Raw genomic sequence first — 72,089 nt, 5'->3', positions numbered from 1 at the left:
GAAAACAAACAAAACCAAAAAACCAGCCTTGTCTTCCCTGAAGACACACTGTTAATATCATTTGAAGTGGTTTTAACTTTTCTCTTTGTGCCACACTAGAGTAAATCTAGTTAGACTCCAGGAGTAGCAGTGGCCAAATGGACAGCCTCACATCACTGAAGGCAAGGTGAGCAGCTACTAGAATGCAAAGTTCACGTGACAAACTTGTTTGACTGGTGTAGAACTTTGGCACTGGCTAACGAACATGGCGTTATAATGTCCTCCGTCCTCGAGTATGTGCCTATGGCCTCATGGAGTGTACCTTATGATGGGTTGACTAAGAAAAGATCAAAGCCTGGCAGGAGGGGTGGCTTCAAAGGCTAAAAGTATTTGCTGCTCTTGCAGAGGACCTGGATTTAGTTCCCAGTACCTCATAACCACGCTGGAGTCCAGTTCTGACATCAAGGGGTACCAGCCATGCACATGGTCTATGTACTTACACACATGCAAGCATTTACATATACACATAAAATAAAGATAAATAAAAACAATTAAGAAAAAGTGCTCCTGTATTATCATGCAGGTACTTCCCAAAAATGGACAACCACCATGCCAGCCCTTTTTGTAACAGCCCTAGACACTGAAGAAAGGGATCTTCACAATGGGTGGAACTCCATTTAGTACATGAATTAGTCAGGGATCCCTAGAGTCCCAGAAGGGTATATGTCTCTATATAGTAAGGGAGTTTTTTATGATGACTTACAGTCTTGTAGTCCAATGTCCCAACAATGGTCAGCTGTGAATGGAAATCCAAGGATCTAGTTGTTCAGTCCCACAAGGCAAGCAGGTGAAAAAGAGTGAATCGTCCTTCTTCCATTGTCCTTATATAGCTCTCCAGCAGAAGGTGTGGCCAAATTAAAGGTGTGTTCCACCAAGCCTAGATCAAGAACTTGCTTTGTTCCAGATGACTTTGACTGAATTCAGAGACACATCTATCTGTACTGTGAGGCAGTCTCATAATATGGGACACACACCCAAACGCAGAACAGATTTTATGCCCTCGAAAAACACATATAGGGTTTGTTTGGTTTTGTTTGGTTTTCTTTCGGGGTGTTGTTGTTTGCTGTTTTCTAGTATAGGGATTGTATTAGTTAAGGTTTCTGTTGCTGCAAACAGACACCAGAACCACAGCAAGTTTTTAAAGATTTATTTAATGTATGTGAAAGAATATTACCACTGTCCTCAGTTTCACCACATCAGATCTCATTATAGATGGCTGTGAGCCACCATGTGGTTGCTGGGGATTGAACTCAGGACCTCCAGAAGAGCAGTCAGTGCTCTAACCACTGAGCCATCTCTCCAGCCCCTACTTTTATAAAGGAAAAGCTATAATTGGGGCTGACTTACAGTTTCAAGAGGTTTAGGCCTGGCTGCTGCTAGCAGCACAAAGAAAAAGAAAAAGTTGCGGAAGGCACAGGAGGATTAGAATGGACCTGCTTGGTGGGAGGGGCATACTTTATGGTGGCAGTTCCTCCTGCCCATAATAAACCAATAAAAACGCAAAACCAGAAAAAAAAAAAAAAAAAAAGAGGTTTAGGCCCTATGGCAGGAAGCAGGATGGCATTCTGGCAGACACGGCGCTGGAGAAGGAGCTGAGGGGAGAGTTCTACATCCAGGTCAAAGTTTGAGCAGTTGAAACTTCAAAGCCTGCCCATAGGGCATCATTCCCACCAATGATGCCACACTTACGTTGCAGGATAGTTTTGGGCACTGTGTATTCAAATGCTGATTGCTGAGTTCAGAGGTCAGGCTGCAGGCTGCAGGGCTTAGCATTGTCGAGATATTTGGAGCATCTCTCCTGTCTCAGTGATGTGTAAAGATTCTTTTCCACCACCTCTGAATGATTAATAAAGCTTAATTCAGCTGACAGCTGGGCAGAAGAGAACAGGGCAGGGCAGCGCATCCCAGCCTGGGGGTTCCAAGCAAAAGAGAGCAGCAGGAAGGGGAATGAGAGAGGAAGAAGAGGAAGAGGGACCAGGAGGATTTACCTTGAGGTGCAATGAGAAAGCAGCCATGAGGATACACAGGGTTGCTGGGAATTGAAACAAGCTGGGGGGAAAGATTCAGATGCAGGTACAGGGCTATGTGGTTGGGAAATTGGCAGCCTCAGAAGTTAGCCCAGTGGGTTGGAAAATATGGCTCAGGGGTTAAAAAGCACTGATTATTCTTCCAGAGGTCCTGAGTTCAAATCTCAGCAACCACATGGTGGCTCACAACCATCTGTAATGGGATCTGATGCCCTCTTCTGGTGTGTCTGAAGACAGTGACAGTGTACTCACATACATAAAAATAAATATATCTTTTTTTTTTTTTTTTTTTTTTTTGAGCTGGGGACCCAACCCAGGGTTTTTGCGCTTACAGGCAAGTGCTCTACCACTGAGCTAAATCCCCAACCCCAAATATATCATTTTTAAAAAGAGTATCTGCCCAGCAGAGTGACTGCAGCTTATTAATAAGTTTTATTAGGGGGTTGGGGATTTAGCTCTTGGTAGAGCACTTGCCTAGCAAGCACAAGGCCCTGGGTTCGGTCCCCAGCTCCGAAAAAAAAGAAAAAAGAAAAAAAAATAAGTTTTATTAGGTTCCCATGTCATTTATTCAGGAGCTAAAATGGGCTAGAGCAGGTGCACAAACACCCCATCATTACTTTGGAACAAAAGTGGGGACGAAAAGCCTCCATAATGACTACATTTACACATCTCCCCCCCAATAAGGCCATACCTCTTAGTAGTGCCACTCCCTATGAGTCTATGGGGGCTATTTTATTCAAATTACCACAAAGAAGAACCCCACAGCCTAGATTCCATATCCCCCCCCCAAAATTTAACAAACCTCAAGTAGTATGATATACCCCATTGCCAGGAAACAAAACCCCACAACATATTACACCCAGAATAGTAAAGCCACTTAAAATCGTGGGATATATACCCATAAGGAGCTAAGAGTCCCCAAATCCTAGGATATCATCTTAGTTAGGGTTACTATTAACTTTCACAAAACACCATGATCAAAAGCAGCTTTGGGAGGAAAGGGTTTGAGTTAAATTTCCACATCACTGTTCATCATTGAAGGAAGTCAGGACAGGAACTCAAACAGGGCAAGAGCTGAGGTAGAAGCCATGGAGGTTGCTTACTGGCTTGCTCCCCAGTAAGCTCCTTGCTGCTATTCCTCACTCAGAATGCTTTCTTATAGAACCCAGGACCACCAGCCCCACCCACAGCGAGCTGGGCCCTCCCCACATCAGTCATTAATTAAGAAAGTGCCCTATCGATTTACTTCCACTCTGGTCTTCTGCAGGCTTTTTCTCAAATGTGTAACTTTAACTTTTTCAACCCTTATTTTTAATGATGGTTCTTAGACCCTATAACCTTCCTTGTAGCCCACCACCTCCCAGAGGTAGTGGAAAAGAAAGGATATGGGGGATAGATAGGTTCTTTGGAGTGACTCCCATCTGTGTCATCTGGAAATCAGCAGCTCAGTTCACAGGTCAGCAGCAGCAGCTCCATCCACTCAAGACCACTCACAGATACACCAGCAGGCCAGTTAGGTAGAGTCAGGACAGCAAACAGGAATCAGCAGCTATGACACTACCGAGCACAGCCAGGCCTCAGCACACGTCAGCAAGAGGAACCTGGAGGAACACAGAAGAAGTTCTGAGCTCTACCTGTCTCAGAGAAGCGAAGAGCAGCAGAGAGAAAACAAGTATTGCACAGCTCGCTCTATAAGCAAGCCTGGTTCAGCCTCTGTCACAGTCTTTGGAGTCCTTTTTAGCCTTCCTCCAAACATCACGTGTCCTCCACAGGGCCTGCCTCAGCACGAGTCCGAGTCTGTCTCAGCTGACGTCACTCTGCCAATCAGCCGAGGAAACACAACCTTAAATTCCTATCACTATACAATGAACAAAAAGAAAATCCCTAAATATGTATCAATATATAATAATTCAAACAAAACAACTTTAAATTTCCATTAATATATAATAATTAAACAAAACTTAAATTTATAGATTAAACAAAAACCTTAAATATCAATATAGAATAATGTAAAAAAGAAATATAAATTATTTTTGTATATGAGCACACTGTAGCGGTCTTCAGATGCACCAGAAGAGGGCATCAGATCCCATTACAGATGGTTGTGAGCCACCATGTGGTTGCTGGGATTTGAACTCAGGACCTCTAGAAGAGCAGTCAGTGCTCCTAACCACTGAGCCATCTCTCCAGCCCTATATTTCTATCAATATAGAATATAGTTAAACAAAAACCTTAAATTTATATTAATATACAATAATTTTAAAACTTAAATTTTTAACCAATATACAGTAATTGAAGCAAAACAACTTCAAACCCATAACATATCATGCACCTGAAAGCACCCACTCCAACAGAAGGGATCGGGATATATATTCGTTTCCTGATGAATTGGGGCAAAGAATTCCTGTTTGGGGGCCCCAAAGAAAAAAATGGTTAGTCCGCAAAAACCCTAACTGTAGCATTTATTGACCAGTCTCTGTATTTAGCCGGTCTCCACACTGTCTCTCTTTGTGATGGATCACTTGGGCTAGCCCTTTCTTGAAGTTGATTTGCATGTGCTTTTTGGAGAAATCAGTGACTGAGACAGTCCGTGAATCATTTAGGCTATTTGCTTTGTGAAGACATCCATGTCTCAGGTAGTAAGAGGTTTTCCTTGGTCAGATCTGATTTTTTTAAATTAATTAGTTAACTAATTTTATTTATTTATTTTTACACTGCAGATTTTATTCCCCTCTCAGTCCACCGTCTGACTGTTCCACATCTAATACCTCCCCCCACCTCTGTCTCCACAAGGATGTTCCCACCCCAGCCAACCCCCACCGGACCTCTAAACTTACCGAGGCCTCCTAGTCTCTTGAGGGTTATGTGCATCTTCTCTGACTGAACCCAGACCTGGGAGTCCTCTGCTGTATATGTGTCGGGGCCTCATCTCAGCTGGTGAATGCTGCCTGGTTGGAAGTCTAGGTTAATTGAGACCGCTGGTCCTCCTATTCTCCTACTGGGTTGCCCTCCTCCTCAGCTTCCTCCAGTTTTTCCCTAATTCAACCAGAGGGGTCAGCAGCTGCTGTCCATTGGCTGATGCACATATCTGCATCTGACTCTTTCAGCTGCTTGTTGGGTCTTTTGGAGGGCAGTCATGATAGGGTCCTTTCTGTGAGTGCCCCATAGCCTCAGTAATGGTTTCAGGTCTTGGGGCCTCCCCTTGAGCTGGATCCCACTTTGGACCTGTCGCTGGACCTTCTTTTCCTCAGGCTCTTCTCCAATTCCATCCCTGCAGTTCTTCCGGACAGGAACAATTATGGGTCAGAGTTTTGACTATGGGATGGCAACCCCACCCCTCACTTGATGCCCTGTCTTCCTGCTGGAGGTGGGCTCAAAATGTTCCCTCTCCCCACTGTAGGGCATTTCATCTAGGGCCCCCCTTTGAGTCCTGAGGGTCTCTCACTTCCCAGGTCTCTGGTACATTCTGTAGAGTCCTCCCAAGTCCTTCCTCCCAAGGCCGCCTGTTTCCATTCTTTCTGCTGGCCCTTGGGGCTTCATTCCCTTTCCCCACCCAATACCAGATCATGTTCCCCTCTCCTCCCACCCCTACCCCTGTCCCCTTTTCCTCAGATCTAGTCTTTATAAGTTTTGTTGGTAACCATATTTTTTCATTCCCTGTAGATACATAAGCATAACCACTTCTCATCTTAAAACTATTGCTTGTGGGGCTGGGGATTTAGCTCAGTGGTAGAGCACTTACCTAGGAAGCGCAAGGCCCTGGGTTCAGTCCCCAGCTCCGAAAAAAAAAACAAAAACAAAACAAAAAAAAAACTATTGCTTGTTTCCACTCTAATGTCAATACATCTTATAATATATTGGTTAGTCTAGTTCCTCAGTTTACCAAACAAGATCCACCTGTGAGATAGCAATCACTAGCATGAGGGTGGAGCTCCAGGAGTCAAGTTCCTTCTGTAAGGCTTCAGAGCCTAAAGTTTCCATCACTTCATGTGACAAACCACATCCAAACCATAGAAGGAACATCAACGTGTAGGTCAGACTGTAATTTACTGACTCTAACCATTCTCATAAAATCTTAGCAAGTCAGGTGTGGAGAGATAATCTGAAATGTTAGACCCCTCTGCATCCAAGCTTTGAAAAAGGATCTGCCAGGCCCCCAAACTTATGCTGGTAGGAACCACATTATCAATACAAAATCCTGTCCATGGAGATTGTAGCCTGAGTTTTTAAATTTAAAAATATTTAGAAAAATGTTCTCTTGCAAATTTATGGCCTCTGGCTTCTTTTTCTTAAGTTGTTCATACTTTTCTTTTCTTTTTTTTTTAAAGATTTTATTTATTTTATGTATACAAGTACACTGTAGCTGTCTTCAGACCAGAAGAGGGCATCGGATCCCTTTACAGATGGTTGTGAGACACCATGTGGTTGCTGGGAATCGAACTCAGGACCTCTGGAAGAGCAGTCAGTGCTCTTAACCGCTGAGCCATCTCTCCAGCCCCTGTTCCTACTTTTCAAAGGGGGAGGTAGATAATTCTCTTCTTGATTCCCATCTCAATCCTGGTTTCATATCTATTTGTTTGAGGGTATAAATTAGAGAAATTATTACTCTCCTCCAGAATATTACTTTCCAATTAAATAACTACTGTCCACTAAGATATCTGCTAAACTCGTTATTGCAAAGATTCAGAGGGTGACCTATCTGTGGTTTTACATATGATTTGTATTTGTACATGCATGTAAACATACGGATTTTAAACCTATTTTTTAAACCTATTTTTTAAAGATTTATTTATTATATGAGTACACTGTAGCTGTCTTCAGACACACCAGAAGAGGGCATCAGATCCCATTACAGATGGTTGTGAGCCACCATGTGGTTGTTGGGATTTGAACTCAGGACCTGTAGAAGAGCAGTCAGTGTCCTTAACCACTGAGCCATCTCTACAGCCCCTAAAGCTATTGTTTTGTTTTGTTTTACCACTATTGCCCCTTTAAAATGAAAACAAACAAACAAACAAACAGGTTTTTCAGAATCTTTAATTTAATCTATGGTAAGAAACAATTCTAAAAATTTCTTTCTTAAGGTCATCTTTTCTGTTTTTGTTTGTTTTGTTTTCTTTTGTTTTTCAAGAGGAGGGTTCTCTGTGTAGCTCTGACTGTCCTAGAACTCACTGTGTAGACCAAGCTAGCCTCGAACTCACAGAGATCTGCCTTCCTCTGTCACCCAAGTACCAGAGTCAAGGGTATGCTGCCACTGCCCAGCTAAACTTCTGACTTCTAGCAGGTCTGATCTTTGTTTCTCATCAATTATTACCACTTGGTACCCAATAAGACAATCTGGTTAAAAGAAAATTATATTGTTATCTAATGTCTTCCACATTGTATTTTCCACTTACTTTTGCAAGCCAAATCTTATATAATGTCAAAATAATAAAGAGAGCCAACTGATATCCACATATAAAAGCACGGTGACGTGGATACTGAGGACCAACTTTTTCCTAGAATTAGAGGTAGCCAGCCACTCCACTGAGGTTATAGTTAAGGAACCAAGCTGGCCAAAAAAGAAAACTTAAGAAGATGTATTTAAGGGTTGGGATTTAGCTCAGTGGTAGAGCGCTTGCCTAGAAGGCGCAAGGCCCTGGGTTCAGTCCCCAGCTCGAAAAAAAAAAGATCCAAAAAAAAAAAAAGATGTATTTAAGTATTCCAAATATAAGTAAGACAGTTCAGAGAATACAAGTAACTAGAAGATGGGGCAAGCACATAGTCAAAATATATAAAAAAATTTAAATATATATTATATAATTTAAACACACACACACACACACACACACACACACACACACACACACACACACACACACACACATTGCCTTCCAGTCTCTCTAGTGATAGTCCTTGCCACTCATTGGCTCCTAGGACCAGCCCGTCCTTTCGTGGTTAGCTCCATACTGCCTGTAAGCCATGGCCTCCCAGATTGGTCAGACTTATTCCAGGAAAAGTAGAAGCCACTTTGACCCCCTGGTCAACTTGCACCTGTACACCTCCTACACCCACCTCAATCTGGGCTCTGGAGAACACTTCTTCCAGCAATGAACCAAGAAGCATGAGGGTCCTAAGCTACGGAGTGGAGTATTCTTCTAGGACGTGCAGAAGCCATCTCAGGAGGAGTAGGATAAAATTCAGGAACCCATGGAAGTTGCCTTGGTCTTAGAGAAGAACCTAAGTTGGCCCTTCTTGAACATTCATGCTCTGGGTTCTGCCTGCATCGTTTCTCATCTCTATGACTTTCTTTTTTAAAAAAGATTTATTTATTTATTTATTTATTTATTTATTTATTATGTATGAATACACTGTCACTGTCTTCAGACACACCAGAAGAGGGCATCAGATCCCATTATAGATGGTTGTGAGCCACCATGTAGTTGCTGGGATTTGAACTCAGGACCTCTGGAAGAGCAGTCAGTGCTTTAATCACTGAGCCATCTCTCCAGCCCATAGCCTTCTGTTTTGTTGTTTTTGAGATGGAGTCTCTTTATGTAGTTGCGCGAGATGGTCTTAGACTCACAGAGGTCCTTCCTGAGGGCTAGGATTGCATCTCCATACCCAAGTCATGCGTGGATATTTATAAGATTTTCCCCACTCATGTTTCTCTTCATTTTTAGGCTTTTCAAAATGTAAATTTATGTGTATGTGTGTATATGCCACATGTGTGCAGGTGCCCACGGAGACTAGAAGAAGGTGTCAAATCCCCTGGAGCTGGAGGTACAGGCAGTTTTTTAATTTTTTTTTTCCTTTTCCGGAGCTGGGGACCGAACCCAGGGCCTTGCACATGCTAGGCAAGCGCTCTACCACTGAGCTAAATCCCCAACCCCAGGTACAGGCAGTTTTGAGCTGCCTGGCATGAGTGTTAGGATCTGAATTTGCGTCCTCTGAAAGAGCAATAGGCACTTAATCTCCATGCCACCTCTCTTTGCCCTTTACAAGGTTTCTTCATCAGTCCTAGAAGCCCTAGGTCTAATGCTTCATGCACTTATGGTAGTGTTAGGGATAGAGGTAATATTGTTGGATGTATTAATAAGGATATTTCTAAACAGAACCAATAGACGGATTATTTAAAGGTACTGGCTCATTATTATGGAAACTGGGAGTCCCATAAGCCACCTGAAAGCTGGGGACTTGTGAGAGCCAGAAGGACAATGATAGACGTTCAGTTGAGGGTTAAGAGAAAATACCCGGGGTTGGGGATTTAGCTCAGTGGTAGAGCGCTTGCCTAGCAAGCGCAAGGCCCTGGTTCGGTCCCCAGCTCTGAAAAAAAAAAAAAGAAAAGAAAAGAAAAAAAAAAAAAAAAAAAAAAGAGAGAACATACCCCAGCTCTAGCCGTCTGGCAGAAGGAGCAAAACCTGCTCTTCTGCCTTTTGTTCTATTCAGACCCTCAGTGAGTTGGACAAAGCCATTCACAAAGATGGAGGGCCAGTCCAGACCTCAGCATAGACTTCAACACACCCAGAAATGTTTAACTGAGGCATCTTACGTCCCAGCTAAAGGACACAAAAAATCATCCAGCAATTCGCAGCCAACTGTTGAACTGAGAACGGGGTCCTCAATGGAGGAGTTAGGGAAAGGACTGAAGGAGCTGAAGGGGTTTGCAATCCCATAGGAAGAACAACAGTATCAACCAACCAGATACCACCAGAGTTCCCAGGGACTAAACCACCAACCAAAGAGTACACATGGAGGGACCCATGGCTCCAGATGCATATGTAGCAGAGGATGGCCTTGTTGGGCATCAATGGGAGGAGAAGCCCTTGGTCCAGTCAAGGCTGGACCGCCCCCAGTGTAGGGGAATATCTGGGCAGGGAGATGGGAATGGGTGGGTCGGGGTGCACCCTCAAAGAAGCAGGGGGAGATAGCGGGTTCTGGAGGGGAAATCGGGAAAGGGGATAACATTTGAAATGTAAATTTAAAAATATCCAATAAAAAAGAACATTAAAAAAACAGAATTAAACAATATGTTATTCTTTAAAAAAAATTATGCAGCAGAGCTCACCTGTGGTGGTTTGAATAAGGATGACCCTCATAGGCTATTGGAATGCTTAGTCATCAGGGACTGGCACTATTTGAGAAGGATCAGGTGTGGCCTTGTTGGAGAAAAGAGTGGGCTTTGAGGTTTCAAAAGCCCAAGCCAGGACCAGTCCCTATCATTTCTCCTTGCCTGTGGATCCAGGTATAGCTCTTAATTATTTCTCCAGCACCACGTGACCATGCTTGTCCCATGTTCCCCTGTAATGATAATGAACTGAAACTGTAAGCAAGCACAAAAGAAATGTTTTCTCTGATCATAGAAGTTATATTGCTGAGGACATCGTGTCTCTTCCCAGCAATAGAACTGTGACTAAAGATGCACCCTTTGTTAACTTGCCACTCATATGCAGCAAATTAAGCCTTGCTAATCACAAAATGAGGGCAATAAATGGGCAACCATTTGCCGAACCTGGCACAGCTATCCTGCATACAATGAAAGCGTGCCAGGTCTTTGCCCAGAGGAGGTGTCATCCTTGAGCCATACTGACCTTCCCCAACCCCTGATATCCCGTAACTTAGACAATAACAGCATCAATATTTTAATACTGATAGAGGGGCCAGGAGCTCAAGGTCATCTTTGACTGTTTAGTGGTTTTGAGTCAACCTTGGGTTTCATGAGATCCTGTCTCAAAAAATAAAACAAACATAAATAAATAAATACATAATGTACAAAAAACTTTTTGAGACACAATTTCACTATATACTCCTGCTGGCTTTAGAGCTCATTAAATCAGCCAGGTGAGGCTCAAATTCAGAGATTACGTATGTCAACCTCCTGGATGCTGAAACAAACATTTTTAGATATATTTAATAGTGTGTGATACATGTATGTTTGTGTACCACGTGCATGAGGAATCTTTTTTTTTTTTTTTTTTTTTGGTTCACCGAACCCAGGGCCTTGTGCTTCCTAGGCAAGAACTCTACCACTGAGCTAAATCCCCAACCCCTTGAAGAGGAATCTTAACCACTGAGATATCTCTCTACCCCGTGCATGCATGCATGCACACACACAAAAATTCAGAAAAATGTCTACATGTGTTCATTTCTTTTTTATATTTTATTATATATTTTATATGTAGTCATTTTATATAATATAAATATAATATTAAATATAATATATATATATATATCCAGCCCCCTATGGCTTGCTTTTCTATTAGAGAGAAAGTGCTGACCAGCAGGCATGGTGACACACACCTTTAATCCAAGTGCTTGGGAAGCAGAGACAAGCAGATCTCTGAGATCAAGGCTAGCGCAATCTACAGAATGAGTTCTAGGACAGCCAGGGCTACACAGCAAAACTCTGTGTAGACAAACCAAAGAATATTTATTATTATAGTATGTATGGTAAGGGGAGCACACATACCGCAGGGACTGTGTGGAGGTCGGACACAAGTCTTATAGAGCCAATTTTCTTTCTCTACCTTTACGTGGTCCTAGAGGTATGGACTCAGATCATCAGGCTTGTACAGCAAACACTTGGCTGGCTGAGTCATTTTGCCAGCCAGTGTGCTTACCGTTAGTCAGAGCAGGAGACAGGGAGGTCATTGAAGCTGTGTATTGTGCTACAGCCCTGGAATGTCAGTATTTGGTGGAGTATCACTCGTTCAGTTAGGTAGAGATTTTGAGGTAAGCATGGGCTACAAAAGACACCGTTGAGGGATAGAGGAAGAAGGGAGGGGGAAAGAAGAGAAGAGAGACTGAAGGACATTTAAAGCATACATTTTTTGCTACTCAGTTTCCTGTCTTTAAAATGGGTCATCCCAAAGTGCCAGTTAAGAGATTCTGTGAACAGGACCTCCATTGGTGGGGTGTTCTTTCCTATACATGTGACAAAGAGTCATAGTAGGGTGTCCCTCAGGTGAGAAGGGCCTTCATCTTTCTATTGCCAGAACAGTTGGAGTGGACAACTGAAGCTTTGAAAGCTTCGTCCTTTCATCTTGACCATCTTTAAGAATGAACATATGGGTCTGGAGAGCTGGCTCGGCGGTTAAGAGCACTGACTCTTCTTCCAGAGGTCCTGAGTTCAATTCCTAGCATCCACACAGTGGCTCAGGAGCATCTAAAAGAGGGTTTGGTGCCCTCTGCTGGCACGTGAGTGTACATGCAACAGAAAAGAATGACTACCTGAGGCTAGAGAAGATGGCTCAGAGGTTAAAAGCACTAGCTGTTCTCTTTGACTAGGGTTGGATTTCCAGCACCAACATAGTGGCTCACAACACTTTATGATTTCATTCCTAGGAGGGTAAGGGAATCCCTTTTGGACTCCATGGGCACAAACACACATGCAGGCAAAACACTCATACATGTAAAATTCATATTAAGTTTGTTTCTATTTTAAAAGATCTTTAGAAGCTCCTGGGGGGATACACATTCAGAACTCGGGGAGCTGCTCAGTGCTGGGGCACTTGCCTAGCATGCACAAGACCCAGCATTCTATTCTTCCAAACCCCAAGAAAAGATTTTTGTTTTCATAATTGGTACTTTATATAGTCCAAGACAAACTTTACATATTACATCCTGACTGCAGTTTCCCCTCCCTCCCCTCCCCTAACCTCCTCCCTCTGCCCCAACTTCCCCTTCGCTGCTAGATCCACCTCCTCTCAGAAAAGAGCAGGCCTTCCAGGGGCATTGGCCAAATATGGCATAACAAAGTACAGTAAGACCAGGCAGGCGTATATTCTCACGTCAAGGCTGGACTGGGCAACTTAATAGGAGGAAAAGTTCCCACGAGTAGGAAAAAGAGTCAGAGATAGCCTCTGCTCCCACTCTTAGGATTCCCACACGACACCAAGCTACACAACTATAACATATATACACAGGACTTAGGTCAGTCCCCAGAGGCTCCCTGATCTCTGTGAGCTCCCATGAGCCGTGGTCAGTTGATTGTGTGGGCCATGTTCTCCTGGTGTCCTGACCCCTCTAGCTCCTCAGATCCTTCCTTCCCCAGCCATGCAGGACTCCTCAAGCTCCACCTAGTGTTTGGCTGTGGGACTCTGTATCCGCTCACATCAGTTGCTTCATGGAGTCTCTCTGGTCTCTCCAATGATGATTATGCTCAGCTCCATTCCCAAAACACTGTGCAGGCGGGACAAACTATAGGATGAAGGTTTTGTGACTGGGTTGGTGTCCTAACCCCTCCACTCAGACCTCGCATCTTTATATAATAGCAGGAAAAGGAAAGATCTCAGGACAAAGGCTTTCTCCCAACAAGGCCTACAGATTACTCCCTCTATCAGGCTGAGAAAAAGCATATCAAATGTTCCCCTCCAAAGATGAATAGCTAGTCACAGGAAGCAAATTTCTTATGTTTGGTTTAGAATGATCATAATATCTGTGCAGTCATGGTGCACACCTTTTTTAAAAAAATTATTCATTTATTTCATGTATGAGTACACTGTAGCTGTCTTCAGACACACCAGAAGAGGGCATCAGATCTCATTACAGATGGTTGTGAGCCACCATGTGGTTGCTGGGAATTGAACTCATGACCTCTGGAAGAGCAATCAGTGCTCTTAACCACTGAGCCATCTCTCCAGCCTATGGTGCATACCTTTAATCCCAGCACTTGGGAGGCAAAGGCAGGCAGATCTCTGTGAGTTTGAGGCAAGCCTGGTCTACATAGTGAGTTCCAGAACAGCCAGGACTGTTATACAGAGAAACCCTGTCTTAAAACACTCATAGCCAACCAAAGAAAAGAATAATCTACCTCTTTTGGAGAACTGGGTAATGACTTCGGGGGACAATAGTGCAATCTTCCTGGATCCAAGTCATCCTTCTGACTCAGCTTCCCAAACAGCTAGAATTACAAGTGTGCACCACCATGCCTGGCTTCTTCCTGTTTAAACAGTATTTACTGGCGATCTATTGTGTGTGAAGGTTGGTAACAGATGGTTCTGGGAAAACATCAGATAGCTGTTCTCTCACAGTTATGGTTTTAAGGGGGTGGGAAAGGGCAGAAGCAAAATGCCGGGCGAGTGCTGGACTGCAAGGCGAGCCTCATTCTAGCCCAGGGGAACTGTACTGCAGTTGTATGGCTTAGGTTCTATCTTTGCTACCTCCAGGTTGTGTTTCCTTCTTTTGAATTAAAAAGAGTTGACATCAGCAATCTCAAAAGACACAGCATGCCTGTCTGAGGCTGTAGACTGAGGCCAAGGATAGAATTTATGGCAGAGAGGGCCATACAAACGGAAGACCTAGAGGCCTTGTGGCTTCTGCTTCCTCTTACTCATCAAAAGCAAGAAGGGTCAATGAAGGGATCAGGCAGGGTCTTTGCTGGAATTTAGCTCATAAACTGCTGGAACCAAGGGGCTTAAAGGACAGATAAGAAAGAAAAAATTGGTGCTCCTGGGAACTTGCGAGGCCTGGTGTGAGGGCTGAGAGGAGGTGGCAGAGAAAGGAAGCAGAGCCTCCCTTTCCCAGGGAGCAGGGACTGCCTTCCAGGCTGATGCTTTGAGTGCAGCTGCTTAGAAATCCCACCCTGCCTGTCCTGGGGTTCCAGGGGCAAAGGTGCCACCCTGTCTATGCCACCCGCAAGTCAAGTCTTCTCCAGCAAAGTCAATGCACAGAATCACACCCAATGCAAGGGGGCCCAATGCACAGACCCAGTCCGCTGCCCAAGAGCATCTCGGACTCTTCCTGGACCCAAGTCATCCTTCTGACTCATCTTCCCAAGCAGTTAAGATTAGAGTGCGCACCACCATGCCTGGCTTCTTCCTGTTTAAACAGTATTTACTGGCGATCTATTGTATGTGCAGATTGGTGCCAGATGGTTCTGGGAAAACATCGGATAGCTGTTCTCTCACAGTTAGAGGTTTGGAGGCGGGTGGAAGCGGCAGAAGCAAAAAGGCTGGGCGAGATAAGCTTGATGGCCATTCCAGGATTTATAGGAGACTTCATTTCCTGGTTCTTCTTGCTCTGGTGACTACCAGTCTTCCTTAGTGTGTAAATTTGAGTGTTCTGTCTGTATCAGGTGCCATTCTACCTTCCTCTTATAAGAACACTGTAGGGGCCAGGCATTGGTGGCACACACCTTTTTTTAAAAAAAAGATTTATTTATTTTATGTATGTGAGTACACTGTCGCTGTCTTCAGACACACCGGAAGAGGACATCAGATCTCATTACAGATGGTCGTGAGCCACCATGTGGTTGCTGGGATTTGAACTCAGGACCTCAGGAAGAGCAGCCAGTGTTCTTAACCACTGAACCATCTCTCCAGCCCTGGTGGTGCACACCTTTAACCCCAGCACTTGGGAGCAGAAACAAATGAATCTCTGTGAGTTTGAGGCCAGCCTGGTGTACAGAGTTCCGGGACAACTAGGACTACACAGAGAAACTTCCAAAACCAACCAACCAACCAACCAAACAACAACAATAAAACAAACACTGTACTGTAGTGGGGCTGGAGAAAAGGTTCAGTGAATTAATGGTTAAGAGAATTTGCTGTTCTCAAAGAGGATCTAAGTTCCCAATACCCACATGAGTACCCAGAACTGTCTATAACCCAGTTCTAGGGGGTCTAATGCCATTGTTTGACTTCTGTGGGCACTAAGCATGTGGGTAGCATAATACACAGTGCACATACATACATGCAGGCAAACACACATAAAAATAAATTTTAAAAATGAAAAAAGGGGAGGCTGGAAAGATGGCTCACTGGTTAAGAGCACTGACTGCTCTTCCTGAGGTCCTGAGTTCAAATCCCAGCAACCACATGGTGGCTCCCAACCATCTGTAATGGGATCCGATGCCCTCTTCTGGCATGTCTGAAGACAGCGACAGTGTACTCATCTATAATAAATAAATAAATCTTTTAAAAAATGAAAAAAAAGGGGTTGGGGATTTAGCTCAGTGGTAGAGCTCTTGCCTAGGAAGCGCAAGGCCCTGGGTTCGGTCCCCAGCTCCGAAAAAAAAGAACCAAAAAAAAAAAAAAAAGCGAACACTGTAGTGGCTGCTCTAAAGCTTGGTGCTAGAGTACTTGGCTAACATACTCGAGGTCCTGGGTGTCACCTCCAGCATACATACATAGTAAAACCAAAAGAATACTTATGATTGCCTTTAGGATCCATCTAGATGTTATTTCCAGATATGTAACTTTGGGGGAAAAAAGTAAATTTTAATGTGTGAAAGTGCTGTGCCTGCATGTATGTCTGTGCGCTACATGTATGTCTGGTGCCAGTAGAGGCCAGAAAGAGGCTGAGGCAGGAGGCTTGCGAATTTGAGGAGAGCAGATGATATATAGAGTGAATTCTAAATTAGATAGTTTGGGTCAGAGACTCTGTCTTCAAAAGCGAAACAAAATACTTCTGTATGGGATACACTGTGAGCTTTAGCTATGCTATACAGTGATCATGGGGAGGCCAGGGAGCATGCCCTAGAATGTCCTTGTACTGCCAAGAATTCATGTTTTCACTAACATATGGTTTACACATGTTTATTGTGACATTATGAATGTGATATGTGCCATTCAGCTATAAATAGGACTGAAATGAAATACTATTTAGCTATAAAGAGGACTGAAATGGAATACTATTCAGCTATAAAGAGGACTAGAATGGAATACTATTCAGCTATAAAGAGGACTCAAATGGAATACTATTCATCTATAAAGAAGAATGAAATCATGTAATTTGTAGCAAAATGCCTGGAATTGGAGGCTAGTGTGCTGAGTAAAAAGAAGTAAGTACCACATCCCCTTTCCATATGAGAAAGCTAGGCTTAAGGCAGGCTTGTTTTTTTTTGTTGTTGTTGTTTTGTTGAGACAGGGTTTCTTGGTATCACCCTGGCTGTCCTAGAACTAGCTCCCGTGTATCAGAGATCCACCTTCATCTGCCTCTTGGGTACCAGGATTAAAGGCATGTGCTACTACCACCCAGGAAAAATTCTTACTATTATGAAAGTGTGGCTCCGTTCTTTTGGGTAGGGTATTTGTTTGTTGAGGCAGGGTGAGGTCTCGCTATGTAGTCTTGGCTGTCCTGGAACTTACTCTGTAAAGCAGGCTGGCCTCAAACGCATAGACATTGACCTGCCTCTGCCTCCCAGGTGCTGAAGGAATATACCGCCATGTCTGGTCCAAATATGACCCAACTGTTACATGAGAGCTGTTAATACTATCATTCATAACTTTAAATATTATTTATTACTATGGATGTATGCATGATATATGGGTGTAGACACACATGTCATGTCACATTTGTGGCTGTCAGAGGACTATGGCATGGTTTCTCCTCTTCCACCTTTAACTGGGTTTTAGATGTAGAACTCAGGTCAGCACGCTTACACAGCAAGTGTTTTGACCTATGGTGTCGTTTTCTCTGTCTTATCATTCAGAATGTGGAGTCGAGAAAATATTAACCAGGCATACTCAATTAGGTGAGGTCAGGTGGCAAACAGGGCTCTGAGTGCTCAGGTAGTATGAAGTAGCTGGGAGTTTCGGGGGCACCGAAGAGCCATGAGACCATACACAGTACAAAGAACGTGGATGTGATTTCTGAACCTCTGGGCAGAATTACAGAAACATCTGCCACAGTCCTCTCTGGGCCTTCCAGGCATGCAGAGAGATCAGTCCGTAGAAGATAAAGAGAGGCAGAGATACACTCGGGTGGCTGTAGAGCCCTGTGCTCTCACGAACAAGCCCAGCTAGCAGTGGGAGAGCCCAGGACCTATCCAGAGGGGCAGCTATACCAGCTGCAGTGTCCGCCCCTGTCACTGCCTGGGGGCAGCTGTCTTGTAGCAAAGCAGAAGCCATGGACACTCAACAGAGAATTGTTTACTCTCTTTTTCTTATGACACTAGAGCCTGAACCCAGGGCCTCAAGCATGATAGCAAGTTTAAAACTTTTCTACATTTAAAATCGCGTTTTTAAAAATGTGTCTGGATGTTTTACCTGCCTGTATATCTGTGTACTACCTATGTGCTCTTAACTACTTAGCCATCCTCTCTCCAGCCCTTTCTGAGATGATTTTTTTTTTGAGACAAGGTTTCATGTAGCAGAGACTAGCTTTAAACTGCGTCTGTTGGAGAAGACAGTCTTGAATTCTTGGTCCTGCCTCTACTTCTCAAGTTATGGCCATATGCCACCCCACCTGGAGTTGAAGATATGTTTAATGACTGGCCAGTATTAAATATTTTATCTATCTATCTATCTATCTATCTATCTATCTATCTATCTATCTAACTTTGAGATGAACAAATAGGGTCTTGCTACACAGGTCTGGCTAGCCAATTCACTATGTAGACCAGGATGACACATTTCTGTCTTCCAATTGCTGGGATTAAAGGCATGTGCCACTATGCCAGCTATTTTGGTTTTTACATTGGGTCTTTCTGTGTATTCCAGGTTAGACTTGAACTCAAAGTCCTTGTACCTCAGCCTTGTGAGCGCTGGGATTCCAAGCATGTACCGCCGCCTCCTCACCTGGATCTCCTCTGTTTTGTTTTGAGACAGACTTCTCTGCAGCCCGGGTTAGATGCTCCACCATGCTCGATTGTATGAAGTGCTAGGTTTTAAACTCAGGGCTTCCTACACTCTAGGCAAGCATTCTACCAACCGAGCTATAGCCCTAGCCCTTGTTTTAAGGCTGCCCTTGATCTTTCTGCTCTTGCTTCAGCCTCCTGAGTGCCGGGATGATAGATGTGCACCACCATGCCGGGCTTCTAATTAAATGCTTTTGAAAAATCTCTTGCAGCCAGCAGACAGGTGAGCAAATAATTGGAACACGCACATCACAGAAGAGCATATCCAAATGCCCAGTAAACGTGTGAGAGGTCTTCGCCCTCAGTCCTCATTAAGGAAAAGAGAAGTCAAATTACAAAGGAGGAAGTGCAGAGAATACTAGACGGGTGAACAGTTGAAGATGATTATCTTTAAGTGCACACTTCTATCAGTGGTCTCAGGAAGGAGCCTGTTTCAAGGAGGGAATCAGCCTCAAGGTGTTGGGTAGTCTCGAGTCTCCCGGTGAACAAATGTAACGATACATGCCTTGTAACCCGATAGTTAGGAAGCAGGGGAAGGAGGATCAAGATTTGAGGTCAGTCTGGGTCATACAAGGCCCTCTGATAAATAATAATAGCCACCACCAACAACAAGAGGTGTTATCAGGCTGGTGGGACGGCCTGTTGAAGGAAGGGGGGGGGCAAGCGTGAGGACTACATTAAAGTTTGTGTTCGAACCATAAGCAGAATAATTCAGGTACTGCCCAGCCATTTCTAGCTAACATGCACCAGGGAAGTGGGTGTGTGGGTGGGAATGAAGTCTGTCAGCGGCAAGATGGGAACATAATACTGCAGGACACGGATGAGGAAAGTACCATCAGTGCGAGAGGTCACATATTGTGAAAAATGCCAACGTGGTGCTTGGAGCCACTGACATGGAGAAAAGTTGGCATTCCGTGACCCAGGGCTAACCCCACCATCCATCTGTCTGTGGAGTCTCGAACCTAGAAGCCATTGTCACCATGACCTCCTAGATGTTTGCCAGGGACTGCTACTTGGACTTTAACTGGTAGAGTTTGAGCAGAATGGGAAGAAACCCATCTGTGAGTTCTCGTTTGCTATCGTGAGATTGTCTACCCAAAGCTCTTCCCAGGTACCGAGGTTTTTCCTGTACTTTAAACTGCACCAAGACCTTCCAGCTTCCTATAGGCTGCTGGTTCTGCACCTGCGCACTGGCTCTAAGGTTGGCAGTGTTTCCAAGGCAGTACTTTCTCATAGCTATTTGAATCTTGCCTAGCAAGTCCAAGTTGCAGACTTGGTAAAGAAGCTGACGTTACTGACTTGTACTCAAGATTTGGTACACTGTGCATCAGACAACCCTTTTCAGTCTCTCTCTGTACCCTTTCATTTTAAATCATGGGCATTGTATTTCAGACACACCCGTCTCAGCAGTATTAAGAAACTCTTGCAGGGCAGTGGGAGTGCCTGCCTTTAAACCCAGCACTTGGGAGTCAGAGGCAGGTGGATTTCTGTGAGTTCGAGACCAGCTTGGTCTACAGAGTGAATTCCAGGACAGCCAAGGCTACACAGAGAAACCTTGTCTCTAAAACAAAACAAAACAAAACAAAACAAAACAAACAAAAGCAGGCTGAGCAAGCCATGGGGAGGACATATGATGGCTGACATTTTTAGTTCCAATACTTGGGAGGCAGAGGCAGGGGGGTCTCTGAGTTTGAGGCCAGCCTGCTCTCAACCCTGTCTCAGAAACTGTGAGGGGTAGGGAAAGACAATGATTTATACTCTCCTGCTTCCATTACCAAATTCTGGAATTACAGATTTGCTAGTAGACTATGTTTTTTTAAAGATTTATTTCATGTATGTGAGTACACTGTCACTGTCCTCAGACACACCAGAAGAGGGCATCAGATCCCATGACAGATGGTTGTGAGCCACCATGTGATTGCTGGGATTTGAACTCAGGACCTCTGGAAGAGCAGTCGGTGCTCTTAACCACTGAGTCATCTCTCCAGCCCTACTATCTTTTTTAAAAATGTGTGTGTGTGTGTGTGTGTGTGTGTGTGTGCACACGCGCGCGCGCATGTGCACACTTGTGGAGATCAAAGAGCAACTATGGTTGGTTTCTGTCACTGAGAATTCTGGGGATCAGACTGAAGTTATCCAGCTTGCATGACAAGCATCTTTATCTCACTTGTCCAAAATTACACTTTTAAAATTATCTACTTATTTTATGTGTGCTCATAATTTTGACTGAAGCTTGCCTGGTACCCTTGGAAGCCAACAAGAGAGGGCATTGGATCACCTGGGGCTGGAGTTACAAGTGGTTGTGAGCCACCATATGGGTACTAGGAATTGAACCCAGGACCTCTGGAAGAGCAGTCACATCTCTTAACTTCTGAGCCATCTCTCCAGCCCAAGATTGTATTCTGAGTGTAGGATGTTTGGCTAGGAGGAAAGTAGTGGTCAAGTCAACTCATAAGGTTGCACTGTGAGTGTAACCTGGAAAATTGTATTGAGGACGTTGTAAAGGACAGGTTCTACCTCTAGGTGGAGATGAGCCATTGGGTCCTCTCTTAAGGATTAGTTGATCTAGTAGGACAGACAGGTCAGAGGACCTTGGTAAGGTTACCACCCCTAGGGAGGAGGTTCATGTTAGGATTATACTTTTCCTTCCCAGAATTCCACCCTTAATTCAGTCCCAATGATCCACCATGAGGTTCAGATGGATCTGCCTGCCTTTGCCATTATCTATTTCTTTTTCTTTTGGATGTTGGCCGCAACCCAAACTTGTTTTTAAGCTCCCTTCATTTATGCTTTTGGCTTTTGCTCTTCTCCCCTCATCCCTTTAAAAATGTTTTTTTTAAACACAGGGTTTCTCTTTGTAACAGATCCCAGGCTGGGCTCAGACTCACAGAGATCCTCCTGCCTCTACCTCCTGTGTGCTGGGATTACAGGTGTGTGTCACTGCACTTGACCCTTGCTCTTTTTCTAAAGCTCCTTTCCCAGCCAAGTATGTATGTGCGACTGTACCACATGTGTACCTGCTATGCTCAAAGGGGCCAGAAGAAGGTTTCAGATCCTCGAACTGGAGTTACAGATAATTGTTAGCCACCATGTAGGTGTGAGGAATTGAACCTGGGTCCGCTGAAAGAGCAGCTAAATCTTCTAACTGCTGAGCCACCTCTCCAACCCCAAGTCCTTTTAAAATTTTTTTAAAAGATTTATTCATTTATTATATATAAGTACACTATAGCTGTCTTCAGACACACCAGAAGAGAGCATCAGACCTCATTACAGATGGTTGTGAGCCACTATGTGGTTGCTGGGATTTGAACTCAGGACCTCTGGAAGAGCAGTCGGTGCTCTTAACCACTGAGCCATCTCTCCAGCCCCTTAAAATTATTTTATTAATGAAATTGAGAAGTCCACGAGGACCCTGATTTCCCTTGTATTATCTGTTGGCATCCTAAGATGTTCTGCTGGGAGTCTCTAAGATTTCTAGTAATACTTCTTTCCTGTCTTTTAATTCTGTAATTGGCAGAGAAAACAAAGTCTATTCCTGTACACCTATATGGTATTAATGTGAAAAGTCATTTCAGGGTATACATAACGTGGACAGTCTGGGAAATATCTTCAAACTCTATGTCTTCGGAGCCACAGCAATGGCTCTACTTGTTCTTCCAGAGGGCCCAGGTTCAGTTCCCAGCACCCACATGGAGGCTCGCCAACCCTCTATCAGTCCGGCTCCAGGGGATCCAGCACACTCTTCTGGTCTCCATGCATATATGTGATACACGGACATACAAATCACAAGGGTGGGGGTGGATATGGAAGGACTGGGAAGTGTGATTGGGGTACATGATGTGAAATTCCCAAAGAATCAATAAAAAGTATTTTGAGAGTTAAAAAAAGAGATACTCGGGGTTGGGGATTTAGCTCAGTGGTAGAGCGCTTGCCTAGGAAGCGCAAGGCCCTGGGTTCGGTTCTCAGCTCCGGGAAAAAAAAAGAAAAAAGAAAAAAAATGTAAAAAAAAAAAAAAGAGATACTCTTCATGCCCATTGTTAGGAGTCCCGCAAGAACACCAAGCTACACGACTATAACATATATGCAGAGAAGCTAGCTCAGACCCATACAGGCTCCTTGATTGTCTCTGTGAGCCCCTGTGGGCCCTGATTAGCTGATTCTGTGAGCCCCTCTGACTCCTACAATCCTTCCTCCCCCTCTTCTGTGGGATTCCGCTGAGTCTGCCTAGTGTTTGACTGTGGGTCTCTGCATCTATTCCCATCAGTTGCCGGATGGTGCCCCTCTGGTAACAATTGGGTTAGGCACTGAGCTGTGAGTCATTAGGAATCATTTCACCAACTTTTTTTGCCAGTCATGTTTGATTCTACCCTGGGTCTCTGGGCTATCTAGCCTCTACTTCCTGACCATCCAGGCAGTGGCAGGCATTTTCTCCCTCTTATGGTGTGGGCCTTACGTTGGACCAGTCATTGGTTGGCCACACCCACAATTACCCCAGCACATCCTGCACGCAGGACAGATTGTAGGTTGAAAGTTGTATGGCTGGGTTAATATAGCAACCCCACTGCTAGGAGCCTTGCCTGGTTATAGAACATGGCCAGTCTGGCCTCCATATCCCTCCTTAAAGAGACTTCCCCTAGGTTCACTTGCCAATTCAGGGAGGTTGGTTGCATTAACACTAGCTTTCTGCATTCCTCCTCAAATGCCCGCTGACTCCACTTGCCTCTGCCAGCATTTTCTCCCGCCATCTTCCCCGCACCCAGTCCCTCCTGTTCCACCTTCGCCTGTCCCTGGTCCATCTGTGATATCTATTCTGTTTCTTCTTCCCAAGGAGATCCATGCATCCCCCACCTCTTGAGCCCTCCTTGTTATTTAGCCTCTCACAGTCTGTGGATTTTAGTATGATTATCATTTACTTAACAGCTAACGTCCACTAAAAAGTGAATATTACTCAGCCGTTAAAACAAAGACATGAAGTTTGCAGGTAAATGGATGGAACTAGAAAAGATCATCCTGAGTGAGTTAACCCAGACCTAGAAAAGCAAATCCTTGGGGCTGGAGAGATGGCTCAGTGGTTAAGAGCACCCAACTGCTCTTCCAGAGGTCATGAGTTCAATTCCCAGCAACCACATGGTGGCTCACAACCATCTGTAATGGGATCTGATGCCCTCTTCTGGTGTATCTGAAGACAGCTACAGTGTACTTATATATAATTAAATGAATAAATCTTTAAAAAAAATCCTTTAAAAAAAAGAAAAGCAAATCCTTACACTCTTTTTTTTTTTTAAAAGACAGTGTCTCACTGTGTAGTCCTGGAACTCACTGTGTAGAGTAGACTGGCACTAAACTCACAGACATCCACCTGCCTCTGCCTCGTGAGGGCTGGGATTAAATGCATGCACCACCACGCCATATATATCATAGGGTCAGAAGCATCCCACAGAGGTCAGAAGCATCCCTTAGAACTGGAGTGAGTATGGTTGTGGGCTACCATGTGGGTCCTGGGAACTGAATTAACCTGGATCCTTTACAAGAGCAACAAGTGCTCTTAACTCCCGAGCAAACATTCTAGTCTCCCCACATCAGATTTTTTTTTTTCAGAGCTGGGGACCGAACCCAGGGCCTTGCGCTTGCTAGGCAAGCGCTCTACCACTGAGCTAAATCCCCAACCCCCCCACATCAGATTTCTTATCAAGCAACACCAGATTCAGGGAAGATAACAAACAAGGTATTTCCTCCTGAGTGTTGGGATTAAAAGCAAGCATTACCACACCTTGCCTGGAGTTCTGCATTTAATCAAACTTTCAGGAGTGGAGAAGACAGTGTTGAGAGCATTTCTTGCTCTTGTAGAACATGATCAGGGTTCACGTCCCAACACAGTGCTTCACAACTATATGCAACTCCAGTTCCAGGGGAATCTATGCCCTGCTCTTCTGGCCTCTGCAGTCCCCATGCATGCATGTGGTGCACAGACATACATGCAGGCAAAAACACCTATACACATAAATTAAAAAATATTTCAAAAATTAATCCATGCAAAAATGGTTTTATATGTTAGTCACTAGATGTTAGGTTAGGTTAGACACAGAGAGGTGGGCAAGAAGTGGCTATTTAGGGGGCTAAAAAATGACCCAAGATAAGTTGTAATTTAGCTCTGAACTTAGAATATTAGGCCCTTACTACAGTAGTTGAAATTCTAATCAGTTAATCAGCCTTGCAGCAAGGGCATTTGAGGGTGAATTTTGTTTTGTTTTACAAAAGAGGACCAACCTCTTCTCTTTTTCAAGATTTATTTATTTATTATATAAGTACATTGTAGCTGTATTCAGACACACCAGAAGAGGACATCCGATCCCATTACAGATGGTTGTGAGCCACCATGTGGTTGCTGGAAATTAAACTCAGGACCTCTGGAAGAGCAGCCAGTGTTCTTAAGCACTGAGCCATCTCTTTCAGCCCTCTGAATTGTTTAAGTATCTGTGTTTGAAATAGTATCAAGAACACTCCTAATGGAGTGAAGGAGACAAGCATTTTAGACAACTAAAACGTATTCCTTTTTTCCCTTCTTATTTGTCTGAGACAAGAATTCACTGTGTAGTCCTAGCTCACCTGGAACCCACTCTGTCAACCAGACTGGCCAGGAACTCACAGAATCTGCCTGCCTCTGCCTCCCAAGTGCTAGAATTATAGGTGTGGGATAGCATACCTGACCAAAATTTATATACTTTTTTCCTTTCAAAGGGCTTTATTTTTGGTCCAATGCTTTGTATGGGCTTTGAGGTGGCCACAAAGCTGCCTAGTGGCTGGAGAGGCTCATTTCTGAGGCTCTGCACAGCAGAGGCAGGAGCCACCTGGGAAGCTAGAAGACCTTGTAATCTGTCTGAGGGCGAGCAACTTGAGGAGACACCCTGAGATAGCTGGGGTACTCCAATCTGCAGTGGCTGTGGCCCCTCCAGCCTGAGAAAGTTGGTCAGATGGTTGTCCATTTTCTTAATAAGCTTCTGCTCATTCAGGAAGTGACTCTAGAAAGTCATAGAGGGGCTGGAGAGATGGCTCAGTGGTTCAGAGCACTGACTGCTCTTCCAGAGGTCCTGAGTTCAATTCCCAGCAACCACATGGTGGCTCACAACCATCTGTAATGGGATCTGATGCCCTCTTCTGGGGTGTCTGAAGACAGTGACAGTGTATTCATACATAATAAATAAATAAATAAATAAATAAATAAATAAATAAATAAATAAATAAATAAATCTTTTTTAAAAAAAAGAAAGTCATAGAGATGAGAAACGATGCAGGCAGAACCCAGAGCATGAATGTTCAAGAAGGGCCTAGCTTAGGTTCTTCTCTAAGACCAAGGCAACTTCCATGGGTTCCTGAATTTTATCCTACTCCTCCTGAGATGGCTTCTGCACGTCCCTAGAAGAATACTCACTCCGTAGCTTAGGACCCTCATGCTTCTTGGTTCATTGCTGGAAGAAGTGTTCTCAGAGCCCAGATTGAGGTGGGTGTAGGAGGTGTACAGGTGCAAGTTGACCAGGGGTCAAGTGGCTTTACTTTTCCTGGAATAAGTCTGACCAATCTGGGAGGCCATGGCTTACAGGCAGTATGGAGCTAACCACGAAAGGAGGCTGGTCCTAGGAGCCAATGAGTGGCAAGGACTATCACTAGAGAGACTGGAAGGCAATGTGTGTGTGTGTGTGTGTGTGTGTGTGTGTGTGTGTGTGTGTGTGTGTGTGTGTGTGTTTAAATTATATAATATATATTTAAATTTTTTTATATATTTTGACTATGTGCTTGCCCCATCTTCTAGTTACTTGTATTCTCTGAACTGTCTTACTTATATTTGGAATACTTAAATACATCTTTTTTTTTTGGATCTTTTTTTCGGAGCTGGGGACTGAACCCAGGGCCTTGCGCTTCCTAGGCAAGCGCTCTACCACTGAGCTAAATCCCCAACCCCTTAAATACATCTTCTTAAGTTTTTCTTTTGGCCAGCTTGGTTCCTTAACTATAACCTCAGTGGAGTGGCTGGCTACCTCTAATTCTAGGAAAAGTTGGTCCTCAGTATCCACGTCACCGTAGCTTTTATATGTGGATATCAGCTTGGCTCTCTTTTATTATTTTGACATTATATAAGATTTGGCTTGCAAAAGTAAGTGGAAAGCCACAATGTGGAAGACATTAGATAACAATATAATATTTCTTTTAACCAGATTGTCTTATTGGGTACCAAGTGGTAATAATTGATGAGAAACAAAGATCAGACCTGCTAGAAGTCAGAAGTTTAGCTGGGCAGTGGCAGCATACCCTTGACTCTGGTACTTGGGTGACAGAGGAAGGCAGGTCTCTGTGAGTTCAAGGCTAGCTTGGTCTACACAGTGAGTTCTAGGACAGTCAGAGCTACACAGAGAACCCTCCTCTTGAAAAACAAAACAAAGCAAAACAAACAAAAACAGAAAAGATGACCTTAAGAAAGAAATTTTTAGGGGTTGGGGATTTAGCTCAGTGGTAGAGCGCTTGCCTAGCAAGCGCAAGGCCGTGGGTTCGGTCCCCAGCTCCAAAAAAAAGGAAAAAAAAAAGAAAGAAAGAAATTTTTAGAATTGTTTCTTACCATAGATTAAATTAAAGATTCTTAAAAACCTGTTTGTTTGTTTTTTTTAATTTTAAAGGGGCAATAGTGGTAAAACAAAACAAAACAAAACAATAGCTTTAGGGGCTGGAGAGATGGCTCAGTGGTTAAGAGCACTGACTGCTCTTCCAGAGGTCCTGAGTTCAAATCCCAACAACCACATGCTGACTCACAACTGTCTGTAATGAGATCTGATGCCCTCTTCTGGTGTGTCTGAAGACAGCTACAGTGTACTCACATCAATAAATACATTTTTAAAAAAAAAATGGCCATTCATAGCCAATGAGTGTTGCTAAGTGTTATGGATGGTGTTGGGTTCCTATTGGACATTGAGCATCCACTAAGTACAATGCAAAATACATGGGCTCTGTGCATCTACTTGCAGAGTGAGGCGCCCTTTACCAGACAAGCAAAGCAGAGCCAGTTGTGGTAACCCAGAGTGCATGCTCGCACACACTCATGAACCACAGACAAGTATCTAAAATGAAACAGCTTGAATGGACTCCAATGATGGTCATTTTTAAAAAGACTTATTTATTTTATGTATATGTATGCTCCATCTGCATGTACACCTGCAGGCCAGAAGAGGGCATCAGATCTCATTACAGACAGTTGTGAGCCACCATGTGGTTGCTGGGATTTGAACTCAGGACCTCTGGAAGAACAGTCAGTACACTTAACCACTGAGCCATCTCTCCGGCCGCTTAAATGATGGTCATTGGTTATTTTGTACGGCAGGGATGGCCTGTGTAGTCCATATGTGAATACATGGCATTCACCTGCATCTTTTATTTTTCAATGCTGGTGATCAAGCCCAGAGTCTGGCACTGCTAGAGCAGTCTACCCCCGAGTCATTGCGCTATATCCCCAGCCGTCTTTTGGAGATAGGGTTTCGCTATAGATTTTACTCTATAGTATAGTATACTCTATAGTATAGTATAGTAGCCCAGGCTGGTCTGGGATTCACAGACTTCCTCTGCCTTGGCTTCCTGGAGGCTGGGATTACAGATCTGTACCAGCGGCCTGGTTCTACAAACCTCTTTTTTTGTTGTGTTGGCAACTGAACCTGAAGCCAGACCAACATGCTAGCATTTTTTATTTTTAGAGATGATCTTGATGATCTGTCCAGGTTGTCTTAAACAATTTAAAACATTTTATGGGTATGCATGTTTTGCTAGCATGTATGTCTTTGCACCACTTGTGTGCATGGTGTCCCAGGATGCCTGAAGAGAGTGTTAGATCCCTGGGGACTAGAGCCTTAGACAGTTGTGAGTCACCATGTTGGTGCTGAAGATTGAACTGTAGTCCTCTGTAAGAGTAGCCATTCCTCTTAACCACTAAGCCTAAAACTTAACCCTGGCCTAAAACTGCTGGTCCTTTGGCTCCAGCCTTTTTTTTTTTTAAGATTTATTCATTTATAATATATAAGTACACTGTAGCTGTCTTCAGACACACCAGAAGAGGGCATCGGATCTCTTTACAGATGGTTGTGAGCCACCATGGGTTGCTGGGAATTGAACTCAGGACCTCTGGAAGAGCAGTCATTGCTCTTAACTGCTGAGCCATCTCTCCAGCCCCAGCCTTTTTTTTTTTTTTTTTTCGGAGCTGGGGATCGAACCCAGGGCCTTGCGCTTGCTAGACAACAGCCCCAGCCTTTTTAAGTAGGTAGAATTATAAGCCTCTGTGACCAGACCTCTCTGGCAACAATTTTTAAAGGAAAAAAAATATGTTTAACAATACCCAGAGCACACAGTATTTATGTTTGGGGTAACCAGGTTGTGTGCACAGAAGCAAAAAACTCAGACTCAGCTAACCCTGGTCCTGAGGTAACCCACAAGAGAGAAGAGTACTTGTTGAAAGAGAGACAAATAGTGGTGGGGCGGGGAGACCAAGAGTGGTAGGAATTGTGAGGCTCCTAATACAGCGAGACCCTTTCAAAGAAATCCTAGCTCAGGACTAGAGAGGACTAGGTCAGCAGTTGCAAGCATTCGCTGCTCTTCCGGAGAACCTAGAGTCAACTCCCAGTATGCATGTGGTAGATAGCTCGCAACCCTGCGGTCTGTTAACTCCATTCCAGGGCAACCAATGCCATCTTCTGTCCTTTGGGAATGGGAAGCAGGGATGTGGTGTACAGACACGGAAGCAGGCAAAACACCCATATCCATTTAAAACAAACCTTCGCTCAGAAGCAGGCCCATGAGCAATTCTCTAACTCAGACACTAAAGCACTTCACATCCTAGTCACAGACTATGAGGAAGAGCTGAGCTCTCTCACATGGTGATGCTAGTCTCAACACTTGGGATGGGCACTTTTCTGATGTTCTGTATGATTTATGAATGAATGCTTAGCAGGACTTGACACATCTCATGGTTGACAGAGAAGGACCATTAGGGACCAGTGTCAACAACCTATCAAGACCCTCTCCTCAAAAGAAGAAGCCCTCATTGTACTTTTATTTTCAAGGCCATCGGGGTTTGGCTTGGTTTTGCACTGCTAGGGTAGAATCCAAGGTTTCTTGAGCACTGTTCTACTGAGGATCCACACCCCAAGCTTCGGTTAAAGTCTTCCTGCTTTTCACCACCTGCTTCTGTCCCCACCCAGTGTCCTCAGCTGGCCCCTCCCATTCCTGCCCCTTGATCTCCAGGCAGAGAGCCAGCCCCAGCTACCCGCCATGTAGCATTATCTGCCTTCCAGTCTAGTAGTCAGGATGTGGGGTCCAACATCTGAGAGTCCGGTAAGGGGGGCAAGGGAGGGGAGCTGGAGGTTTTGGGACATGGGCGTTGACCAGGGTGGACGCACTCAACCTGGATCTGCTGTCTTGCTTTCCTTCTCAGGGACACCCTTGTGGCTTTAACTTCCCTTAATCCCCTTCCCTGGGCCTTCTCTTAAAGCTAACCAGAGGGCAGCAGAAGTCCTGCTTGGGCTTGTGCAGGGCCCAGGTTTAAGAGTTTGCTGCTCCCTCTGTTTACTGGGGAGTCAGTTAAGCTTCAGACTTGTGGAGAGACCCAAAGGTAGCTCCTGGGGAATGCCCATGAGGCTCTTGTGACAGAGGGGCCCTGAGAAACAATGACCTTGAAGCTTGTCCGAAGAGTCAGAGGCCCTGAGAGCCTGAAGAGAACTTTTAAGAGGACTCTGGAGCAGACCAAAGGAGGAAGACAGGTGTTCAGGGCACTGACTACTGAGAGGAATGGGTGAACTTATTTTCTAGACCCTCAGTATTAGGGGTGCCCTGAAGGTCACATTTCAGGGGTACCATCCAGATAGAAATGCATAGATTGCAATAGCAAAAAACCGGAAAGTCAGTGACTGGAGTTGGGAAGTGGCCAGCTTTTCTTTAACCATTAAAAAAAAAATAGGAGGGAAAAAGATGAGAACAGAAACAAAAATAGAATGCAAACATGCAAAAAGATCGGCTATGTTCAAGGGTGGTTCGTCAACCAATTCAGAAAATACTAGTAATTTCTCTTTACATCATAGACACGAGGAGAAAAACAAATTAGTTATATCAGGAACAAAACATGGTGCTCATACAGATTCAACAAGCATTAAAAGGTTCAACAGGGTATGTTAGTGCAGGTACCTATAGGGGCCAGAAGAGGGCACCAAATCCCGTGGAGTCGGGGGTTCTAAGCCTTTGTAAGCTGCCCAGCATGAGTACTAGGAATCAAATTCTGGTCCTTTAGACGAGCAATAAGCATCGAGCCCCAAATAGGATTGGAAAACTAAAACATTGAAGCTTTCTTTTCCATGAGGCCTGAATGCCAGTGATTTACTTCTATGGTTAGTTGGTTGGTTTCCAGTTTTGAGATAGTTTCTGAATGATTCACATGCTCAGATATTTTTCCTTTAAAAAAATAATTTTAGGGGGTTGGGATTTAGCTCAGAGGGTAGAGCGCTTGCCTAGGGAGCGAGAAGGCCCTGGGTTCTGTCCCCAGCTCTGAAAAAAAAAAAAATAATTTTAGGGCTGAGAGATGGCTCAGTGGTTAAGAGCACTGACTGCTTTTCCAGAGGTCCTGAGTTCAATTCCCAGGAACAAGATGGTGGCTCACAACCATCTGTAATGGGATCTGATGCCCTCTTCTGGTGTGTCTGAAGACAGCTACAGTGTACTTATATATAATAAATGAATATTTAAAAAATAATAATTTTAGGCTGGGCAGTGGTGACACATGCCTTTAATCTCAGCACTTGGGAGGCAGAGGCAGGGCGGATCTCCACAGTCAGTTCCTGGACAGCCAGAGTTACACTGAGAAACCCTGTCTCAAAAACTGGACAAACAAAAACCTAATTTTTTATGCTATGTGTAGGAGTATCTTGCCTGCATGCATACATGTGTGCCACATGTATGCAGTGACTCTAGTGGGTAGCACAGTTACAGCTGTGGACCACCACGTGGGTGTGGGAAACTGAACCCAGGTCCAGCAATAGATCCTTAACTCCTTTCTGTTGCTTTACTTTGTTTTTCAAAAAAGGTCTGACTGGAAAGATGGCTCAGCCATTAAAGGCTAGGCTCACAACCAAAGACACAAGAGAAAAGATCTCACCGCAGTGCTTAGTTGATCTTGAACTTGTCATTCTCCTGCCTCAGCTTCCCAAGTGTCAGGCATAGGAACACACTTGGCTTCAATTTTTTTTCCATTTCAGATGCTCTTCCTTTTCTTATGACATGTGTATGGGTATTTTGCCTGCATGTGTGTCTGTGCACCGCATTCCCTGGAACTGCCCCCACACAGGCACTGGGAAATTGAACCCCAGTCCTTTGCAAGAGCAGCCATTCCTCTCACCACTGCCTCAGCTCCCCAGCCCTACACTGTCCAAGGTCCTCCTTTCCCGGCTCCCACAGTTAGAGCTGCAGATCAGAAAAGCAGGGAGCTGGGGGGAAATGGGCCTGCTCTGAGTCTTGTTCTATCTTCAAACAGACAGAAGTCCCACTTTCCTGGTCTTCTCCTTGGTCTCTCTAGTAGATGGAAAAGGAAGGAAACGCCAAGGGTTGGCATGGCAACCATATTTGCCTCTTGGAGGAATCCACACAAGAGCAATGGCTTCACAGAGATTTTCTTGAAGGACTCACCCTTGAAATAGGGGTGAGGGGGTTGGGGATTTAGCTCAGTGCTAGAGCGCTTGCCTAGCAAGCACAAGGCCCTGGGTTCGGTCCCCAGCTCCGAAAAAAAAAGAAAAAAAAAAAAAGACTCTCTCTTTCCGGTGGAGGAGTCTGGAGACGACATTCAGAAATGGCACCTCGCAAGGGGAAGGAAAAGAAGGAAGAACAGGTCATCAGCCTTGGACCTCAGGTGGCTGAAGGAGAGAATGTATCTGGTGTCTGCCACATCTTTGCATCCTTCAATGATACCTTTGTCCATGTTACCGATCTTTCTGGCAAGGAAACCATCTGCCGTGTAACTGGTGGAGTGAAGGTGAAGGCTGACCGAGATGAGTCCTCTCCGTATGCAGCCATGTTGGCTGCCCAGGATGTGGCACAGAGGTGCAAGGAACTGGGCATCACTGCCCTGCATATCAGACTCCGGGCCACAGGAGGAAACAGGTTAAGACCCCTGGACCTGGAGCCCAGTCAGCCCTCAGAACTCTTGCTCGCTCTGGGATGAAGATTGGGCAGATTGAGGATGTCATCCCCATCCCCTCTGACAGCACTCGAAGGAAGGGTGGTCGTCGTGGTCGCCGTCTGTAAACAGAACTTCTCAAGTTATTTTCTGTTAATAAATTGCTTTGTAAGCTAAAAAAAAATAATAAAAATAAAAAAAAAAGAAATTGGGGTGAGGAAGATCATGGTGTTTGGGGAGGTGATGGAAAAGAGAAGAGCACTTGGAAATGGCTGGTGGCTATTTGGCTTTTTTTCTGAGTTTTGGTGTTCGTTTTTGTTTACTTTTTAGTTATGGAGGACCAGCAGCCAGACCCCTTCCCCGTGTCTTATCTGTAGACTTGACCACATCGTGATGACTGTAAAGAACATTGAAGACACCACCATGTTCTATTCCAAGATCCTGGGCATGGAGGTCACTACTTTCAAGGTAACCATGTCCCCATATTCAAAACTTCGAGTGCATTAAAGGGTCTGCGTGTGTTGTGTGTACATATGTGTATCTGGGTATCTGCTGCATATGCGGGTATAGCCAGCGCTCTGATTTAACTAGATTAAATGGCTAGCAAGCCCCAGGAAAACTCCTGTTTCAGCCTTCCCTGCACTAGGAATCTATGTGCCTAACCTTTTTACACGAGTGCTGGGGATCTGAACTCAGGTCCTCTTGCCTGTGTAGCAAGCATTTTACCAACTTAGCCATCTCCCCAGCTTCCTCCGCTAAAATCCGATAACATTTTATGACAGAACGTATCACTCTGTCAGTAGACAGCCTTATACACACAAAGCCCTTGGTTCAATCCCTAGTACCCTGTAAGCCAAGTATGCAGGTACTCCTAACTGGAGAGATGGACACAGGACAATGAAAGGTCCAAGATCATCCTTGGCTACTTAGCAAGATCGAGCCCAGCCTGGTATGCATTCGACAAGGCTATTTCTTTGTTTACTTGATTGGTTTTTGAGACAGGTTTTTTTTTCCTGGACAGCCCTGATTGTTCTTGAATTGTGAGACCTCCTGTCTCGACCTCCTAATGCTGGGATTAATAAATTAATTATTAATTCATAATAAATACTATAAATGTAATTTAAGGGCTGTGGGTATTTTTGTGTGTGTGACAGTTTCTTTGTGCATAGGCCTGGCTGTCCTAGAACTTGCTTTGTATTAGACTAGTCTGGTCTCGAACTCAGAGATTTGCTAGCTTATGTCTCCTAAGTGGGGAGAATCTTTTTTTGGCTGTACCACTGCCAAGCTCTGAGGGGACTTTTTTTTTTTTTTTTTTAAACATAGGTGCTGTATTGCGTATTTGTGATTGATATTTGCCTAGCATGCATCAAATCCTAAGCCTGGCCCAAAACGTTTTATTTATAACTTCAAGCCTTCAGACACAGGAAATATGAGAGAAAGAGTAAAAGGATCAATGGAAGAGATTCCAAAATACAAACAAGGAGACATTCGGAGAGAGGGTCGAGAAAATGGAAGGAGCAAAGCACCGGAGAACTAAAGCAAGAGAGAGGCCTTGTTAGTTCAAGGTCCCTGCTCTCAAAAAAAAAAAAAAGTACAAGAGAACTTTATACACAAAGAGTTAACGATGTAGTCAGCATATCAGCACTCAGATATGCCCCTTGAAGGAACTGTAGAACTGCGCACTGAAAATTGAATTTTCCAAGTTTGCTAAGAGATTAAAAAGTGGCTCATCTGCAAAAGAAAAAGAAAGATGCAAATGTTAGGGTTCTTGAGGCCAGGAAACAATGGGACCATACTTTTAAGATTCTGGGAAAGCACTCCCGCCCCGCCTCCAGTTCTGCTTCAGCATCTCTCCATGTGGTCCCTACTCCCAGAACAAAAGCAGTTTCCCAGCCTTAATCAGAGAAGCCTCCCTACAAAGAAAGGCGATGAATACACTCAGGCTCCCTAAGATGCAGAGAATAACAGCGGTGCTGGGCCCAGCCCTGCACAAGACATTCCAGCTCCCCCACTCCATCCCCACGAGGCAGGCTCGGGAACATTGTGGGAAAGGGGATGGGAATTTGCAAGCGTCTGAAGGGCTGTGAGGTACCACTCTCTAGGCAGCTTATGCAATTACTACTAGTATTAATTCTCAGTTGACGCTACCTGGACGGTGCCCTTAGGAGACTGGCACTGCCAACCGGAAATCAATGAAGGGGGAAGGGTTCATGGTACCGCTGAGCTATTGGCTACCGATAGACTCTGGGGGGAAGGGGCCATTGTCTTTAATTGTGTACCCCCGACTGGGCCCACCAGGCCCCAAATGGATAGCTCTAAACCGGTGATTATAGAGACACCCCTGGTTAATCTCAGTGGGGCACTAAACAAAGTAGTCATGAAAGTGAGAGAGAGAGATTTGTGAAGACGAGGAGGTATTCTAGGGGTGGCAGGGAGGTGGGGGTGAGAGTGGCTGGTATGCATTGTAAAATGGAAATTGTCTAAAAACAAATTGAAAAATAATTCAGGGGGGGCGGAATCAACCTAAAATTCTATGTCCAATTGAACTGCAAATCCAAGGTAAGTTGGGAATAGCGCATAAAATTGTGCTCTGAAGACTGGGAGGTGTAGCTTAGAGTAGAGCAAGCAAGAGAATGGAGCTTTCACTGCCGGATTCAAGATAAACAGAGAAAAACAAGTCATGAAGGCTGTCAAGGTGGCCCAGTGGAGAAAAGTATCTGCTGATCTGAGGCCCTGGAGTTGGATCCCAGGACCTCCATGTGGCCAAAGGAGAAAGGCAACCCCAAGACTTGTCTTCTGACCTCCACATGTGCCATGTGCTAACAGGGACCTCTGTGTAAATCCCGGCATGTGGGAAATCTCTGTACCTTCTTCTGTTTTGCTGGGAATGTAAACCGGCTCTAAAAATTAGCATATAAATTGAAAAGGGTCACAAAGTGTGGCAGACTATAAAAATTTAAAATCTAGAGAGGACACTATTCAGAAAGAAGGAGCATCACACAAGAACAGGTTGGATGTAAATCAGGTCCTAAAAGGATCACATGGAGTTAGAAAAGAAGAAAGAAAGAAAGAAAGAAAGAAAGAAAGAAAGAAAGAAAGAAAGAAAGAAAGAAAGAAAGGAGGGAAGAAAGGAAGGAAGGAAAAGAAAAACCTAAAACGTACACCATGATACACTTACATTACCCCATAATCATAGACATTTCACGACCAAGAAGCTGCACACAAAATACATTATGGCTTGCAGCATACACTATTAAAATCTGGTTTACTCCAAAAAAGAGCAAATACAGGCAGCCTATTAGAATACAGACCCAGCCAGTGCTTCAGTGAGGGAAAAAAATTATAACGGCATCTAGGGTGGAGATAGGAATGGAGAGAATAGGGAAAAAGAATAAATGCATCAATCAGTTAAACAAGATTGGGTTTGCATATGTCCATGATAAGTAACATGCCACCGTTCCCTGCACTTAGACATGCTGAAGTGAACCTTTAGAGCATCTAAGGCCAAGGGAAATTCTAGTTTATAGAATGGAAGGCAGCTGTGGTACCAATACTAGGCCATAAAAGCAAATGGCTGGGAAAGACAGCTCGGCAGGTAAGATACTTGCTGGGTAAGCATGAAGGCCAGAGTTCAAATCCCCAGCACACACAGGAGAAGCCGAGCACACATGTATAACCCCAGTGCTATGGAGCATTGTGTGTAGAGACAGGAGGACTGCTAGGTTTTGCTGGCCACCAGCCTGGCTCTGAGTTCCAAGAGAGACTCTGTCTTAAGGGCATAAATAAGCTGGAGAGCGATCGCTAGTGCAGACCAGCTGACCTCCTCCGCCCCTGTATACATACCTGTGTGTACGTGTGCGTGTGTGCATGTGTGTGCACACACACACAATATAGTATATAAACAAAAACTATGAAAACTAACATATTTCTTTTTTTTAAAGGTTTATTTATTTATTATATATAGCTACACTGTAGCTGTCTTCAGACACACCAGAAGAAGACATCAGATCCCATACAGATGGTTGTGAACCACCATGTGGTTGGGGATTTGAACTCAGGACCTCTGGAAGAGCAGTCAGTGCTCTTAACCACTGAGCCATCCTCTCCAGCCCCAACATATTTCTTTTTGTTTTAAAATGATTTATTTAATTTATTTGGTGGGGGGATTGAGACCCAGTCTTACTATGTAGCTCTGGCTGTCCTGGAACTCACTCTATAGACTAGGCTAGCACCCAACTCACAGAGACCCACCTCCCTCTGCCTCCTGAGGACTGGGATTAAAGGCATGTGCCACCATACCTTTTATATATTTTTTTCATACAAATAAAGGTTTATTTTTATTTTATGTATATGAGTGTTTCCCTGCATGTATGCATATATACACGTGTGTACACTGCCCACAGAGGTCAGAAGAAGTCATCAGTTCCCTTGGAACTGGAGTTAGGATGGTTATGAGCTACCGTGTGGGTGCTGAGAACTGAACTTAGGTCCTCTGCAAAAGCAAGGAGTGCTCTTAACTCCTGAGCCAACTCTTCAGTCCTCCCACATCAGATTTCTCATCGAGCAACGCCAGATTCACGGAAGATAATGAACAAGCTATTTCCTTCTTTCTTTCTGACGGTCTTGGGACTAGAACATGTATGCTAGGCAGATCTACAGCGCTGGGAAACACCCCTAGTCTTGAAGCAGAGACTGAAGAGCAATGGCCTTGACAGAACTGTCCACTGGGCCAAACTGTCCTTCGGGTGTTAAAGGACAACGAAGTCTTTTACTTACTGACTGGACTGGATGTGGCGCCCACTGTAGGAATGGAGAAAGACATGGTGAACTTATAAAAGAAATGCCAAGTGCTAGGAGGGAAGGAGGAAGGGACATAAGAAGACAGGTGACAGGGTTTATCTAGAAAAATAAGCCTTATATTATTCCCTAGCACCCTAAAAATACACATGGAATCAAGTTATTTAAAAATTATAAAGAAGCTAACAGGAACTAAAATTGAGACTGGTACTATGGGGGGTGGTAGTAGTACTACTGAGCGAAACTGTCCTCTGTCTTGGCAGAAAGAGGACAGAAGTACACGGCAGTGGTGAATGAAGAGACGGCTGGAGCAATGGCTCGGCATGGAAGAGCAGTTCTGCCACAGGACCTGGTTCAGTTTCAGGCACCTCCATGGTAGCTCACGGTCGTTAACTCTAGTTCCATGAAATCAACATCCTCTTCTGACCTCCATGAGTACCAGGCACACATGCCGTCCACACACATCCGTGTAGACAAAACACCCTCACACGGGGCTGGAGAGATGGCTCAGTGGTTAAGAGCACCGACTACTCTTCCACAGGTCCTGAGTTCAATTCCCAGCAACCACATGGTGGCTCACAACCATCTGTAATGGGATCCTATGCCCTCTTCTGGTGTATCTGGAGACAGCTACAGTGTACTTATATATAATTAAATGAATAAATCTTAAAAAAAAAAACACCCACACATAACACAAAAAAAAAATCCATCTTTTAAACTAGGAGAAATAGTGGTGAGTCAGTCAGAGCCTGCGCAAGCTGAGGAGAGAACTACGGTGGGGTTAATGGAGACCGCGGTCCTCTCTCAATTGAAGAAGCAGTCAGATGAGTGTGTCATTAGGAGGAAATGAATAGGCACAAAGTCCTAGCTCAGTGGGGGCAGGGAGATTCCTAGAAGCCCCACCAGCAACCACCTTTCTGCTGAGGGCCACTAATAAGATCTCTCTTACACAATGGCCTCCTGGGGGGAAATGGGGGTGGGGTGACAGGGACGTAAGGAGTGGGTTTTGTTTGCTTGATTTGGTTTGATTTTGTTTTGTTTTTGGGAGAGGGTCTTTCTGTGCAGCCCAAGGTGAAGTCAAACTTCCTATTCTCCTGACTCAGCGTCCTCAATGCTGAAGTTCTAAGCGTATCCCCACCCTGGCTTGAGATGAACCTTTTAGACAGCTGGGGACATACCATTGGCTGTCCAGAATTTTGAGTTATTCTCACAAGAAAAGAAAATAAGACAGAATAAAATGGTGAGAGAAGACATGTAGTGGGTTGAGGCACAGCACTTGAACCCAAGAGTTGGGGAGAGTCTAGGCAATCGCAAAGAAAGGAGAGAGACAGGCTGGGGATTTAGCTCAGTGGTAGAGCGCTTGCCTAGCAAGCACAAGGCCCTGGGTTCGGTCCCCAGCTCCGAAGGGGGGAAAAAAAAGAAAAGAGAAAGGAAAGAGATACGGACAGAGAGACAGGAAGGAAGGAGGAAGGAAGGAAGGAGGAAGGAAGGAAGGAAGGAAGGAAGAAAGGTATATATTGGGCAGACAAATTGCTTTCTCTGCCACGGGTAGGTTTTAATCATTTCATGATATGGACACTCTAATAAGAAGCAAACACCCGCTGCCCCCGCCCCCAGATGGCTCGAATGAACATGGTAATTGACACACACTGCTAATACCAGTGCTCAGGAACCTAAGGCAGAAAAGTAATAAGTTTGAGGGTTTGAGACCAGCCTGGGACTGCATAGTGAGATGATGTCTCAGGAAAAGGAAAAGAGAAAAAGACAAGATAAAGACAATGGGGTGATAAAGAGTTGCTGCTGTAGTTAGGAACTTGCTGTTTTTCCAGAGGACCCAAATTCCAATCTCCACCCCCAACCTTGTTTGTTTGTTTCCAAGACATGGTTTCTCTGTGTAGCCCTGGCTGTCCTCAAACTCACAGATCTGACTCCCAACTGCTGGGGTTAAAGGTGTGCACCACAATGGCCAGCTTAATATACATACATACATACATACATACATACATACATACATACATACATACATACACACACATATATTTGTTTTTTCTTTTTTTAAAAAAGATTTATTCATTTATTATATGTAAATACACTGTAGCTGTTCAGACACACCAGAAGAGGGCGTCAGATCCCATTACAGATGGTCATGAGCCACCGTGTGGTTGCTGGGAATTGAACTCAGGACCTCCAGAAGAGCAGTCAGTGCTCTTAACCGCTGAGCCATCTCTCCAGCCCTTGTTTTGTTTTTTTTTTCCAAAACAGGGTTTCTCTGTATAGCCCTGATTGTCCTGGCACTCCTTGTGTAGACCGGGCTGGCCTCGAACTCACAAAGATCCACCTGCTTCGAGAGTGTTGGGGTTAAACACATGCACCACCACTGCCGTCAGCTCCCACATTGGGAGCATCTATCTCCCAGTTCTAGGAGGTATTTGATCTCTTTTTCTGGCTTCTATGAGCTCTGCACACATGTAGGCATGTGCATACAATCAGATATATGCACACATTAAATAAAAATAAGTAAATCTTAAACAACATTAAAAAATGAACCTGAACGTTGTCATGAAACATAATACAGCAAGGGGAGGGTACCGTTGGTGGACCTGTGCCAAGGTGTACCCCTAAGAAATTATGCCATGCAACAGATCTGCTATAAAAAGGTTTATTGGGAAAGGAAAGGGTAGGGACCTAGGGAAGGGACAGAGGCAGACAACTGGACATGTAGAAAGACAGATGGACAGGGAACAGAGAGAGCCATGCTATGAGGGCAGAAAGAGGGGGCAGGAGAGGGCTGAGGTGGTTTTAGTCCCAGCATATTGGCAGCAGTGGTGACATAAGCAGTTGGTAGTAGGTCTCCAAGAGCAGGCCAGTGGAATTGCCTGTACACTAACAGGCATGATGTGTATTTCTGTGATCTTAGTATATGGGGATTGGAAGCAAGAAGAGCAGGACTTTAAGGCCAGTCTCTGATACATAGTGAGTTTAAGGTTAGCTGGGATCCCAGCCGACTTCTCTGAGCACATGGTGTTGTTGATGGTGGGTCAGGCATTCAGCAGCAAGCCTGACTACCTACTTCCCTGAATTACATCCCTGGAACTCACATGGTGGAAGGAGAAAATGGATCCTGAAAGAGGTCCTCTAGCTTCTGCATGTATGCATGGCACACAGCATCCACCCTAACACAAATAAGTGTAAAAATTTTTTTTGAAACACAGTCACACTATGTGGTCCTAGATGACCTGGAACTCTCTCTTCATAGACATCTGCGAGAGAGATGGCTTAGACTTTGAAAGCACTTACTGCTCAATTATGAAGATTGGATGGAGTTCAGACCCTAGTACTCAGGTAAGAAGTCAGGCATTCACAAACACGGTAAACTCCAGTCCAGAGGAATCGGATGCCTTCCTTTGGCCTCTGCATGTGCACACAGGTATGCACAGACCAACACAAACTAATAAGTTTTTTTTTAAAACCGCGGTCTGCTAGGTGGAGCAAGGGCTATGGTGTAGCAGTCCTTCGTCCTTTTTTGCAGTGGGTAGAGGGGCTTTAGTTCAAACTCATTTTGGCAGCTCAGTTCCCGGTTGTTTTCTCTCTCCTAAACAGGGGGACCGGAAAGCACTGTGTTTCGGAGACCAAAAATTTAACCTGCACGAGGTGGGAAAGGAATTTGATCCCAAAGCAGCCCACCCCATTCCAGGCTCCTTGGACGTTTGTTTGATCACAGAGACGCCCCTGGAGGAGGTGATGAAGCGCCTTAAGGTGAGCGCAGTGCCCTGCTTATTGAGAGCAAATACTCTGGGGATAGGAGTACGACCCAGAGAGCCAGGTCTTCCTCAAGCCTCAGACCTGACAGATCCTTTCATATCCACATCCTGCCTGCACACAATTATCTACTCGTCCCTTTGATTGATGTCACTTTCACGTAGCTGACTAGATTTTAAAAGGAAACACAACTCAGTGAATACCCATACAGTTAGAATTTTACACATAAATAATAATAAATCAGTATTGAATATATTTTATACACTTACCTACCACCAAAACTAAAACAACAACAAGAAAATCCAATACAGACTTAGAAGTAGAAATACAGTAGGGTCTGGTTAATTTGGGTGCTTGAAATTTAATTTGTTTGCAGTTCTTCTAATATAATAAATTAAGAGTATTTGTAAATAATGTCCTGACATACTCAATCTTTTGTCATGTTAATATCTGAGACAAGATATATTAAAATATGATCAGAGCTAAACAGCGAGGTGGTGCATGCCTTTAATCCTAGCACTCTGGAGGCAAAGGTAAAACACACACACACGCACACACACACACACAAAATCAATATTGCTTTGCTATGTAAAAATGTGGGAAGAAAAACATGCCAAGGAGGAAACAAGAAACTACAGTCATCCTTGAATACTGAGGGGAAAAGGAAACACTCAGTGGAACAGCCCAGTGGTAGTGTGCTTACCCAGCATGCACAAGCCCCAGGTTACCCAGCATGCACAAGCCCCAGGTTACCCAGCATGCACAAGCCCCAGGTTACCCAGCATGCACAAGCCCCAGGTTTCATACCTCAGAACTAACAAAAATCTGTCATTCCCATCCTTATAAGAAATTATGTCTGAAGCTTGGTGTGGTGGCCCACGCCTTTAATCCCAGCACTCAGAAGGCAGAGGCAGGCAGATCTCTGTGAATAAGAGATCAGCCTGGCCTACAGAGTGAGTTCCAGGACAGCCAGAGCTATATAGGAAGATCCCGTCTCAAAAAACAAACAAACAAACACAAACAAAACAAAACAACCAAAACTTTTATGTGGGCTGACAAGATGGGTCAGTAGGCAGAAGCACTTACCACACAAGTTGACAGCCTGCGTTATCACTGGAATCCACATAAAAGGAAGGATAAAATTGACTCGGGAATATTGCCTCAGACCTCTACACACACACACACACACACACACACACACACACACACACACACACACACACACAGACCATATATATACTCCCACACAATACACACCCCTGCACCATAAACACATATACACACCATCCAAGTGCATACTATAGACACATATACATGCCAATAATAAAGAATATTATGGGCTGGAGAGATGACTCAGAGGTTAAGAACACTGACTTCCAGAGGTCACGAGTTCAATTCCCAGCAACCATGTGGTGGCTCACAACCATCTGTAATGAGATCCGATGCCCTCTTCTGGTGTGTCTGAAGACAGTGACAGTGTATTCATATAAATAATAAATAAATCTTTAAAAAAATAAAGAATATTATATATGACTTCTTTGATCTCTTTTTGTATGAAGAGGAAATGAGATTTCCACCAAACATTTGAAAGACCCTTTTGATCTAGCTTCGGGCTGGAGTGTAGCTCAGTGGTAGAATGCTTGCTGGGCCAACAGGAAGCTGTGGGTTCAATCCCCAGCACTATTAAGGGGAAACAAAGAATGTAAACTTTGCCCCAAGCCCTGTGTGTAAATGCTTTCTCATTAGCACTACTGTTGCGCCCATTTTACAGACGAGGAAACTGAGGTTCATGGCAATTACACCTTCTTCCCAAGGCCTGCCATCTGGAGTAGAGTGAGGCCACTACTAGGAATGAGATTTTGGCTGTGGTTGTAGCATGTGTGAGGCCCTGAGTTCAAACCTTAGAACCCGGGGGAAGGAAAGAAGCAAGAAGGAAATTTTAAAGAATTAAGTTTTGCTCTTGAATATCTGTGACAGTGACTTTTGTCTTTTCTGTTCACTTCATTCAGGCTTTTGATGTCCCCATTGAAGAGGGCCCAGTCTCCAGAACAGGAGCAACGGGGCCTATTCTGTCCATCTACTTCCGAGATCCTGACAGAAATCTCATTGAGGTGTCTAACTATGTCACCGCATGATTGAGACTGGCCCCCCCCCATTCTGTTCTACAAAATGTCGTCTTACTCCTAATTTCCTACAACTCCCCAGAGACTTCTAAAAACTGACAACTTGGACAAAGGGGACCTAAGACAGGTTTATGTGCAAACTTTTGTGTCTAGAGAGCCTCCGTTCAAGCTACTCCAATACATGACAAATCTCTCTTGTCTCAGTTCAGTGTCTGGGGACTTGCCTAGGGCATGAGTTCTCTGAGACTTTTGGAGGTCTGGGCTAGAGTTTGGTGTCTCTAGAGATTAAATTGGGGGCCATCCTTTTGAAATTCAAGGCCCTTGAAAGATTTCTCCTTGCCAATGATCCCTCATTCCTCTTCCCACTTTCAACCCATCCATTTTTGTAGCTGCTTTCTTTTTATTTTTATTTTTATTTATTTTATGTATGTGAGTACACTGTAGAGTGAGTACACTGTAGCTGTCTTCAGATACACCAGAATCCCATTACAGATGGTTGTGAGCCACCATGTGGTTGCTGGGAATTGAACTCAGGACCTCTGGAAGAGCAGTCGGAGCTCTTAACCACTGAGCCATCTCTCCAGCCCTTGTAGCTGCTTTCTGATGCTTCCTTCACCCCACGGATGTCACTTGTGTTACTCAGGGTTTCTATTCCTGCACAAACACCATGACCAAGAAGCAAGTTGGGGAGGAAAGGGTTTATTCAGCTTACATTTTCACATTGCTGTTCATCACTAAAGAAAGTCAGGACAGGAACTCAAGCAGGTCAGGAAGCAGGAGCTGATGCAGAGGCCATGGAGGGATGTTTCTTACTGACTTGCTTCCCCTGGCTTGCTCAGTTTGCTCTCTTATAGAAGCCAGGACCACCAGCCCAGGGACAGCATCACCCACCATGGGCTGGACCCTCTTCCCTTGATCACTAATTGAGAAAACGCCTTACAGCTGAGTCTCATGGAGGAATTTCCTCAAGGGAGGCTCCTTTTCTGTGATAACTCCAGCTTGTGTCAAGTTGACACAAAACCAGCCAGTATGTCACTGAACCTGGGGATCTCTACAGTTCCTATCAGAATATCCATGTTCGTACCAAACAACACCACCTCCTTCAGGAGCCCTTTCTCTGGTATCACTTCAGAGTATCCAGCACTTTCTCTCTAGATTCTTTTTGTTTTTTTTCTTTTTTTTTTTTTTTCAGAGCTGGGGACCGAACCCAGGGCCTTGCGCATGCTAGGCAAGTGCTCTACCGCTGAGCTAAATCCCCAACCCTTTCTAGATTCTTTTTAAACCAGGGTTTCTCTGTCCTGGCTTCTCTTTAGATTTTCTTTTAATTTAAAAAAATTTTAAATTTCATGTGCATTGGTGTTTTACCTCCATGCATGTCTGTGTGTGGGTGTTGGAGCCTCTGGAACTGGAGTTACAGACTGTTGTGAGCTACTGTGTGGGTGCTGGGAATTGAATCTAGGCCCTCTGGAAGAGCAGCCAATGCTCTTTTTTTTTTTTTTAAGATTTATTTATTTATTATATATAAGTACACTGTAGCTTTCTTCAGACACACCAGAAGAGGGCATCGGATCTCATTACAGATGGTTGTGAGCCACCATGTGGTTGCTGGGATTTGAACTGAGGACCTCTGGAAGAGCAGCCAGTGCTCTTAACCACTGAGTCATCTCTCCAACCAGCGTATCTTTAGATCTCACCTGAAGCCCAGCTCCCAAAATAGAACAAAGTATACTAGCCTGCCTCAGTCTTCTGCTTCTCTCTCCTTCCTTCTGTCCCTCTCCCCCTCTTTCTACCCACTACTTATTTTTGTTTCCTTCCTTCTAGACAGGGATATATGAGTCACGTTGGCTTCAAACTCAAGGCAATCCTCCTGCCTCAGCCTCTTTATGTATATGAGCCACCACACCTGGCAAGTTTCTTCCGGTTCTCGCTTTCATCATTACTCTACCATCTACTCATCTGACTGACAAAAAGCATATCTTAAGCCCACAGTATGTGCTAGGCCCAGTTCCAGGCATAGGTGGACAGTGCTGAACAGATGAGCCCATCTAGCCAGGCATGTGGTACTTTTGTAATCCCAGCACTTGGGATGGAGAAGTTGGAGCACCCCGTGTTCTAAGCCAGTCTGGTCTACATAGCAAGTTCCAGGCCAGTTAGGGCTATATAGTGAGACCCTGTCTCACGACAAAATAAAATCCTAACTATGTATAGGGAGGTGCTACTCAAGTAAGAGATAGAAAACGAATAAGATTAGAACAGAGACAAGTAACGTAGCTGCTTCTGCTGGGCTTGACATAACCATGGCCATTATGAAGCTGAGTAGCTAATATGGTAACGCACAGGAGATCCTGCTCAATGAAATAAACAGGACTACACCACAGGTAACTATTCCTTCTTGCAGAGAGAGGGAGAGGAGAGGAGGGGAGGGAGGGTCAAAGGTGTTCATAAGATCCTCCCCAGGGATTCCAAGATCTACTTTCCTCCCTAGCCCCAGGTACAAGCACTCTTAGAAAAGCTAATGTATGTAAGAGGTAAAAAGTGACTTATGTGGTGGGCCCTTTAGTGGTGTAGCTGCCCCACACACCATCCTTGTTCCTACTTAGTCACCAAGCTGGACTTGACAGAATCTTTGGTCTATCAGTTCCTTCCCTACTTGGGGTACCTAGCCATTTATTTTACATTCTCTCCAGAAATGACACAAAATGTGACCAAGCAAGGGACATGACTGAAGCAAAGACGTGCGGGCCGTGCACAGAGAGCCTTGGGTGACCATCTTCCTCCGGGAGGATGAGACAGTGTGTCTCCCTGGTTATGTGGCCTGACACATAAGGATGCTGATGACCTGGAAAGAGCCTTACGCTACAATCCCTGAGAGTGTGTGGAAGCTGTGGGACAAGACGCGAATGGAGCTGTCTTTCTGAAACCTACCTGTGGAGGAGGAAGAGCTCTGGGAAGAGGATTCAGGATGCCATCCTACATACCCATCCCTAATTTGGGAGGAAAATGGGGGGAGGATAATGAAATAGAGGGGTTGGTTTGTGATTTCTTACAGCTGGCGTTAGAGCACAAAGTAAAATGCATTGAGAAACCCCTCCCGGGCTGGAAAAGGGGGCCCAGGAGGGAAAAGCACTCACAAGTCTGCTTACATTTCCACATTGCTATCCATCACCAAAAACTCAGAGCAGGACTCAAACAGGACAGGAACCTGGAGCCAGGAGCTGATGCAGAGGTCCGCTTATACCCAGGACCACCAGGCCACAATAGGCTGGGCCCTCCCACGCCAACCACTAATTAAGAAAGTAAATGCCTACTGAACCCCCAGTGAACGTGACTGTTGGGGGGAGGGTGGGGAGGGGAACACCTATAGAGACAGGGAGGGGGAGGGGTTAGGGGGATGTTGGCCTGGAAACCGGGAAAGGGAATAACAATCAAAATGTAAATAAGAAATACCCAAGTTAATAAAAAAAAAAGAAAGAAAGAAAGAAAGAAAGAAAGAAAGAAAGAAAGAAAGAAAGAAAGAAAGAAAGAAAGTAAATGCTTTACAGCCAGATCCGATGAGGGCATTTTCTCACTTAACACTCCTTTCTCTCTGATGACTCTAGCTTGTGTCAAGTTGACACAAAATCAGCCAGTACAGCGTGCAGGCCTGAGATTGATCTACAAATCCATGGTGACCTGTACCCCTCTGTGGAGAAAGGACAGCTCATATGTTATTAAACTTAAGAGTCTTATGGTCTGGTAAGAGGCACATGATATCTGACAAGGTTACTGAGAGAATTCCAAAACAGCTTAAGCTGGTTAAAAAGCAAAAGGTGTTTGGCGGTCTCCTAGGACACTGGTTAATCTTCAGACCCTACCTTGCCCATGTTACCTCTTCCCAATATAATTTGGTTAAGGGGTTAGGGGTATGGGATTGGGAAAGCAAGGCTCAAGAAACTTTTTTTCTGTTCAGTTGTAGGGGTTTATTTATTTTAAAGAACCTACAGTTGATTAAAACAGAACTTACGATAAAAGTAGAAAACACTCGAGGACAGAGCAGGAAACAGACTCTGTCTGTGCACACTAATAAATTCTCTAAAATGAACGATTACAGCAAAAAGGTCTTCACCTTGCATTTTACCATTTATGCTTAATTACAGGGGTAAAAACTCCCTAAAATCTGATTTTTCTTTTTTCTTTTGGACCAAATGCCATTTTCTGCTAAATTTATTAACCTACGGATGTTTTTACATGATAAAATCTTTCAATGAAAGACTGCAGTTTGCAAAGGAAAAGCTCCCTTAAAGGGCACAGAGAATATTCAAAACAAAGGATATTGGGAAAGTGGTTTCAGTCCCTGCTTATTTCATTATTCCTAGACGCACTCACCTTCCTCCGCCCCAACCCCAAGAACTATTTTCCCATCATGCATTTCTTGTGTTTTTGTTTGTGAGCCTATCCTCTCCCGCCAAACACCCAGGTTAGACCAGGATGCACATCCTGCACACTAACCTACTTTCTTTTGTTCACCCAATTTTATCCTACCTAAGCCACATTCATTGTTTAGGCCCAACCTGAACCACACATTCTTTGTTCTGCCCCAACTTAATCTGTCCATATCAGACAGAACTAACAAAAGAAGTCCTCACAGCAAAAATACCACCAACATGAAGGATCAAGGCAGTATCCACCCCTAACACCAATCCACCCAGTTTGTACAACTCTTCTTCAATAAGAATTACCTACACGAGGGGTTGGGGATTTAGCTCAGTGGTAGAGCGCTTGCCTAGCAAGCGCAAGGCCCTGGATTCGGTCCCCAGCTCCAGAAAAAAAAAAAAAGAAACATATCTTTGCTTTAGTGAATCAGTGAATGGATGGGCAAAAGTACTCAAATGGAACCAGAGAGCACCTAGGTTTTACTATAGTAAAATCTAACAAAATAGACCTCGAACTAATACTAATCAAAAGATAGTTTTTTTTAAAAAAAAAGACACTTCATTCTAATAATGGAGAAATTAACCAAGAAGACACTGCTACACTATACATATAAACACCAAATTCTGTTACACCCAATTTCATAAAAGTTGTACTAGTGGAATCAAAGACACAATACAACATCAACCTACCATGGATGTTTGAATGAGAACAGCCCACATTGGCTCACATATTTGACTACTTGGTCCCCAGGTGATGGAACTGATTGGCAAGGATTAGGAGGTGTGGTCTTGTTGGGGGAGGTGTGTCACTGAGAGTGGGTTTTGAAGTTTCAAAAGACTCACATAATTCCCAGTGCTCTTTCTCTGCCTCATAGTTTTGGATGAAGATGTCAGCTGTTTCTTTGCCCCACCACCATGAACTCTAACCTTCTGTAAGCCAAACTAAATGCTTTCTTTTAGCAGTTAGTATGGTCATGATGTTTCATGACAGCAATAGAAAAGTAACTAAGAGGTCCATTAGTAGTTGATGATTTCGATACACATGAAAAACTATGCTCCAAGTGCCTACATTAAAATACAAGAAAGACCAGGGTGTGAGAGCATAGAGGAAAACAGATCTCTGAGTTCAAGGTCAGCCTGGTCTATGTAGCTAGTTTCAGGACATCCAGGGCTACACCGAGAAACCCTATCTCAAACAAACAAACAAACGAACAAAAAAGAGCAAAACTAAATGACTTCATGATGCAACTCAAAAATTTAGGAAAACAAGACCAAACCAAATCCAAACTTATTAGATGGCAAGAAATAATAAAAATCAGAGCATAGGTCTGGAGAGATGACTCAGTGGTTAAGAGCACTGGCTGCTCTTCCAGAGGTCCTGAGTTCAAATCCCAGCAACCACATGGTGGCTCACAACCATCTGTAATGGGATCTGATGTCCTCTTCCGGTGTGTCTGAGGACAGCTACAGCATACTCATATACATAAAATAAATAAATAATTCTTTTTAAAAAAAGAGCCTAAATAAGTGAAATAGAAATAAAGAAAAAGGGCTGGAGAGATGGCTCAGAGGTTAAGAGCACTGACTGCTCTTCCAGAGGTCCTGAGTTCAGTTCCCAGCAACCACATGGTGGCTCACAACCATCTGTAATGGGATCTGATGCCCTCTTCTGGTGTGTCTGAGGACAACTATAGTGTAATTTATATACAATAAATAAATAAATTTTTAAAAAAAGAAACATAGAAAAATAAAATGAATCTAAAGTTTGGCTCTTTGAGAAGATAAAAAAATTGACAGATCCTTGGCCCACCTCACCAAAATAAAGAATGAAAGCATTCAAATGAACAGAATCACAAATGAACAAGGAACCCTTACAATAGACAGTAAAGAAATTCAGAATATTATAAAATAACACTTTAAAAACCTGTGCTCCCATTAAGCTAATCTAAAAGAAATGGACAAATTTCTAGATTCTACCAAACTATCAAAATCACAGATGACATGATCAAGAGCCTCAACAGATGTACAACAAATGCGTGTATTTAAATAGTAATAAAAAGCCTTTCAACAAAATGCAAGTCTAGGGTTGGGGATTTAGCTCAGTGGTAGAGCGCTTGCTTAGGAAGCACAAGGCCCTGGGTTCGGTCCCCAGCTCCGGAAAAAAAGAAAAAAAAACCTAGAATGTAACAAAATGCAAGTCTAGATCCAGATGGAAACACAATAGTATTTTAATAAGAGTTTCACAAGATCTACAGCCCATCCTTAAACTATTCAGAAAGAAAAAGAAGGGGAAGAGGAAAGGGAAAGAAAAGAGGGAGGGGAAAGGAGAGGGAGAGGAAGAGGGAGGGGGAGGGGGAGAGGGGGAGAGAGAGAGAGAGAGAGAGAAGCACTTTCAAACTCTACATTCTTTTTAGTATTGTGCTTGAAATAAGGCAAGGGGAAAAATCAAAGGGATACAAATAAGGAAAGATTTACTACTGACACAGTATCATATATAAGAGAACTCAAAAATCCTAACAGAAACTTCTAGAAACAATCAACAATTTCAGCAATTAGCAGAGTACAACATCAGCTTACACAAATCCATAGCTTTTACATATTAACAATAAACATACAGAGAAAAAGATCACATTTATAACAGTCTCAATGAAAATAAGGTATGTAGAACGAAATCTAAGCAAGGAACTGAAGGACCTCTACTGTAAAAACATATCCCAGAAAACAGAGATAAAGAGAGACACTAGACGATGGAACGGCATCCCATGCTCATGGGTTGGTAGAATTAATATTGTAAAAATAACCATCCTATCAAAACCGTTATAGATTTATTACAATCCCAACCTGAATCTTCATCTCATTCTTCACAGAAATAGGAAAAAACCACTAAAATTCATATGGAACCAGAAGACTTCAAATAGTCAATAATCCTGAGCAAAGAGACATGTGCTGGCAGTTACCACGTCACATCAAGTCATATTAATAGAGCCACAGAAATAAAAACAATATGGCACTGGCACAAACCAGACATATAGACCAATGGAACATAATAGATATGAAAATGATTATGTATAATTGCAACCATTTAATATTTGATAAATATATAAAAAAAACATACATTGGAACAAAGACAGCATCTTCATCAAATAATGCTGGGACAAAAATATGGGATGTCCATAGGTAGAAGAATGAAATTAGAGCCTATATCATTCTGGAAAAAAAACTAATTCCATGTAACTCAAAAACCTACATGTAAAACCTGAAACAGCGAGACTGCTAGAAGATAATAGTAGTCCACCTGCTAAACTTTCTATGATACAGGTGTAGGAAACGACCTTCTGAACAGGATGCTATTTGCCCAAGAATTATGGACAACTGACAGTTGGGACCTCAAAAACGTCTGTATAGCTAAAGAATAACCAGGTAAAGAGGAAGCCCACAGAATGGGAGAGAATCTTTCCTATCTATCCATCTAAAAGAAGATTAATATTCAGAATGTATAAAGAACTAAAAAACCCAACAAAATAAAAAACAAGGAGTCAAAAACAAAAAAAAAACACACACAAAATTCTCAAAGGAATTAAAAATGTCTAAGAAACATCTCAAAAATGTTTATCATCTCTAGTAAATAAAGAAAATGCAAATCAAAATAATTTTTCAATTTCATCTTTCTCCGGTCAGGATAGAAAGACCAACAAAACAACAGACAACAGATGCTTTTCTTTTCTTTTCCTTTTTTTTTTTTTCGGAGCTGGGGACCCAACCCAGGGCCTTGCGCTTCCTAGACAAGTGCTCTACCACTGAGCTAAATCCCCAACCCCCAGATGCTTTTCTTAAATATATAATTTATTTTTATTTTATGTGCATTGGTATTTTGCCTGCTTGTACATCTGTGTGAGGGGGGCGTCAGAAGCCCTAGAACCGGACATTGTGAGGTGCCATGTGGGTGCTGGGAATTGAACTTAGGTTCTCTGGAAGAGCAGATGATGCTTTTAACTGCTGAGTTCTCTCTCTATCCCCCCCCCACAAAAGATTTTTAATTTGCAAAACTAAAAGAAGGGGCAGGAAAAAAACTATAAGAAGAACTCCTACAAACAGCAGCTAGGGAGATAGCTCAAAGGTTAAAACACTTGCTGCACAAGTATGAGGACCCATGTTCAAATCCCAAGAGAACACATAAAGCCGAGCATGGTAGCAGGAATCTGCAATCCCATTGTTCCTACAGCAAAATAGTAAGTAGACCCAGGAGAACTCCAAGAAGCTTATGCACAGACCAACCTAGCATACACAACAACCTGTCTTGATCAGGGTAGAAGGCGAAGGACTCGCTGCATAGGGGCTGTTTTTTGACTTCTAATACATACTACAGCACATATGTGCCCACACTCACATGAAAATATACAAACTTACCACAAACTACACACAGAGACAGACAGACAGAGAATATGCTTGGTCCAAGGAGTGGCATTATTAGGAGGTATAGCCTTGCTGGACTAGATGTGTCACTGTGGGAGTAGGCTTTAAGACCCTTGTCATAGCTGCCTGGAAGTCAGTCTTCTAGTGGCCTTCAGATGAAGAGGTGGAACTCTCAGCCCCTTCAGCACCATGTCTGCTTGAACGCTGCCATGCTCCTGCATTGATAATAATGGTCTGAACCTCTGAACCTGTAAGCCAGCTCCAATTAAATGTTGTCCCTTATAAGAGTTGCCTTGGTCATGGTGTCCGTTCACAGCAATAAAACCCTAACTAAGAAGTTGGTACAAGGGGCTGGGGTATTGCTGTGATAGGCCTGACCACACTTTTGTTTGGAAGAATGTGAATTTGGGGTTTTGGATTTGGATTAAACGGAGCTTAATGGGCTATCCTTGTAGGAATATGGAAGACTTTGTTGCTGAGAGTGACTTTAACTGTACAGACATGGTCCAAGAGGTTTTAATGGAGAATAATGTCAGTATGTGGCCTAGAGACTGTTTCTGTGGTATTTTGGTGAAGAATGTGGCTGCTTTATGCCCTTGTCTGAAGAGTCTACCTGAGGCTAAGGTAAAGAGATTAATATTGATTGCATTGACAAAGGAAGTCTCAAAAAAGCCCATCATAGACTTTGTTCTGTGGTTATGTCTCATGACAAGCATTTTGAACAAGCATAGCAAGCTTAGAAAGAAAAAAATAAATAAAATATATGGTTTGGGTATTATAGGGCCACCAGGAAATGAAATGGAGCTGAATTCTGTGTTCAAGGATATTAATTAAATTAAGGGAGTGGTAACCTTTGAGCAAGATACCACCCAGCTAATTTTAGGTCCAGGTAAGGTAGTACAATCCTTTAATCCCAAGAGGCTAAAGCAAGCAGATCTCTAAATTCAAGGCCAGCCTGTTACAGAGCAAGTTCTAAGTAGAGAAAAATTTAAATCCTTTAATTCCATCGCTATGATACAGGCATAGAGATCTCTGAGTTCAAAGTCAGTCTAGAGAGCAAGGTTCTAGGACAGCCAAGCTTAGACACTGGAGGAGTCAGAAAACAGAAAGCTGGTGATAAAGTACTAGAAAAGGGTGCTGTGTTCCAGATCCTGCAAGCAGCAGAATTTGGCAGCTTCGGCCATGTGACTTTGACTTTAGAGTCCAAAATAGAAGGGACTACCGGGACAATTGATGCTGGTCAGCTGGAGCTAAGAAATTAGCAGTGGTTAAGAAGAGACCAGCATCACTGAGGTGAAGTCTTCTTCTGGGAAGTATTTTCTGAGAGTACAAAGAAGCTGTGTTCCAGACATAGCCAAGGCTGTACCTCATGCTGTAGCTGTACTTGGTAATGTGTAAGAGTCACCCAGGTGGTCCTGGTTTTGAAGACATGAAGGGGACATGGAGAGCAGCTGAGGCTTGGCACTGTGAGAGGTCATGGAAAACCATTGGTGAAGGTGTAGCCTCAGCTGTGGTTGATGGCCTAGGACTGAAGATGAGGCTTGGCACCGTGAAGAGAGCCTATGAGAGGCAATTGGTGAAGCCTAGTTGCAGTGGAAGACCCCAGTGAAGATGCCAGTGTCATGGGATGATCACCAAGAGCAGCAGCAGCAGTGGACTGGATCAACCTGAGCTTAGAGTGCTACAGAGGGCAAAGCTGGAGAAGTGACGCCAGCCCTTTAGAGGAACCCAGAAGACAATATGTGGATTCCAGACATTTAAACAAGCTGTAACATAGAACTTGCCTTAGAGACCCCAAGATGTTTGAGGTGCCAGAGCTGTGGGATAACTGCTGAGGAAAGCTGCTAACAGTGAATGGAACCAGCCCAGGAGAAAGAAGTTTGTTGTAGTCACCAAGGATGAAAAAGGAGTTGGAGATCTGAAGATCGCTTTGACATCAGCCATGGAGATGCAGAGTTTGGAGTCTGCCCAGTTGGTTTCCTGTCTCGCTTTGGGGATTACAGTTAAGTGATTTGATGAATCTCAGAAGAGACTTTGATCTTTGAACTTCTAACATTGTTGAGACTGCTATAGACTATAGGGATTTTAGAAGTTGGACTAAATGTACTTTTTTATTATGCTATGGTTAGGTATGGCCCCCATAGACTTATGTGTTTGAACAAGCCTATGGGAGCCAGGGAGTGGAATGTGACGGTTTATATATGCTTGGCCCTAATAGTGGTAACAGTAGCAGAAGGTATGGCCCTGTTGGAGTAGGTGTGTCACTGTGTGTGTGTGGGCTTTTTTTTTTTTTTTTTTTTTTTTAAAGATTTATTTATTTATTTTATGTACAGCATTCTGCCTGCATATGTGACTGCAGGCCAGAAGAGGGCACCAGATCTCATTACAGATGGTTGTGAGCCACCATGTGGTTGCTGGGAATTGAACTCATGACCTCTGAAGAGCAGTCAGTGCTCTTAACCACTGAGCCATCTCTCCAGCCCGTGTGTGGGGCTTTAAAACCCTCATCCTAGCTGCCTGGAAGTCAGTATTCTGCTAGCAGCCTTCAGATGAAGATGTAGAACTCTTAGCTCCTCCTGCACCATGCCTGCCTGGATGCTGCCATGTTTCTGCCATGATGATAATGGACTGAACCTCTGAACCTGTACGCCAGCCCCAATTAAATGTTGTCCTTATAAAAGTTGCCTTGAGGGGTTGGGGATTTAGCTCAGTGGTAGAGCGCTTGCCTAGGAAGGGCAAGGCCCTGGGTTCAGTCCCCAGCTCCGGAAAAAAAGAACAAAAAAAAAAAAAAAAAAAAAGAGTTGCCTTGGTCATGGTGTCTGTTCACAGCAGCAAAACCCTAACTAAGACATGACCAAGACAATTCTTATAAAGGAAAGTATTTAATTGGGGGTTTGCTTATAGTTTCCGAGGCTGAGTCCGTTGTTATTGTGGTGAGTGGCATAGCAGAAGGAAGACAGGAGTTGGAGCAGTATCTGAGACCTTTATATTCTGATGCACAGACTATAAAGATGTGTGTGTGTGTGTGTGTGTGTGTGTGTGTGTGTGTGTGTGTGTGTGTGTGTGTGTGTGTGTGTGTGTGTGTGCAGTGCCTCAGCAGTGTCCACTGAGGCCCGAAAAGAGAGACATCGATTCCCTGGAACTGGAGTAACATGCAGTTGTGTGCCACCTTATGTCGGTGCTAGGAACTAAACCCAGGTCCTCTGTAAGAACAGAAAGTGCCTCTTAATGGCTGAGTCTTCTCTCGAGCGGCCACACCCTCCACTCAAACCTTAGTTTCATGTTTTAAACACAGGGTCTCACTGTGTGGCCCTGCCTGGTCTGGAACTAACCATGGATAGAGCCAAGTCTTGTCTGTAACTTGAAGATAGCTGCCCGTGTCTGCATGTAGAGTTCTAAGATTAAAGTCTGGTACCACCATGTGTGCACAACCTGCATGCATTTCCCTAACAGCTACTATGAGCCACCTATATCTTGAGGCCAGCACATTCAGTAAAGGGACGGAGGGAGGAGCAAGCTCGCTCAGCAGTTAAGAGCATTATTTGTTCAGAAGACTCTGGTTCAGTTCCCAGCACCAACATAGTGGCCCACAACCATCCTTAACTCCAGTTCCAGTGATCTGACACCCTCTTCTGACCTCCATGACACCCAGCCAAAGCACTCATACACATTAAAAAAAAAAGAGTTGGGTGGTGATGGAGCAGGCTTTTAATCCCGGCACTCAGGAGGCAGAGGCAAGAGGAACTCTGAGTTTGAGGCCAGCCTGGTCTACACGGCAGGTTCCAGGACAGCCAGGGGTGTTGTACAGAGTAACCCTGCCTTGAAAACAAAACAAAACAAAACAAATAAAAAACCAATAATAATAAATCTCCAAAAACAAAACCAACGGCACTAATCATCCTGTGTGACACTGGTCTGGTGTCAGCACCACTCCTCACTCCTGTCTCCCTGAACCAACCTTCCTCCTTGCAGTCCATGTGCTCTCTGCTTGCCCCTTCTTCCTGTCTGGCTTTATTTAATTTCTATTATCTTTAAGTTGGAAGATCCGAAGTGCAAAGTAATATGTAGCCACCTGGGCAGAGCACTCAGGGTAAACTCGTGGTGCATTTTGAACTAAAGAGTTGAGATGCTGTCTACGCCAGCTGCCAGAGCTTTTTTCTTCTACTGAGGACTGAGTTGTCACCCGTCCTCTCCCTTTCCTTCCTGTCCACTCCCCTCTGCCTCTCTCGCTCCCTCTTCTAACTATCCTTTACTGATAGTTCACATCAGGGAACAGGACTTTGACCTCTTGCAATCTGGGTAACAAATAGACCATGAAGTCTCCATAGCTACAACACGGTCAAGTTGAGAGGCCCAGAAGGTCCTCTGGAGGCCAGGCCATCCTGGGTGAAAATCACGGCAAACAAGTGATTCACACATTATGCCATGTGGAAGGGGTTTTTAGAAGTTGCCTGGTTGGTTGTGCCTCATTATGTACACTCTGTTCTTTTTCCTCTGACCCCCTTCTCGGGTAGCCTCTGGGAATGACCTCTGCTTGCTCCCCTTGCTGCTTCTGTTTACGCAGCTTGGAGAATGAATGAGCTCTGCATTGTCCCCATCCTCCCCACTTAAGGTCTCTCCCTTGTGGGGGCTGGGGATTTAGCTCAGTGGTAGAGCGCTTACCTAGGAAGCTCAAGGTCCTGGGTTGGTCCCCAGCTCCAAAAAAAGAACCAAAAAAAAAAAAAAAAAAAAAAAAAAAAGGTCTCTCCTTGTTCTTCTAAGACACACTTTGCTGTGTTAGGAGCGGGATTTCTCACAACTTAAACCTCGAATTAGTTCCCTAAGGCCCATCCCTTAGCTACTCACAACCTGTCGTGTCAGATTCTCTTTATGATTACATGAAACAAGAGATTTCATATTCATGGAATGCTTATTCCTGGACTTTATGTCACTCTTCTGGATGGCCATGCATTGTAGACTACCAAATTTACAGAGACCCAAACATGTGAGGCCCTGGAAATGTCCCAAAGAATTATGGCAAAGCCCAAGAAATCACTCAGAAAAGGAAGGGTGCAATACACTCATATTTTAGACATACTGATGAAGTTTTAAAAACACACCGACACAGCCCCTAACTCAGCAGAGAAGAAAGCCCCCGTTACTGTGCAGCCCACTGCCTAACAACAGGCCGCCGCCATCAGAAGAAAATTACAAATTAGGCTAGGGCGTTAAACTCCTACAGCAAGTCTGGTTAATGAACTCTTTAAGAGTATTTACTAATAAAGGCAAGACAGGGGAAGCTAATCAAGATAAAAGGTTGGCTAAAACATTCCGGGCTTTATCTTCCTTAATCTATGTGCTCCTCTAAGTTAACCCACCCAAAAGCCTTCACTAAAGCTTAGAAATTGCCTACAGTCTCTGAAGCCCAATCAGTGGACCTTTTGTTCCAGGGAGGGTTATTAGCAATCGGAATGCCCTGACCTTTCCAGTCAGGTGCAACCCCAGGGCAACCTGAACCAAAGGCCCCTCATGGCCACATGGAGAGACTTTTTATTTCTGCATTGAAATAAAGGGGCCGGAGCATCACACGGTCCCAGGAATTGAAGTTGACATCACATATAAAGAGACTTGCTCATCCTAAACACAACATGGAAAAAGGTAATTCTTTTAAACAGGGGATGAATAGAGAGGCTTTCTCCCTCTAGAATTGTCACTTTTCTCTTTCGTTAAAAACCAAACCAAACCAAAGAACAATAACAAAAAACCCAAGCCAGCATAGTGGTGTATGGGTTTAATCCTAGCACCCCGGAGTCAGAGGCAGGCTGATCTCGTGTTCAAGGCCAGCCTGGTCTAACAAGGGTGTTCCAGGACAGCCAGGGCAACAGACAGAAACCATGTCTTGAAAAATCAAAACAAACAAACCAATTTTTAAAAAAGCAAATGAACAAAAATTCCATATACTCCAAGTGATTCTCTGTGCTATTGCAAGTTAATTTTTAGTCATCACTCAAGGGGGGCAGAGGTCATTTTAAAGCTAAGCTGCTAGTAGGAACACCACAAGTTACATAAAATTTACAGCATAATTCTGTAAATATACCTTTGTAATTCATGCTAGATAGTAGTAAGTTTTTGAAGTTCTTTTTAGGTGTGTATGGGTACTATATGTGTGTGTGCTGTATACATGGGGGCATGCACATGTATGAATCTGTATGCATGGACATAGATGTTGGAGGGAGACACTGAATTGCCTTCTTGCCTTGAGGCAGGGTCTCTCCCTGACATTTAGGCTTGGCTGGTTGATTGAACAAACTCCTAGGGTCCACCTGTTTCCATCCAGCCTTGTGCTTGTGGGTGTGGGGATTTGAACTCAGGTCCTCATGCTTGCACAGCAAGTACTCTCACCCACTAATCCATCTCCCAGCCTTGAACTCCTGATCCTTCTGCCTCTACTTCCCAAGTGCTGGGATTCCAGGAGTGCACCACCATCTCCAGTTGCCTTTCAGTTTGCAAGACTTAAGTTGTTTTATTGTTTGGTTTGGTTTTTTAAAGCCTTTTAGAGACAGGGTCTCATTCTATAGCTCTTACTGGCCTAGAACTCATGACAACTCTGCCTGCTGGATTACAGGCATGATCCATTAAACCCAGTCTAAATAAATATTTGCCAAATTATATTTACTTATTTATTTCATGTATGTGAGTACACTGTACTGTTGCTGTCTTCAGACACACCAGAAGAGGGCAATCTGATCCCATTACAAATGGTTGTGAGCCATCATGTGGTTGCTGGGATTTGAACTCAGGACCTCTGGAAAAGCAGCCAGTGCTCTTTTTTTTTTTTCTTTTTTTCGGAGCTGGGGATCGAACTCAGGGCCTTGCGTTTGCTAGGCAAGCGCTCTACCACTGAGCTAAATCCCCAACCCGCAGCCAGTGCTCTTAACCACTGAGCCATCTCTCCAGCCCTTTTATATGGACATAGATGTTATTATATATATAAGTACACTGTAGCTATCTTCAGATACACCAGAAGAGGGCATTGGATCTCTTTACAGATGGTTGTGAGCCACCATGTGGTTGCTGGGAATTGAACTCATGACCTCTGGAAGAGCAGTCGGGTGCTCTTAACCGCTGAGCCATCTCTCCAGACCTTTTATATGAATTTTGAGGCTAGAAGTCAGGTTGTCAGACCTGGGAGCAAGAGTCTTTACCTACTGAACCGTCCTCACTGGCCAATTCCTTAGATGTTTAAGTTACAATATTTAATACGTTCTTTTTATGTGCATTGGTGTTTTGCCTGCATGTATGTGAGAGCCACTGGAACAGGAGTTACAGATGGTTATGAGTTGCCATGTGGTTGCTGGGAATTGAACCCGGGTCTGATGGAAGAGCAGTAAGTGCTCTTAACCACCGAACCACCTCTCCAGCCCCACAATATTCAATGCTTTCTACATTTCACATATAACAACTTTTTGTTAGATTTTGATTCAGTGTTTCCCTCTAACTCAGTAGCGTAACAAACTATCATGCAACTAGATAAAAATCAAATTCCTGATGTTCAAGACATTCAGGTTGTTTTAAAAAAAAATGATCCACTTTTACAAACATTTACAAAAGGCTTGCTTGAAACAAACAAAGATTCAAGCCAGGCATGATGGCCCATTCCTTTAATTCCAATACTCCAATGTGCAGAGGTGGGCTCATCTCTGAGTTCAAGGTCAGCCTGGTCTACAGAGCAAATTTCAGGACAGCCAGGGCTACACAGAGATACTCTTGTCTCAAAATAAATTAAAAATTTAAAAAGTATATATACAAGATTTTTAGCTTAGCTGGGTGCAGTGCTGGATAGCTACAATCTTTTTTTTTTTTTCTTTTTTTTTTTTTCGGAGCTGGGGACCAACCAGGGCCTTGCGCTTGCTAGGCAAGCGCCTACCACTGAGCTAAATCCCCAACCCCTACAATCTTAATCTCAGTACTCAGAGGCCAAGGTAGGGAGGCTGCACTGTTGAGGTCAGTCTGGGGTACATTGGAAACCCCGTCTCAAAAAATTAAAATGATTTTGTGCTTTGTTAAGATAATTGCTTAAGCTGTGGTGGTTTTGATTTGTTTTTTTTTTTTTTGTTTTTTTTTTTTTCTATTTTTCGGAGCTGGGGACCGAACCCAGGGCCTTGCCCTTGCTAGGCAAGCGCTCTACCACTGAGCTAAATCCCCAACCCTCCTGTTTTTGTTTTTTGAGACAAGGTTTCTCTGTGCAGCCCTGGCTATGGTGGAACTCACTCTGTAGATGGGGCTTGGCCTTGAACTCACAGATTTGCGTGCTCCTCCTCGGCTTCCACCTCTGCCTCCACCTGGAATTAAAGGTGCTGGAATTAGAAGCATGCACCCTCACCTCCTGACCTTGTTGTTCTGAGAGCTTCCCTCTACAGCCTGGCCTTGAACTCAAGGTAATCCTGGCTTGTCTCAGCTTCCCAAATACTAGGATAACAGGCATGGGTGGTATGCCCAGGTTTCTGCTGCTTTCTGTGTGCATTTACAAGAACGTGTGAGTGTGTTCACACGGAAGGCTGACGTCAGATATCTTCTCCAATCATTCTCCACTTTACTGAGGAAGTTTCTCAGGGAACCTGGAGCCTGTCCATTCAGACTAGTCTAGCCAGCCATCTTGTTCCAAGGATTGTGTTCCCATCCTTCTACTGCTGGCATGATAGGTGGCCAATATGGCTGCAGCACTCTGCTCTTGATGACTAGGGAATGGAATCTTATGAAAGTCTAGGTTATCGGGTGTTATGGTACACACTTTAAATCCCACTTCAGGCAGTTCACAATGCCTCTGTAATCCTAGTTCAAGGGAATCTAGTTCTTTCTTCTGGCCTACACACGCAGACACACAGACACAAAGATGCACAAATAAAAAATGGATCTTTTTAAAAACCAAAATCAGTTGCACGTGCCTTTAATCCCAGGGCTTGAGAGGCAGAGGTAGGAGAATCTGTGACTTTGAGGTCAGCCCGGTAAGCTCCAGGACAGCCAAGGCTACACAGAGCCCCTGTCTCCAAAAAGTTAATTAAAAAATAAATCATAAAACCAAAGTAAAATATTTTTTTTGGTTCTTTTTTTTCGGAGCTGGGGACCGAACCCAGGGCCTTGCTCTTCCTAGGCAAGCGCTCTACCACTGAGCTAAATCCCCAATCCCAAAGTAAAATATTTATTTAATTTTTTTAAAGTTTTGAGAGCAATTCCTTTACAACTGTAGTTAAAGAAGCAACTATTATCTTAGGGTACTCTGGTATATTTGAAATTTATATATCTACACACACACACACACACACACACACACACACACAAACACACACATCTTGAAGCTAAATTAGGTGTCTAAGTTTTTCCAAGTGGTAGGCAAAAGTTCATATGTTAAAAGTTATGTAGGTTTAATACATATAAGGCAGTCCATAATATTCTCCCTTATACATGATGCATTGTGTCAAAACCTTAAACACATAATTACTAAATCATCTGGCATTTCTGAGATACACACACACACAGAGAGAGAGAGAGAGAGAGAGAGAGAGAGACAGAGAGACAGAGAGAGACAGAGAGAGAGAGAGGTATGTATCTGTGTACGAGCATTGTGTATATGAGTACAGGTATCTTGGAAGCCAGATCCCTCAGCTAAGCCATCTCTCCAGCTCCTTGTTTTGTTTTATGAGACAGGGTCGTGTTACATAGTACTGGCTGATCTAGAACTTGCTATATAGATCATGCTTGACTAAAATTCACCACATAGCGAAAGCTGGCCTTGAACTTCCGGCTCTTCTGCCTCTACCTCCAGTATATCATCATGCCCCAGTCAGACGGTTTTCTTTGTGCCATTTGTATACTTCTCATCCTTAAAATCTGGCCCGCAGCAAGATGTGGTAGTTGACATCTATTACTCTAGCGCATGTACCCCCAAGGCTGACACAAGAGGATCACCAGGAGCTGGGGGCCAGCTTGGACTACATGGTGAGTTTCAGGCCAGCTTGGAGTGCACTGTAGTGTATGACTTTGTCTCAAAAGAGAAAAAGGAGGAGTTGGGGATTTAGCTCAGTGGTAGAGCGCTTGCCTAGCATGCACAAGGCCCTGGGTTCAGTCCCCAGCTCCGAAAAAAAAGAGAGAGAGAGGAAAAAAGGAGGAGAAAAGGAATAAATAAACTGTGAGAAGCTTTGGGCTGGGGGGGTATAGACAGCTCAGTTGGTAGGATCGCTTGTGCCTGGCTTGTGCAAGGCTGAACTTGGGGGGGGGGTCACAACATGTGCCCCATCTCAGATCTGGCCATCTGTCCTCAATAAGAGGCAAATTAAAAGTGGAAAGCGTGGCTGGGGTGTGATGCTACTTTCTTGTTCAGAATGTCATACCCAGGCTACCCACCTTTCCCTGGATATCCTCCTGCAGGTCAGGAGTTATCTTTCCTCACTGAGGGTCAGTATCCATACCCTAGTGGCTTTCCACCAATGGGAGGAAGTGCTTACCCACCAGCACCAAGTCGTGGCTATCCAGTAGCTGGAGGCTACCCCACACCTGGAGGTTATCTAGCCCCTGGAGGCTATCCTGGAACCTTAGATCCAGGGGATGCTCCAGCCTATCCTGGAAGCCAAGGCTTTGGGGCCCCACCTGGTGGAGCAGGCTTTTCTGGCAATCCACAGCCACCGCATGTCTTATGGTGTGGACCAGCACAGGTTCCAGTCCCAGATAGCCTTCCTGGAGGACAGATGCTGTCTCAGTATCCTGGAGGACAAGCTCCCTACCCTGGCCAGCCTGCTGCAATGACCCAGGGCACCAAAGGAACAATCCGCCCAGCCTCCAACTTTGATGCTATGAGAGATGCCAAAATTCTCTGCAAAGCAATGAAGGGGTTTGGGACAGACGAGCAAGCAAGCAATTGTGCATGTTGTGTCTAACTTCCCATTGACCAGAGGCAACAAATTAAAGCAGCTTTTAAGACCATGTATGGCAAGGATTTAATTAAAGATCTCGAGTCAGAGTTGAGTGGAAATATGGAAGAATTAATCCCAGCCTTGTTCATGCCTTCTATATACTACGATGCCTGGAGTTTACGGAAGGCAATGCAGGGAGCAGGAACTCAAGAATGTGTATTGAAAGAGATTTTGTGCGCAAGAACAAATCAAGAAATCCGAGACGTTGTTAGATGTTATCAATTAGAATCTGGACGAGAGCTTGAGAAGGACACTAGGTCGGATACCTCGGGATATTTAGGAGAGGCAGAATGTAAACCACAGATGGCTCAGAAGCTGCCCAGCGTCTCTGTCAGGCTTCGGAGGGGAGGCTAGGGCCAGATGGATCCTGTTTGAACACGATCCTCACCCTCAGATGAAAGCCACCGTGAAGGCTAATTCCAAGCTGGCTAATGGAGATTTGCTCAGCAGTGGAAGCCGAGAATTTTCTGGATATGTTGAAAGTGGTTTGAAGACCATCTTGCGTGTGCCCTCAACCACCCTGCCTTCTTCACTGAGCAACTCTACTACTCCACGAAAGGCGCTGGTCAGGATTGTGGTCACTCGAAGTGACATTGACCTTATTCAGAGAAAACAGATGTTCACTCAGATGTATCAGAAGACCCTAAGCACAATGATCACAAGTGACACGAGTGGAGATTACAGGAAGCTGCTCCTGGCCATTGTTGGCCAGTGAGAGGGATTTTTTTCCCTTTAAGGAATGAAGCTCCTTCCGAGCAATGAGACCTGCATGCAGCCACGTCAGACAGCAACTGACCAGAGTGGTTTTCCACTGAGGCCTGTCAGGGCGTGTGCTGTGTTTGCACATGTTGTTACTGCATTAATTCTAATGTTAGTTTCTTTTCTTTCTCTATCCAATCAGTGTAAAAGCCATATCAATGACATAGTAATGTAATATTTGTAAAGCTTCACACCCACTGCTTTTATTTTAATCCAGATTTCAAATTAAATCAAAGTCACAGCAATCTCTAGGGGGAAAAAGTGATTTAGTCAATCAGACCACACTGGGAGGAGGGACAAACACCCCAATACGAGTGTCTCCTTAGAATATCTTCATTTCTGCCAGACTGGTCCCAAGTTCCATGTTCTATTTTAACAGCACAAGTTCGAGCTGGCACATGTCTATGTCTGAAACAAAAGGCTGAATACATTAAGCCAAGGGATGGAGGCTACAATATAGGGTGGGTTACCACACCTAAGAATCATTTTCCACAGCTCTTAGTTACTTTTGGGAGGGGTGGCACAAACAACTCCATCTCCCTGGTTTGAGACATGAGGCCTACGCTGGCCTCAAACTTGGGATCCTCTTGTGTCAGCTTCCTAGCTACCAGGCCTCCTGTGACTTGATTTTCAGTCTGACCATCTCCCCACCCCCATCTCTGAACAAATATTGTCTAAAGACATGGCTAATTGACCATCTGGTGGTTTGCTCTCCATAGTCCCATGATGCCAGGCAGATTCCCTCTGGTTGGTCGGATTTGATCCACCTTGGGAGGGTAAATGACAGATGTCAAGGAGCTAGTACTAATCAGCCTTTCAGGCCTGGTTTAAACAGCTGAGGTACATGGAAGGCTCGGCTCTTAGGTCAGGTATGCCTGACGTCTATTCACTTGTCCTGTGGGTAATGTCCTAGTGTCTCAAAAATGCTGTTCTGGTTCGCTTGTCAAAAGCTGTGCTTCTGTAGAACGTTAACAGACAGTTCACTTATAAAGCTTGACAAAGCACAGTGAGCAGCATTATGCAACGGGTAACTATAACGCTGTACAAAAACACCAGCAGGCACTGGAGAGCTGGCTCGGGGCTTAAAAGCACTGGCTGGACATTCGCATCCACTTTAAGCCAAGTACACTTAGCTTCAGGAGTCAATTATTAGAGGATCCAGGTTCGGTTTTTAGTACCTACATGCCGATCACACCCATAGGTAGTTCCAGTCACCGCCTGGGCATCCAATCCTTCGGATTTCCAAGGGCACCAGGCAGGCATCAAAAACAAACAAACTAACTAACCTAAAACAGTAGTAAAGCTACTTTGAAATTTAAGCAATCAAACCATGAACAAATTTATAAATCCCTAATACCTGTCAAGTTTTAGAGGGCTGGCCTAGAGAGGCATTTATGTGCAGAACCAGCAACAGTTAGCATTGTAGCACAAAAGAACTATATAGAAGTTATTCCTTTGATGTTGTTTTGGTTTGGTTTAGTTGTTTGTTTGTTTGTTTGTTTGTTTGTTTGTTTGTTTTCCGGAGCTGAGGACTGAACCCAGGGCCTTGTGCTTGCTAGGCAAGCGCTCTACCACTGAGCCAAATCCCCAACCCCTGGTTTGGTTTAGTTTTGAGACAAGGATTCTCTGTGTCTCCTTGGCTATTCTCGAATTTGCTCTGTAGACCAGGCTGGCCTTGAACTCAAGACATGCACCTACCTCTGTCTCCCAAGTGCTAGGATTAAAGGAATGGGCCGTGATCACCTCTTCTAAAGTGATATTTAAAACTGTTGGTTTAGTAGGATAAACAAAAATGTAGATTTTTGAATGCCATTTTTCAAGTCTGTAAGACAAATCATTTTACAGAGAGTTGGGTGGGGGAGAATTTTTAAGATGCTAGGACATTATCCAGAGGGCATTCTAACCCATTTTAAGCAAAGTGCAACTGATTTCAGAAGCCAATTACTAGAGGAACTAAAGTAAAAAATTATCCAAGGTCCAATACAGCGTGAAAAATGCCCTTGGTTTGTATTAGTTGCTCATTTAAAGGGGGGCAGAGTTCCCTCTAGCTGTGTGGATGGGAGGACTCTCTCTCTTTTTAAAAGATTTATTTATTTATTTCATGTATGTGAGTACACTGTAGCTGTCTTCATACACACCAGAAGAGAGCATCATATCCCATTACAGATGGTTGTGGTCACCATATGGTTGCTGGGAATTGAACTCAGGACCTCTGGAAGAGCAGTCAGTGCTCTTAACCATTGAGCCATCTCTCCAGCTCTGGGAGGACTCTCCTTGCTAGGACTCCATAATCCATGATCTCCAGGAGTTGGCTCCCTTTCTCATACAAGTGCATCTTTTTGTCTCCTGTGCAGTTAGCTATTCAGCCTGGCACAGGGTCAAAGGGAAGCACAGCATGTTCTGGGCTGCTGGACCCATTGCTCAGGCTGGCCCTGGCTGGCCAAAGTCCCTCTTTGTGCTGAACAATAGCAATTGCTGGTCATTGTGCATAATATATACAGTTTAGATACACATCTCTACATGTGTCCAGTCAGATCCATAAGGCTCAACTCAAAACAGTTGACTTCAAAGCCATCATTCGAAGACCATAACACAAACGGATTCTTAAATGAAGCTGTACTTTAAGACAGTTTCCCAAGCAACCATAGATTTGAAACACAAACCGCAGAAAATATTTTTTAAAAATGTTTTTTAATGGGGACATCCTTGTGGAGACGTGGTGGGGGGGGATTGGAGCAGAGGTATGGGATGTGGAACCCTGTGGGGGGTGGACAGGGAGGGGAATAAAATCTGGAGTATAAAAATTAATTAATTAATTAATTAAAAAATATAAAGAAAAATGTTTCTTAACAAAAAATAAAATCTTGTTTTATGTTTACTACATAGAACAAAACAAATCCTTTCAGAAGGTGGCAGTAGCCGTGTACAGGATGTATGTATTTATTGTCTCCAATAGATAAACACCACACAAATCACAGAGTCTTCGCAAAGCAACCACACTCATCTATCCGCTATCATCTAAGAGCTAAATAACTAATGGTAAAGGAGGCGCTCTCCTAGCAAGGATTAGATGAAATTTCAGAGTTTGGAAAAATGATAACTTTCAACACAGCTTGACCGTGGTCTCCAAAATCACACACACATTGAGATGTGAGCTCAAGATGGTAGACACGGTCCACATTTTAAAACCAATTAACTGGTTCTAAATCAGTTTTTAAAGCAGTACTTAATTAAAATATTGCAATGTTAGCTCTGAGGGAAGAGCGATTAGAAGTAGACGGTATGACGCACAGAAAAAGCTTTTGCAGAAACCGGATTTTACAAGAAAGCTTGCGGTCAATTTAAACTAGGCTGTTAGACCATGTTCACCTTTGCTCACCTGTAGGGCTCTCTCCCCCTCAGAAATGCTACAAAGGAAGATGGTAAGAACCACAGATGGTCTCCCATTTGCTGATTTTTCTAAACACACCTTCCTGTAACCTTAATGAGGGGAGCACTCTGCTCGGTGGCTGCATTAACTGAGGAGAGCCTTTTCTTGTTTTGTAGTAAGACCCCTTGGAGGAGCTTTCATTGGAGAAAGAAGAACTCATCGAAACATGGAGCGTTCCCCATCTATTCTTGCCATAAAAACCCACGAGACTATCAAGAGGGGCTGCATATGGTTTCTACTTCATTTTCCCAAGCCAGGATTCAATAAGCCCATCTCCTGCAGGGACCAATAAGAACCCTGCTTTGGAACACTCCACCTTTTTTTTTTTTTTTTCAAACTAATTGGTCCTCAGAGTTTCTTCTGAGCCTTGTCGTCATATCCCCCCACCAGAGAGATTAAGAACCAGGGATACAGAACACTAACAACACATTTACATACTAAAGCACATTATTTACAACACGTTTATTAGTTTATTATCTCTTAGTAATTCTTTCAAAGTGAAAGTTAGCCCCCTCGACATTGTCAATACATTTGAAACAAATGGAGGCAAAGCATCTCTGGGTAAAGAGAAATCAATCTTTTCACTGTACACTTTTAAGTTTCTCTAGTAAACGCTCTTCAGATATGTTCAATACCCAATAAAAGTATGTTTAGCTCTCTTTCATAAATGTCATAATCAGATTTTTTTCTCAACCTCATAATTAATCATTGAAAGCACCAGGCCCAAATCATTTTATAATGAAAGCTTAAAATTAATGTTTCTGGGGCTGGAGAGATGGCTCAGAGGTTAAGAGCACTGACTGTTCTTCCAGAGGTCCTGAGTTCAATTCCCAGCAACCACATGGTGGCTCACAATCACTTGTAATGGAATCTGATGTCCTCTTCTTGTGTGTCTGAAGACAGCAGCAGTGTACTCATATAAATAAAATAAATATTTTTTTTAAAATTAATGTTTCTGCCAGATGTAGTGGCACACATCTTTGATGCCAGTACTTCAGAGGCCAAAATGGGTGGATCTTTGTAATTTCAAGGCTAATCTGGTCTACATAGCAAGTTCTAAGTCAGCTGTGTCTCAAATCCAAGCCCAAACTAAAACAATAATATTTTAATATGATTGCCCAGGTAAAGTCTAGAAATGAACTCCCTTTTCTTTATGTTTTTTTAAAAGATTTATTTATGTACACTGGTGTTTTGCCTGTATGTATGTCTGTGTGTCAGATCCCCTGGAACAGGCGTTACAGACAGTTGTGAGCTGCAATGTGGGTGCTGGGATTTGAACCCAGGACCTCTGGAAGAGCAGCCAGTTCTCTTAACCACTGAGCCATCTCTCCAGTCCTTCTTTGTGTTTTCTGAATCCTTGGAGTTTAGCTTTAAGAAATAGAGCCAGAATCAGTTGCTTTTATGACGTATAAAATGACCCTAGACACATTCACATGAACAAATATTCAAACTTTTGGAAGGCACGCCAACCATGATTATCCAGGCACAGTGAGTTTAAAACAAAAAGCAAAACCGAAGTGGCCAGGGTTTTCTTCAGAAGCTCCAGGGGCAGAGATTGTTGTCTCTCCACCCCATCGCTGTCTTAGGAACCAGTCAGTTTTGATTCTCTCTAGGCTACCAAAGTAGTATAGATAATATTTTCATGGTTATATAAACCATGGTATTCATATCTATCCATTCCCAATGGTTCCACTGAACCCCAGTGGCTCAAGATCACCCCAATCTTTCCTGTTACCTGACAAATGCCCCCAGATAGTTCAACTTTTTGGGCCTCTCTCTTTAAGACACTCGTAACTCTAAAAAGTCAAGCCCCCTTCTCTCCTCCAGTTGACAGAGAGGAAACATAATGTACCTCTGAGAAGATTCCGGTCACAGGAATTTGTGCCTTGACTTTGAATTCTGCTCAGGTCTCCATTGCCTTTGAGAGCTCTCTGTTCTGCCACCATTCTCTGTGTTACAACAATAACCCAATGGTCTTCAACAGAAGAGCATCTAGAACAAAGTCAGTCACCAAATGGCAGCACAGAATGAATGAAAAGAACTCCAAACCACTCCAAAGATCCCAAAGGCAAACAGGAAGAGCTTTCCAAGGAGAGACTTTCCAAGAGTCAGATTTGGGGGAGAATCTAAGACTAAGTCCAAACTCATTTGCCTGCTTCACTGGGTAGGGGTAGGAAGCAGCTGATGCTGCCGAGGTGGAAGGAAAAAATGTCCTGGAGTAAAGGACTTCAGTACATCTGGAAACTTCCATTTTTCCTTTCTTCTCTCCCTAGGGTCATGACAATATTAATAGACACCCCCAAAATGTGTCTTCATCCATGAATGCCATTTTGTTACCAAACTTGGGTTTCACAATCTGTGCCCCAAATCGGATCCAGCCACTCATCTTCAAAAAACCAATTCAAAGAGCCAAATTACAAGTTGAAAGCAAAGAGCTGGAGAGATGGCTCAGTGGTTAAGAGCACTGACTGCTCTTCCACTGGTCCTGAGTTCAATTCCCAGCAACCACATGGTGACTCACAACCATCTCTAATGGGATCCGATGCCTTCTTCTGGTGTGTCTGAAGACAGGGACAGGGTACTCATATGGATTAAAATAAATGAATAAATTTAAAGAAGTTGAAAACAAGCAGGATAGTGGTATATGCATTCCAGGGACAGGTGGTTCTCTGAGTCCAAGGTCAGCCTGGTCTACAAAGCAAGTCCAAGACAGTCAGGGCTGGTTACACTGAAAAACATCATCTCAGGAAAAAAAAAAGTTGAACATAGGCCAGGGATGGTGTCAACACTTGGGAGGCAGGGGCAGGAGGATCTCTGTGAGTTCAAGGCCAGCCTGATCTACATACCAAATTCCAGGCCAACCTGGACTTACATGTAGACCTTATTCCAACAGCAATCCCGCCCCCCCCCCAAGTGGAAAGCAAAAAAGGGAGATTTATTCAATGTGACCACACTGGGAAGAGGGTCAAAGTCATCTAACAAATTCCTCAGCTCTGTCTTTGGAGTCCTGAAAGTTTAAATGAAGGCCATGGCTGTGTACATCTAAAGCAGTCTGGGTCAAGGCTGTGTCCCACCCAGCCAGCGTTATCCTGATCACTTGTTAGAACTATGGCAAATCTCTCTGGGAGACAGAAGACAAGGTCCCCTTATTTTTGGTGTCCTTCTAAATGAGATTTCTGGGGAGATCATCATTTTAGGGGCCCATTGTTTCAACAGTCTGATCATCAGACTAAAGACACAATGTCTGGAGCATAGCTTGTGTATCCACCAGAGTCCTGCATTACCAGTTCAGTGCCCAGAACCACAACAAAATAACATACAGCTAAGATTTGTCAAATGTCCAAAACTCACCTTCGAGAAGGCTCCTCCCATCTATCTCCTTTCTTGCTCCCTGTTAGGATGAGCCACTAATCAATCTAAAATTATGTCCACCTATAAATTCTGCTCAAAAGAATACATTTTTGTACTAAAATAAGTGTTTTCTTTTTTTCTTTTTTTTTTCTTTTTTTTCCGGAGCTGGGGACCGAACCCAGGGCCTTGTGCTTACTAGGCAAGCGCTCTACCACTGAGTTAAATCCCCAACCCCAAAATAAGTGTTTTCTAATGAGAGCTATGGTATAGAAAATGGGTCTTTCTGGGTCAAAGTATCCCTGACACAAAGAAATGACAAAGTTAGCCCCAATTCTCCCACTTCAAGAATAGTGGAATTGGGACTGGAGAGATGGCTCAGTGGTTAAGAGCACTGACTGCTCTTCCAGAGGTCCTGAGTTCAATTCCCAGCAACCACATGGTGGCTCACAACCATCTGTAATGGGATCTGATGCCCTCTTCTGGTGTGTCTGAAACAGCTACAGTGTACTCATATACATTAAATAAATAAATCTTTAAAAAAAAAAAGAATACTGGGATTGCTCTCGGCGTCCCACAGCCAAGCCTTAAGGGCCAAAGCCAGAAAAGATAAAAAGGCTGCAAAGATAGCCACTCTTCATGCTCAGCTAGAGTCCAGAGGATATCAGTGGCCCTTCTAAAAGGACCAGGCAACTCAGGGGAGCCACTCTTTTAGAGACAAGAGGCTAAAAAGAATAATAAAAAAGCAGAATCTGCCGCCCAGTAATCAACCCTTGACTGCTTGAAGCCTGGATAAGTGACTTGTGTGTGCTTTTTTTTTTTTTTTAAGATTTATTTTATTTATATGAATACACTGTAGCTGTCTTCAGACACATCAGAAGAGGGATGGTTGTGAGCCACCATGTGGTTGCTGGGAATCGAACTCAGGACCTCTGGAAGAGCAGGTCGGTGCTCTTAACCACTGAGCCATCTCTCCAGCCCGCTTTTTTTTTTTTTTTTTTTTTTTAAGATTTACTTTATTTAGGGGGGATAAGAGATGACAAGTTAAGTGCATTTATTGTTCTTGCAAAGGACCCACTACTCATATAGGGACTCACAACCATCTGTAGCTCCAGTTCTAAGGCAAATTTAACTGTTACGAAAGGACCTTGTTTCCTCTTGGCGTGTAATTCTGAGAATTTCCGAGAATTTCCCTATTGTGTTTCTATGGTATATTGTGCTTCTTTTTTCTTTTCACCTTTCATCCCTTTCTTTAAGACAGAATATCACGTAACCCAGGCTGATCTTAAACTC

At 43.9% G+C, this 72,089-nt stretch overlaps 1 protein-coding gene and 2 pseudogenes across 1 annotated transcript; all 3 read left to right on the top strand.

The window, feature by feature from the left end:
• Positions 1–29,888: 29,888 nt before the first annotated feature.
• Glod5 (glyoxalase domain containing 5) lies at positions 29,889–43,804 on the top strand. The gene is made up of 4 exons (XM_032890262.1): positions 29,889–29,985; positions 33,140–33,277; positions 41,207–41,362; positions 43,375–43,804. The coding sequence occupies exons 1-4, from the start codon at positions 29,959–29,961 to the stop codon at positions 43,498–43,500; spliced, it is 447 nt and encodes a 148-aa protein (XP_032746153.1). The 5' UTR covers positions 29,889–29,958; the 3' UTR covers positions 43,501–43,804.
• LOC116889087 lies at positions 32,447–32,952 on the top strand (annotated as a pseudogene).
• An 18,867-nt stretch (positions 43,805–62,671) lies between the features above and the next one.
• LOC116889185 lies at positions 62,672–63,974 on the top strand (annotated as a pseudogene).
• Positions 63,975–72,089: the final 8,115 nt, after the last annotated feature.

This window comes from Rattus rattus, chromosome X (genome assembly GCF_011064425.1).
Source record: "Rattus rattus isolate New Zealand chromosome X, Rrattus_CSIRO_v1, whole genome shotgun sequence".
NCBI classification, from domain to species: Eukaryota; Metazoa; Chordata; class Mammalia; order Rodentia; family Muridae; genus Rattus; species Rattus rattus.
Note: the sequence above shows the minus strand (reverse complement) of the source record. Positions and strands in the feature narration are given on the sequence as shown.

Bases quoted from the DNA above. Each gene is read 5' to 3' on its own strand.
- Glod5 (XM_032890262.1), top strand. From the start codon at position 29,959: ATGTGGGGTCCAACATCTGAGAGTCCG. The intron at 33,278-41,206 runs GTAACCATGTCC...TCTCCTAAACAG, and splicing joins TGGAGGTCACTACTTTCAAG to GGGGACCGGAAAGCACTGTG. The intron at 41,363-43,374 runs GTGAGCGCAGTG...CACTTCATTCAG, and splicing joins AGGTGATGAAGCGCCTTAAG to GCTTTTGATGTCCCCATTGA.